This window comes from Protobothrops mucrosquamatus, unplaced genomic scaffold, assembly GCF_001527695.2.
Source record: "Protobothrops mucrosquamatus isolate PMUCROS unplaced genomic scaffold, P.Mucros_1.0 scaffold921, whole genome shotgun sequence".
Classification (NCBI taxonomy): domain Eukaryota; kingdom Metazoa; phylum Chordata; class Lepidosauria; order Squamata; family Viperidae; genus Protobothrops; species Protobothrops mucrosquamatus.
The window spans coordinates 21,873-93,339 of NW_015387172.1; the positions used below are offsets into that span (position 1 = coordinate 21,873).

A 71,467-nucleotide genomic window follows, 5' to 3' on the forward strand; every position below is an offset into this window, starting at 1 on the left:
GGGATTTGAAAAAGATTTTAAATGCTATTGAGGACATCTTGTGGCGAAACCTGGTACAGCAAGTGAATATTCTTGACAAAAAGACCTGCTCATAGCCCAGATCTGTCCTTGGTATTATCTAAAAGAAATTAAAAGCTGAGAGAACAGCTGGGCAGTGAAATTGCTTTTTAGGACTGTGGAGGTGAATATTTACTGACTCTCATTTAATAAATAGCCTTCACTAAAGGACTATTTACAACCACATCAGAAATGGAGGAGGACCACCAACAAACTTCACTTAATTACAAACTTATACTTGAAAAAGTTTTTGAAGCTACTGAGATAATTAAAGCTAGACTGAAAGATAAAGGCACCAGCTTAAATCTACAAAGCGAAACCCTGATTGCAACCAAAGAACTTACAATTCAAAAAACAACAGAAGCGGAAGAAATTAATACCAAGACAGAGGACTTTAAAGAATAACAAGTACAATGTACTGAAAATCTAGACAACCAAATCCTGATTGCAACTAAAGAATCTACAACCCAAAAAACAACAGAAGTGGAAGAAAGTAATACCAAGATGGAGGGTGCTAAAGATCAACAAGTACAGCCTACTGAAAACCTAGACAACCAAACAACAATCATAAAATTGGACATGACTTTTTACTTAGACCAGAAGAAACCTGAGGAAGAAGACCAGATTGAATTGAAGACAAATATGTTAGAGCAAATATGGGGATCTAAGCTACCAGGGTGACAACTTAATGACCATAAATGGAAAATTGATAACTAGATGGTCTCCTTTGATTCAAGTAACATGTACAAGAATGAAGGGAGATCTATCTGATGATCTAAAGGCATTGGTATGGAAGCCTGCATGGCATAAAAAGAAAGCTAGAGTTAGATTTAAAAAATGGGGTCTTTTGATTTATTAGAGAGGATGCTAAAGTCTCAACTAATGGGCTAAAGAGATTTTGAGATGAAGGAAAATAATAATAATAATAATAATAATAATAATAATAATAATAATAATAATAATAATAATAATAATAATAATAATAATAAAGTTGGAAGGGACCTTGGAGGTCATCAAGTCCAATCCCCTGCTCAGGCAGGTAACCCTATACCATTTCAGACAAATGATAAAAAAATAAGGGATTAATTGGCCTAATATTGAGGATTTAGATTTATAAGGGAAATGAAAATTAATTATTAGGGAATAGCTTTGAATTATTGTTTAGCCCAGATAACACAGACGATGGATTTGAGACAATGAAGGATACTCCATTAGTAAGTAATGATGTACTAGGATGAGAAATAGAAAATGTTTATAAAATAAAGTAAGAATATATTCAAGTAAGTAATAGGTGTATCTTAGATATTATAATTTTTATATAGTGAAATAAAGGAAATTTGGGTTACCCGAAACTTAAATACTATGGATATTAAAGGTTAAATTGGAATACTGTAATTAAAAATTAGGTAAAAGTTAAATACAGGATATGGATATATACAAGCAAAAATATAATGATAAATGTTTTAACTGAGCTTGTTATAATTAGAAATTTACTAGCTTAAATATGATATAGCAAATGTTAAGGGAAATAGAGAAGGAATTTTTTGATGACGTAACCTGAGATATGTACTAAAGATTTTGTTATTGTACTATTGACTACCCAATCACCATGCTGCTTTCCAAATACTCAAATATAAAACTGGAAAACCAATAAAAACTTGTTATATGTAAAAAAAGAAGCTGATGATATAGGAGTATAATTAAGTTAATGTAGGAGAAGATATTGCAGGCATTGAAATCTCATTGAATGAAGAATTTTAAAAGTGAAAGCCAACATTTTAGATTGTACATAGGAATGAACCCGAGGCCAGTGAAGTTTGTTCAATATTATCCTAATGTACTCCATTATGATCTAGTCCCAGATATGTCTTGAATTAATGTGCTTGCAGTTGCTTTTAAGCCTGAGCTGGAAGTTCAGGTTGTCAATCTAAGTCATTTTAAAATTGAAGAGTGATTTCAGAAGATTTTGAATGAAAAATGCATGAGAAATATAATAGATAAAAGTTTACCAGTGTCAACAATACATCAGAAAATACATATTTTATGATTAATTAAATTAACCAATGTGCTTTTCATAGTTTTCTTGGTTTATGTATGCACAAGGTAATTTGGGGATCAAGAAGCTCATGGCTTTTATTTCAGAAAAAAATATTGTATTTTGCAATTTAGTCCAATATTTATTAACACTATTGGTTCAAGTATAATATTAATTGGAAACAAAAGTACTTATCAATTCTTAACTTTTGTTGAAATTGAGCTTCAAATAGTCCACAATTATTTTCAATCATTTTAGTACTTTTTATCTGAATATTATGTAAAGGAGATCTAGATGATAAAAACATAAGGAATTCTCCTGGACCCAGCCATAGGTCTATCTAAACTATGGTAGCATTGAACTCTATAAAGTACAGAACTGGAGGCATTTGGGAACCTCACAAGCCTAGATTGGAAGACAACCTCTTTCACTGTCACTTCCTGGAAACCAATATTTAAAGGACACTCTATGTGATTTAGAAAGTAGTAAATGACCATCAGTAACCACTGATGGCCTGATCCTCTGTGTACCTGTAGAATCCCTTTCTAAAACTATCCAGTTGATTTTCCTAACCATAACTGTTGGTAGCAAATTCCACAAATTAGTTATGGACCCTGTAAAAAAAAATCTCTTTAGTGGGCTCTGAATTCCCATCTATTTAAGCTCTTAATAGTGTGATGAAAGGGGGAGGAAAATCTCTTCATCTACAGTATTTTACAAGTATTTATCTGTTTGTTTGTTCGATTTCTAGAGCAGTCCACACAACATCTGGCTCTATGTGCCTCTCTCATGTTTGCCCTTACTCTTCCTCATTCCATACTGAAGAGTCTCAGTTGTTGTAGGCTTTCTTCATAATGGTGTTGTTTGCTCTAATCCATTTTGTGGTAGTTTTTCTACTTCTATCACATTCTTCTTAAGTTTTATTATGTTAATGTCAGTGTCAGTTTTACTTCAGTTCCCAATGACTCCAAGCACAGGTCTTTGGGGTAGATGTGTGTTTGATATTCCTGCTAAGTTACAGTACTGTAAGTTCAAAAGTCATCTACATATAAGGGAAATATAGATTTGTTTAGAGTGGGGAACAATATTTATCACTTTACACTTATTTATATTGAACAAATTGGGTCTATGAACAATTACTTGCTTTCCTGTATTTTCCTATTAAAGATGTTACAGAATGCATTTATTAAAATAAATATAGTTTTCTATCTACAACCATTAGCCTAGAATCTTGGACATTGAGTGAAGCGGTCATTAAGTGCGTTGCCATGTTTGCTTTGCTGAGAACAACCACAATCCTGGCTCTCACAGTTGTGGTTGTTAAATTACCATAGAGGTCATTAAGTGGAGTGCCTGGGTCTCTCTCTGCCCCAGTGGGAAGAATGATGACATTTGCTTGAACTTTTGCCAGACTCCTTGGTGTGCTGGATGAATGGACCTCAAATGAGGTCAAAATACTAGTGTTCTGGAAGACTCAGAATGCTGGCCTTTGCTAGCATTTCCCCCTCCAAATGTCAGCATTCTGAAAGTCATAAATTTATACTGGTCATAAATGCAAACAGGTTGCTAAGCACCCAAAATTTGGTCATGTGACCAGTGGCTTGGTCACTGGTCACATCATTTTATGACAGCCAGTTGTGAGACCACTGTTGACTGTGAACGGTCATTAAATGACCAATCATATGTCAAGGATTACTGTAGCTCTATGGGATTCTTGCTTGTAGCTGTTTAATTGTGTAATAATACATGTTCAAAGATTTATATTGAACTAAAGAAAATTATGTAAATGAAGATTTAGTCATCCAGGCCAAAAGTATCTGAAAATGGCAACTGTATCATGGCAACTGGACCAAAGTTTATTAAGCTGAGACATTTTGTTACTCATCCAAGTAACTTTTTCAGTCAAAATGAAATTTTTTTCATTAGGCATAGAGTCAGAGCGTCATTGGAATGTATTAACTCTGCTATACTGACTGCAATTTTTTTTGGGTTAGGTAGGCATAGATCATAGTTGCCATGATTTAACATTTTTAGATACTTTTTGTCTGAATCATGAAATCTTCATTTACATATACATTTCATTTTGGGAAGAAACTCCCTGCTGTCAGTATGGCAGTTAGTACATTCCAATGACCCTCTGATTCTATGCTTAACCACAATTTTCATTTTGACTAAAGAAATTACTTGGGTGAGTAACAAAACGTCTCAGCTTAATAAACTTTGCTCCAGTTGCCATGATTTAACCTTTTTAGAAAAACAAAAATTATATTGGGGCTTTTGGAGAATTAAATTAAATTAAATTCTGCCATCATCACTGGATTCTCTTCTGAGGCATGCCAGTATGTGTGTATTTGCATTATTGAAGCCATATTTTTATAGACATCAAGCACAATGAGATTTTCTTAATAAAGTAAATCAAGGAAGTGCATAGTGTACAACTTAAAAGCAAAAGTGAAAAATGCACCCTTTTATCCTTCTGGAAGTCTCTGAAGAATAGGTCTTCCCACAAGCATTGGGGCTGAGCTAAATCAGGATGTCCATAATATGATGAGAAGAGTTGATTTGTTTGCTTTTATATTGTTGTCAGGCCTCTTTCACTGGGTGCGATAGGCAGCGATAGGTTCTGTAAATAGCCAACCAACCAACCAACCAGGCAGCCAACCTAGGGACTCCACCTGGTCTCCGGACTTCTCTTAGCTGCTATACCTTACTCTGAGAAAGCACAGTCAGGGACCAGGTAGCAGAGATCTTAGAGCATTATTTCCTCCTTTACTTCCTCTCCCTTCTGGCTAGGGTAGTTGTGCCCTGGATTGGGTGGGATTACCAAGAATCTTCTTAAATAGCAGGAAATTTGCTCCCTACTTAAACTCCCATCCCGCCGTTCTGGAAAGGAAGAACCATTCCTCTATTCCCCACCTTCTGTTTGAGTGTGCTCGCAGCGCTATGAAAGTGTATGTATTGAAAAAACAGTCTAACGCAATTTCCAGGGGGCAGGACTCTTATGTCATTTTTTTTGTTGTTGTTCGTTTCCTTGGTATACTAAGAAATGGGCACCATTTTTCCGTGGTGCATCAGATGGCTCTTTGCTTTTTGCAATCAGGAGAGCAACAGGATTGCATTGGTACTGCAGGAAGGTTCCCTGAAATAGGACGCACCGAAGCAGCAAATAGAATATCGTAGAATAAGGATCAGGACGCGGCGACGCGGCATAGCTTGAACCGGCTACTGTACTGCAGAACTCCGCCACTGGTTTTTTAAACCCGACGGTTATTGCCGAGTGATGCCAGGCTTCCCGGGCGATTCTCAGTGGGGATGAGCAACAGGATGAGGGACTCTGCAACCGCAATGGCCTAAACTGTCGAGAGGCTCACGGCTGAAGACCCATCTTCCCCTGCCGGTCGGAAGGTCCGAGGTTCCCCTTTGTGTCCCGACCTAGGGGCGTTCTGCGCGCTCTCGCGTTTTTGAGAAAGCGGGAGCGCCAGCAGCTCCGAGCCTTCTCTCTCCCGGGTCTTGCTCGGGAAGCAGCCGGTGTCGGCGGGACAGCAACGAGCAGCCCCGCGGGGTCTGAGGTCAGGCAGAGAAGCGGCGGTGGCCGCAGGCAGGAGGGTCATTTTAAGCGGCGGCATGCGGGCCCCCCTCGAGCAGTTCCTTCCCGCTCCCTGTGCAGGCGGGAGCGGAGGAGACACTGGGAGAATATCCATAGTAACAGGGGATGCGAGAGGAGGGAGGCGCGGCGCTGCGCAGCGGTAGTTCGGCAACGTGCCCTCCTGCAACCGGCGCGGCGTGTTCCGAGACTCCTCCGCTCCGCACGGGAAAGCCCGGTGAGTGATGAATGGCCGAGGCCCTCGGCGGGACAAAACGGGGAGCCGGGCGACGCGGAACGGCTTCTCGCTCAGCGCGAGCAGGCGGCGGGAGCGCGGAAAAGGAGGACCCGAGGACGCGCGTTCGCCCTCCCCCTCCTTTTTTCGCCCTCCTTCTTCCCTCGACTGTGGCTGGCGGGAGGTGGGGGCGGGGGGCGATCGCTTGGTTCGATTCGGCTGCGGCGGCGCCCCTGCCCAGCTCGGCGGGAAGGAAAGATGCATAAAGGCGAAGCGGCTTCGCTGCGGAATAGAAATATTCCCGGCTTGGTTGGCAAAACCCCCGCCTGCTCGCGCTCGCCTCGCTCCAGTCACGGCTGCGGCTGCTGCCGCCGCTGCCGCCTTGCTGCGCCTAGGTGAGAGGAGCGGCTGATGAGTAAGCGAGGGCGGGATGGCTGCCTCTGCATGCGCGGCTCGCAGGGAGGGCTGGGGGCCCCCCGGGACAGCCTGAAAAGGGGTCCCCTGGGAAGGGGCCCGGCTAGAAGGCACCTGTCCCGTTGCCACCTGCCGCCTTTTGCCCCAGTTCTGCGCTGTTGCGAAGTGGACGCCAGCTCCCCATGGCAGTTTCGGTCTCTTTCTCTCCCCCCCGCCCCCGCTCCCTCCAAACGCCAGGCCTTTAGGAATCTCGCGGTGCCTAAAAATAGTCCATTTGAAAGAAAAGGGGGGAAAGTGGCAAAAATGCAGAAAGACGAAGGCGCGGAATGTACGTGCCTCTCCTGCTCTTCTGAAGAGCGCCTGAACTGAAGGAAGGCGTCTTACTCAGAGTGACGTGCTGGAGGGGGGAGGCTTTGTCGTCTGGGGTGCAGTGATGGGGGGGGGCACGTTATTTTCAGTGGGTTTCTTGCGTGTATTTTAAAACTATGGTTAAAAGCGGGCATGCACTTTTCAGTGGTTGCGCACTGGAGAATCTTAAGGGGGAGTTAAATTCCAATTCCTTTTTTTCCCCTTTTTTGCTATAAGCTCTTCTCACATTTGTTAGATCAGGGGTCCTCAACCTTGGCAACTTTAAGACTTGTGGACTTCAACTCCCAGAAGTCCACAAGTCTTAAAGTTGCCAAGGTTGAGGACCCCTGTGTTAGATTATAAAGTTTTATAGTATGGGCTTGCCTAGGACTGCGCGGCTTTCAAAGTTCCCAGAAATAGAAGCTTCGGATGCAGAAGTGAGTCTCAGGCTTGTAGAGTTGCTATTTGAGTCTTTTTTTTTTTTTTTTGCTCTTCTTATTTTCAAAGAGATTGGGGTAGTGACTTGTTTCATACTGACATGTTACAGATTGAAATCAGAGATCATCATTAACACAGAAGGTTTATGTATCTCCAGGTAGCAGTGAGTTCAGGGTGCAGACCTTTATAGTGTAACCACTGTGTAGTAGAACTGTGGCTAAGTGGAATATTGCTCTGTTTACAAAGATGGAATGCTTTTAGGTCTTGGAATGTAGTTCCTTTTAATTCAGTGGGATTAAGTTAAGTAATTAATGAGTTTGTTTCTTAGTTGCAATTATATGTCAAATTATGAGCACGTTAACTCAGAAAATGTTCTATACACATGTATTTGCAATGTATTTTATTGCAATCTGTATTCTGCACATATTTTCCCTGCAGACATTTTTATTCAGAAAGGATATATGAAGCAGTTTCTATTTTTTCAAATAGTAAAAACATACATGGAACTTGTAAGAGTTTGAATATATAGTCTGGTTTGAATTGTAAAACAAATTTTCATTTCTCTTGTCTGAGCTGTAATGACTGATTTTTTTTTAGTTGTAATAAATAAAAACAAGACAAGGTTTATATATGAAACCAATACATTTAGCTGTATCAAAAGTAATATGAAGTTTCAAAGCAATATTTGAGCAACTGAAACCAATACATTTAGCTATATCAAAAGTAATATGAAGTTTCAAAGCAATATTTGAGCAACAAGAACAAACACATCAATCAAATGCTGAAAAGTAAGGGAAAAATGGTATGAGAACAAAGTGTGTTCTTTATTGAACCAAAAGTCCCAATGTGCTTCCAGGGACTACTTCTACATCAGAAGGCTGAAAAAAAACAGTTGAAATTAATAAATGTTATATATCTATTTCTGATTTGTTTCATAAATTGTAAAATTACTTATAGTACTTTAGTTGATCTTTGGTGAGAGTGGAATGGGGATAGTGCAGCCATCCCCACTCTTCTTGACCTCTCAGCAGCTTTCGATGTCATCAATCATGGTATCCTTTTGGGTCGGCTATGGGGCTGGGGCTGGATGGCACAGTCTTGTGCTGGTTCAGCTCCTTTCTCCAAGGCCAGTCCCAGTCGGTGTTAATAGGGAGTGAAAGGTCCAGCCAGTCCTAGTCGGTGTTAATAGGGAGTGAAAGGTCCAGCCAATCCCAGTCGGTGTTAATAGGGAGTGAAAGGTCCAGCCCTTGGCTGCTATCTTGTGGCAGGCCACAGGGCTCGGTACTCTTTTCATTCCTTTTTAATATTTACACGAAGTCACTGAATGAGATCATCCATCACCCTAGGTTGAGGTATCTGCAGCACACTGATGATACCCAACTCTATATTTCTACCCCTGGTGACCCAAATGCTGCTGCTCTCTCGCAGTACCTGGAGGCTACGAGGGTCTGGGTGGGGGATAACAGGTTTCGACTGAACCCTGGCAAGACTGAACAGCTTTGGGTGCATGGGGTCCTAAACTTTGCCATGTTTAATTCTGGATGAGGTGGCACTACCCCAGACAGATCTGGTTCATAACTTGGGTCTCCCGGGACTTGCCATTCCTGTTCAAGAGCAGGTGGCAGTCGCGGCTAGGAGATGTTTGTGCAATTTCGGGTTGTGTGCCAAATGTAGCCTTTCCTGGATCAGGAGTCCCTGCATTCAGTCATTCAGGCCCTAGTCATCTCACGGTTGAACTATTGCAATGGGGCTACCGTTGAAGAGCATTTGGAACTACAGCAGAATACGGCAGCGTGGCAGTTCTTGGAGCCCCAAGAATGGCCAGTGTAACATCACCGCACTGTGAGCTGCATTGCCTGCTGGTCTGCTTCCAAGTGCAATTCATAGTGTTGGTAATCACCTTTAAAGCCCTTCAGGGCATGGCTACTTGAGGGACCATTTCATCCCACTGGGATTGGCCCACCCTACCCATGCCAGCAGGGGAGGAATGCTGCAGGTCCCATTGGCCTGAGTATTCCAGCTGGCAGGGTCCAGGAGAAGGGCCTTCTCTGCTGTTGTACCTGCCCTCTGGAACATCTTGCCCCCTAGAGTAAGGTTGGCTCCAACCCTCCCGACCTTCCATAAGACCTAAAGACCTGGCTCTGCCAGTTAGCTTGGGACTCCAGTGCGGGACCATCACAGTGGGAATGGTTGATAGATTAACAACAGATTCTGCTTCCTTCTCTATCCTGCTCCCACTCTTCCCATCCTTAATTGGACCTCAGTGTTTGGCTTTTTGTATTAACTTATTTATGTCTTTTAACATATGCAGTTTTTATCTTTTATGACTGTAACCTGCCCAGAGTTACCTTGAGGTAAGATGAGCAGCCAATAAATTTTACAAACAAACAAACAAACAAACAAACAAATAAATACTATATTTTTTCTCATATCATTTTTCCTCACTTTCCTCTAATTGCCAAAATGATTGTCAATAAATGTCATTGATACTTGTAAAGTGTGTTAGTGTGGGATCCTTGGTAGTCTCTGAGCTTGGCTGTTTTCTTGCAGACATTTCATTACCAAACTAGGTAACATCATCAGTGCTAGTAGGTAGTGGGGTTTGCTCCCATTTTATATACTAGTGGCTTGTCCTGTCAGTGTTAGTGGAGTGGTCTTGGGGGTTCCTTGATTGGCCTATTGTTTATTGTTAGTTTGTTTTGCGTTCTTTGATTGGGGTACTGTTTATTTCTTGATTGTTGGTCTAATGTTAATCTCTGGTTTATCTCTGGTTATCTGAGTGTTGATTGCTGGTGAGGAGATGTTTTGGTCTTCTGTTTCTGTTTTGGCTTTTTAATAGTATGTAGATGTTGTTTATGTGTATATGTTTGTTGATGGCTGATTTATCTGAGTGCCAGGCTTCCAGGAATTCTCTAACATTTTTGGATTTGGCTTGGTCTAGGATGTTCATAGTTTTCCAGTTGAAACAATGGTTAAATCTGTCCATGTGTTATGAAATTAAGGAGTTTTCATCATGTCTTTTGACTGCTAGTTGGTGTTCATGGATATGCATTGCTAGTCTTGTGCCTGTTTGTCCTACATATCATAGTGACTTTTGCAGTATGTTGTGTGTTGTAAGTATATTGCAGATGACCCCTGTTTGTTTTTCTGGGGCTGCTGAGTCTTTTGGTTTACTTTGGATGTTTTGGAGGGTTTTAGGTGGTTTGTATGCTACAGTTATGCCATGTGGTTGTAATAGTCTATTGGTACTTTCTGAGAAGTTTTTAATGGCAGTGTTATTCTTTTCACAGCTTATGTTGATTGTGCTATATTGGGTTGACTTGGTCAGGCTCTTTTTGATGAAGTTGTGTGGCAATCCATTTTGTTGGAAGAAGTTGTATAGATCAGCGGCCCCCAACCCTTTGGACATCAAGGACCAGTTCTCTGGAGGGTGGTTTTTCCACAGACTGGGGGTGTGTGGTTTTGTATGCCGTCTCGATCCTGAGCATGGACAGCTGGGGCTTCGCTCACTTGCACAGCCTGGTTCCTGGCAGGCCACGGACTGGTGGCAGTCTCCGGTCCAGGGATTGAGGACCCTGGTATAAATAATCTATTTCCTTTTTCTGATTTTCAAGATTGCTGCAGTGTGTTTGTGCTGGTCTAAACAGTATTCTTACATCGCTTCTCTTGTGGGAGGTTGTGTTGTTGCTTTGGTAGTGGGTGGTTTGATGAGAGACCTATGTTTCCAGTTTGCCATCATTGCCTCTGCTGATGAGGATACTTAGGAAGGATAGCATGATGTTTTCTTCTTTCCTAGTGAATTTTGTTCCTTTGAAGATGTTGTTGATGGTTTTGTGTGTGTTCTCTAGTTGGTCCTTTTTTTTATTATGACAAGGTTTCAGCAGAGGAAACAAGCTGCTTAAGGTTGCATTACGGAAGAGCCTAGAAAAAAAAATGAGAATTTCTATGACACTTAGTGCATATTTTACTTTATACACATATAAATAATTTTAAGTAAGACCTTCTTTTTCTTTAGCCATACACCATTACTTTTAATTCCTGATGTCAGTATAGTTGCAGGTGAAGATAAACAGTGTGTGGATGGCTTATTTATTTAGGTTTTTGTTTGTTGTAGTCAAGACCTTGCATGTTACGGTCATAGCAACAATAATAGGGTACAATTAAAATTACATAATAAATTATAAGCAGTCTCCCTAATTTACACCACAGATAAATAATGAAATAGCCAACCCCAAAGCATTAAAAAAGATGGTGATATCTATTATTCAAAGGTCCTCTACAACAAGTCTGTTTTTAATTATTTCTTTAAACCCAAAAAGCTAAAAACTGATTGCATTTCAAGGAATGTGTTACAGAAAACATTTGTGGGGCTCCATCCCTCACAGAAATGGAGACTACTAATAGATTCCCTTGGAGCTTTGCAATGGATGGTTGGAACTGAGTAGAAACAGTCCTAACAAAGCATTTATATTTTGAAAAGTAGAAACAGCACTTTGAATTGTGAATGAAAGATAACAGAAAGCCAGTGCAAGGCCCAGAGGATAGGTGTAATATCCTCATGTCAGCAATACCTGTAATAACCAGGACATTTTCTGAACAAACTGAAGATTTCACATGTGGCCTTCATTTTGTAATGTTCTCTGTGTGGGGCAGTCCCACATAGAGCTCATTACGAAAATCCAGTCCAAAGATGTATAAGAATGTGAGTCACTACCGTGAGGTTTTCCTAGCCCAGGTAAGCCTACAGTTGATATTAGCCAAAGTTGAGCAAAGTGTCCCCTGATCATGGCATTTACCTGCCCTTCTAGCTGTAGCCATTGATCCCTTGAGGACCCTGAAATCTGCTATCTCAGGGGCAGTGCCACCCCATCAAGACCCATGTCTCAGGATTTTGAATGCTAATCAATATGATTTGATCTTGTCCTTTTATAGTTAAAATTTGGGAAGGCAACAATATTATACTGGTAAATGTGGCTCAAGATCAAACATTCTGTGTTAAAGAAGCAGTGTGTCTGTATCTGTGTATCCACAGTACTGAGAACAACATACTAAGAATTTAGATTTGGAGGGGCCTGGAGATTGGTTAAAAGAAGTATTATACACAATATTTGAAAAAAAATCTACACCTGATTTGCTATTTATGTTTTATATATATTATTTCTAAATAATTACATATTTTTACAAAAGGTCAAGGGAAAATACTTCTGAGCATTGTGGCAGAAGTTTTTAGAGTTATATTTATATTTATTATATATTTCTAGGTCTATCTTTTTCTATCCACCTCTTTCTTTTTTTATTTAAAAAAATTACTATGCTGTTAATTCATAACACATCTATTCTTTAATGCTGTTGTTTTTATGTTGTGTTGAATAACTAGCAATTGTTCAGTGCCACAGTAACTTTGAATTAGCATAATATTTTTTTAAACAAGGCCAGTGGAAGAAAAGGATATTAAAAGCATAATTCCAATTCCAGGGAGTAGGGGGAATGAAGGACAGTAGAAGAAGCTCAAAGAATATCTGGAGGGAAAAAGGCGCATAGAGAATGTGGAAAGAGGGTCAAGTCACAAAGGAAGAGTACAGAGAATAGATAGAACAATAAAACTGGTGTCAGGAAAGTAAAAGTTCAAAATGAACTGAGGAAAAGTTCTGAAAACTACTCTGGATATTAGTGATAGGATTTAGTTTTATGGAATTAACTCTTCATATGACTCATCATCTTCATAATTATCACCAGCAAACATTTTACAATCTTATTTCAGCCTTCCTCAATTTGATGTCCTTCCAAGATCGATAGACTACATATCCACAGTCTCAAGAGCATATCCTGTAAGAATTATAAATTGAAGGAAGGTCTCCCAGATCCACAAAGTATATTCTGAACATTTGAATGAGCTACTTAAACGTCTTTTCAAACATTATGTTGACATAAAACCAAGCTTGTTTTTGAGAGTAGCAGTGAAATATTTGTTGCTAGGTAACATGGTAGAGCTATATTGCTTTATTTAGAGAAAGAACAGATTGGTTGCTCTTAGCAGCAATGACATATAAAAAGTATAAGTTTTTATTGGAATGGCTTCTTACATTCTGTTTGTGCAAGTAGACCATTATTTTTATATAAAAGGAGGTATTTTTTATCTTGGATTATAGCTTTCTATTAGTGTTATGGTTTTTGAATACTACAAGTGGCATGGATTCAACTAAGAAAGGGAAAAAGTGTTATGTAAAAGCTTTGCTTGACTAGAACCATGATGACAGTAGAGACAATATTTATGGGTGCTTCTGTTGAAGACTGTGACATATGGAGATTAGGACTGGGTATATAAGAGACGTGTGTACATGAATTAATACAGGTAGACCTCGACTTACGACCACAATTGAGCCAAAGTTTCTGTTGCTAAGTGAGGCATTTATTGAGTTTTGCCCCATTTTACAACCTTTTTGCCATAGTTGTTAAGTGAATCACTGCAGTTGATAAGTTAGTAACCTAGTTGTTAAGTGAATCCGGGTTCCCCACTGACTTTGCTTGTCAGAAGGTTGCAAAGGTGATCACATGACCTTAAGACACAACAATAGTCATAAGTATGAACCAGTTGCCAAGTATCTGATTTTGATCACACGTTCATGTGGATGCTGCAAAGGTTGTAACTGTGAAAAATGATCATGTCACTTTTTTCAGTGCCATTGTAACTTTGAACGGTCACTAAATGAACTGTTGTAAGTCAAGGACTACCTGTATATAAAATAAAATATATAAAATAAAAAATATGTTATTTGTGAAAAAAATAAGAAAAGTGAAGGGTATAATAAATCTGAATTAAGATGATCTAACATAGTTGATGAAATTGTGTGCATGGAAAAAATCTAGATTTCGAGATTTCTGAATGATTGAAATGACTGAAATAACATTAAAGGATGAATAGATTGCACTGATGGAGACTATATTTAGCTAAGCATTGAATTATTGGGTTCTTAGAATTATCTAAGCTTGGTTTTGTTCTTGCAGATGTTACATTATCAGATTAGGTAGCATCATGAGTACTAAAGTCAAGTTTGTTGATTGTCTTACAACCTTCTATAACTTTGGACAAGAAGTGTTGATTGCTTGGTTGATTTTGTTTGATTGGCATATTATTGTTTAGTGTTTATTGTGATCAGGTACTGATTCTTATCTGGGTATATAGTAGGTGTGTGATAACAGAAAATGTGCTCCAGACTGTTTGCCTCTTTCTTTAACTTTGATTCTTCTTTTTGAATGGTTCGTGAAAGTGAGCCTTTTTTCCTTTGTATGTTGATAGTTATTGGATTGCAAAGCTTCTGATAATTCTCTTGCATTCTTAAAAGTGTCTTGATTTAAAATGTATGCAGTACAGCTTTCTAGTTAAAAAGGTAATTGAACACTTTCTCTGCTATGGAATTAATTTTATGTCTTCTGATTGCCAGCTGATGTTTATGAATGCATTCTGCCTATTTTCTACCTGTTTGTCCTGCATAGTATTTTTCATAGTAAACGATTGCTGTGAATAATTCCTATTTTGCCTTTAATTACTGAATCTTTAAATTTGCTTTGTTGTGTAGGCTTTGGTGATGCCTACAAAGGGAATGTAGCAACCTACTGGTGGTTTCTGAAATGTTTTTGATGTACAGAAGAGGTATCCTTTTTGTAAGTTGTAATGGTTGATTGGTTGATTGATTGGTTGTGTGGATAGACCCTTTTTAATGAAGTTGCGTGGGTATTACATTGCAAAATGTTATATAAATAGATTCTGCTTTCTGGTGTTCTGGATTACTGCAATGCATTTTTGCTCATTTGAATAGAGTTCTTATGCAGTTTCTTTTGAGTATTCTTGGGTTGTTGCTATGGTAGTTGAGTACTCAGTTAGCGTGGGCTGCTTTATAAAGCACTTGGATTTGTGGTTTGCCATTGTTTTCTCTGCTAATGTGAATATACAGGAAGGGTAGTCTTTTGTTCTCTTCTGATACTGTGAATTTATTTCCATTAAAAGTGTTGTTTATTGTGTGTGTTCTCTAAATGTTCATTTCTAGTTATAACTAGATTGTTGTACATGTACATGAAATTAGAAATTCAAATCAATAGTGAAAATTCCCCACTGGTATTTTGGGGGAAAATTGTACTGTACAATATTTGGAATGAATCCAGGAAAAATGTTATTCTGGTAGGTGACATGAATGAATGAATGAAATGAATGAATGAATGAATGAATGAGTGGGATTGAGACAACAAAGTACAGATAAGAGTGATTTGGCCATTCAGAGGTTCAAGAATAAAGTTTAGGTTAAATGAATTAATAAATGGCTTAGGAAAACACCTAGTGTTTTCAAATATATGATTTTAAATGTAAGTTTGTTTATACATGTGCTTGATTGAGAAATGAATATGAAAGCATGATTTATTGATTTCATTTATTGATGAAAAAATTAGAGAATTACTGAAGGACATAAGGATGATGAGAGGTTCTGAATATAGGTCTATTAATGTATTAATGTTAAAGGTGGACCTTTGAGAAAAAATAGACATGGAAATAAAATTAAAAAAATGAAATAAAGCAAAATGGTATAAATAAACTAAGAAATAACATTTCCTGCTCCTGAAGATATTATAGAATTATAAATAAATATTTTGACCATTACTAATCTCAACACTTAAAAGGCACAAAAATTTGCAAAGTACTGATGACATGAGGTTACTATGCAGCCCATAAGACTAGCTAGAGAAGTGTTTCTCCATTTGTTTGCTTTTTATTGATGGTACTCTAAACTTAAATATCAAGTTATGTGCCAGTTTTATAACTTGCTTCAGGAATTGCAATGGTAGGTGCAAATGAATTTGGAAGATGAAGGAAGAGCTGAAGGAATATGGGCATGACAAATGTCTCAGGAAGTTCCCTCCCTAGTTTCTTGAGCTGTAAAGGTCAAGGGAAAATATACTTTCAGACTTGCAAGATTCTGTTAATGTATCCTTATAATCAGTGCTTTTTTTTTTTTAAAAAAAAAAGGGTGCCGGAACTCACACACGTCATACAACCCGCCTTGCCTACCCTACAAGGTTCCATCCAAAAAAGGTGCCGGAACTCTGTTCTGGGCATTCTATGAGAAAAAAAGCCCTGCTTATAATAAAGTAGAGCTAGTTCTTCTGTACTACTTGTCTGGACTAACCTGCAAGACTGATAGTAATGTTTATTATAGCTATGAGTTGAATTATTGGATATAATGAAATGTATAAGGATTTAACCTTATGTATTTACTTTAGGAAGACATCTTGTTGCAGTTATAACTTCAATAAATACCTTGCAAATAAATTAGCAACTTTCAAATGTCTTCAATGCTTTATTAGTATATTTCCATTACTACAAAATAATTGAAGAATCAGAAACTTACCAGGATTTAATTTCTCTTCTGATCAAATGAATACCTGGACCTAATGAGAGTTATATAGTCTTTTAATGTTAGGCAGAGTATGGATACATTCTCATATTTCCTCAAATGTCTGTAATTTATTATTTTTTACTACCCAAACAGGAAAGATGTTAAAAATTATATTGGGATTACTAGAGCCCTTTTTTCAATTTGAGGGTATAAGTAGTCCTCACTTAATAACCATTCATCCAACAACCATTCAAAGCTACTATGGCACTCAACAAATGCTAGTTATGGGCACTGCCACACCTCTGTCATTTGATAAAAATTTGGACACTTGGCAACCAGCTCCCATTTATGAATGCTACATGCAGTCCATCCACCCACCTATTTCCTCCAAGACTAGGGACCAGGAGCCTCCCATTGTTCTCACTGACCATCCCTAGGAGGAGAAGTTGGGCACCCTGAGGTACTATAGCTTCACTAGCTCTCAGCACCATCATGGTACCCAACTGCCACCTCTTAATGGAAACCAAAGCACCACTTTAATAACTGGTGTTACATAGCTTTAGCAGTTCTTATCCACCAGAAGGCAGACCACTACACTTAGTACCATCTGTGGTTTCTGATTAGTCATCACATGCAGAGCATTTTGGGGTTTTCTATCATTGAGGTATAAGGAGATGAACTACTGTGGCCAAGGCTTGTTCTCAAGAAAGGGCTGCAACAGCTAAAGCTGGAGCGCCTTCCCTAACAACAGCTATGAAAATATACCCCCATACTGCGGACCTTGTCTTATAAAGGAAGCTCACCCTATCCAGAGCAAAAAACTATATTATGGCCTCATTACACAATTAATTCATGTTCAGTTTGTAGCCTATTACAGTATATTTTTTCACAAGTACAATGATCAACCCTGGTTTCTTCCATTTTATACCTCTGTGTTTGAATTTTAATTCCTAAGTGAAGAATTTTGCACTTGTTTCTGTTAAATTTCATTTTATTATTTTCAGCCAATTTTTCTAAAATTACCACAGTCACCTTGAATTTTATTTAGCTTTTCTAGGATTTCAGCTATCCCACCCAAGTTTGTGCCCACTGCCAATTTGATGTTACTTCCTCCAACTCTTCATTCAAATTAATTAAAACACTGAAAAATAAAAGATGAAAGTCGGTTCCTTATAGCACCCAAATTAATATATCTTTCCAATTCGATGAAGAACTATAAATGACCATTCTTTGAGTATAATTTTTAGGACAGATATGCATATCTGATTGTCCAACCATTCAGCCCTTACTGAACTAGCTTGCTAAATAGCATACCTTGGAAAACCTTGTTGTAAGCTATTTTGAAGACTTCAGCATTCTCACAATGTTGTAAGTTACCTAATAAAAAATATAAGATAAGGATGATCTGGCATGATTTGTTCCTGAACAATCATGGTAATTACTACATTGTTTTCAATCTACTAAAAATATCCCCCAAATAATGTTGGTCTACAGTTTGCTGGATTTTCTTTCACACCTTTTTTTAGTAAAGCTAAAGATTTCCCTGTCCAGTCATGTATGACAGACTTCCCCAACCTTTCTGGCTTTGCAGACTGGTGGGGGGGGAAGAGGGTTCTGCGTTGGGCAAGCATGCATGCGCAGATTCATGTGCATGAGCGGCATGCATGTGCATGCACTGTTCACGCAAATGAAGCATGTGCACACGTGCTCTGCTGCTTGAACAAGTGGGGATGTGTGTGCATGCACTCTCCCGCCATTTCTGCAGCTTGGTTCTAAGAAGCTCAAGGTCCGATAGGGGGCTCCGGCCCAGGGGTTGGGGATCCATGGTGTATGACTCTAGGAAATGGTGCTGATCTCTGTTTTTTGGCCAAGGGAGCCAGTGTTGTCTGAAGACATTTCCCATAGTCATGTGGCCAGCATGGCTATACGCCAAAGGCACATGGAACACTGTTACATTCCCACCAAAGTGGTACCTATTTATCTACCTGCATTTGCATGCTTTCGAACTAGGTGGACAGGAGATGGGGCAGGAACAGGAACTCACCCTCTTGCGTGTTGCTTGGGTCTCAAATCTCGGCTGTCAGCTTTCCAGCAGACAAGCTCAGTGTCTTTAACTGCTGAGTCCTTGCACCCTCTATTTTTTTTTGAAGATAGGGGAAATATTTGCGCTCTTTCAGTCATTTGGGTTTACAGATTCTCCAGGATTTCTCAGAATTAAATTGTAAGTGATTGGTAGTACACAAGAGAATGCATTTGGACCTCCAAATGTCCCTTAAGGGTTCTAGAGGACATCTTTGGAGGGATGAACCTTTGCTAATTGTACATTTTATACACCACACCCATTTTCTGGCAGCTATTTTGGGTATGTTGATTACATTCTTTCAAGATTATGGAGTTTAATTACTAAGGAAGTTGATATATTTTGAGATGTGTACTAAGTGCAGACATGAAGTATGTAAGTTTATCCAGTATACTGGCTTCTGACAGAAGAAGGTACTTATATAACAATTAGGGTTGTGCAGTAGTTTGAATATTATCTGGAAGTGTTGCTACAGAACATATTGGAACATGAAAACAGCATCTGCCTACGAACTACACAATTATTAAAAAGGGCATGTTTCCTTTCATAAGTCATAGACAGTGATGTGTTCTGGGTAAACATTTCTTCTCTGTGATATAAGATTGATTTCATTTTCTTCCTATCCTTAAATAGGTTCAGTGCAGAGTAAGTTGTGAATTCAAATTGAATTGCTCTAATTGTGCAGGATGGAACAAAACAAAGAATAAAATGGACATAAGACAAATGAATTATAAGAAGGGGAATCTGTGTGGACTGTTCCAACTAAGTACAAAAGGAAAATGAAGTAGAAAAGAGTAAGCAACTTGAAAGAGAAATGCAGAATTGCAGGGATGAGGGACAATGAAAGATGACAAGCATTTGTAAAGGATTTGAAATAACCAACAGTTGATGAAATTTTTAATATTTGCAGTCAGTAAATTCAGATTGATACTTTGGCTGGCATAAAAAAAATCAGTTGCCTTAATTTAGTTTTGATATGCACATATTGATCAATTACTATCTTGCAAAAGACATTATTAAGAGACCATCTAAACTTTATTCAAAGCGGAATTAATTATACCCAAGAGAGTCTTGAGAAATCTTTGTCTAAACTTTGTTTTCTGACTATCACTATCTATTTGCCAACTTCTTCTAATGGATGGACATTATTTCCAGAAATCACTTGCCCCATCTTATTCATTTCTTGCTTGTCCTATTTATTTATAACAGCTTGCTTTCATGCAAGGAAATTCCTTATCCTTATTAACATTAGCTTTGCCTTTTGCAGTTGGGCAGCCTTCTTCTGAAACTGTAGTCATTGATATGCATTGCCCAAAAGAATTCAGAAGAAGAGCAGTTTCATTGTCAGACAAATATCCCAGTAAAGATCCTTTTATTTGGCTATGACTTTTATAAGGTATCTTACGTATGCAACACAATATGGCTAACAATTGCCAATATTTAATATATGGCAGACAGGACAAAAATACTTTAAATTGCTTTGATATACTGGTTTTTTTGTACTTTTAAAAATATTCTTATTTGTCTTGGAGTCATTCCACACACAAATTTTATACTTTTTGGCATTGATTTTGCATGATTCCCATACTATACTCATCTTGGGCAGCCAAATTTATTCTTTTCCTAGGTTAAATTGCAAAATGTCTACTTACAATTTACAGTACTAAAGCTCTGGAGAGCTTTGAGCCAAGCCATTTCCCCAATTCTAAAAATTGCTTCACCCACCATTCCCTTGCTTGAATTTGAAGATTTCTAGTATGTTTCAGAGGTAACTTTATCAGTGAACTGATCTTACACTTTTTCACACAATTGCCTACGTGACTTTGTTTTGCCGATTGTCAGTATATAGCAAAATCTTGTGTTACCCCACCTCTATTTCTAGGATTGGGTTGTTCTCTGAGGGAAGAATGCCTGCAAAGTAATAAAGTTATGCTACATCAGAACTTTCAGTGAGAATTGATATGCAGAAGGAATGATATCTTGAGGGCCATTGAAGGTCTGAGTAAAATTTTCCTCCAAACAGCCAAATACATTCAATGTGGACTGAATATGCAGAAGACTGGTAATTTATTTCTCCTTTTTGTGTGAAGTAGATCCTGAGAGGACTTTTGCTTCAGGAGGTGGGGCACTAACTCTAATGAATCTGCACTCTCCTGAGGGTGGCAGATATGATGGATTCCACATAGAGCGTTAACATATTTTGGAAAAATTTGCAAGTAGAGAAACAGTAGTGTGGATTTTTTTGTTTTTAATGGCAATTGGTATTTCAGAATTTTGGAACATTTTAGATTTTTCTTTTCTTTTTCTTTTAGATTGAAATGTCTTCCGTTTCAATGATACAGGGCTAAAATGATTTAAACAGTTATGTAGTTGGAGTAATAGCTTGTTTGTATGAGTAAAGACAACATTTTCTTTAAGAGGACCTGAACCTGCCCATTTCCCACTGGTGTCTTCTCTGCATGCATGTATAAACTTGTATTAAATAATGCAAATTGGATATGTGCTAACTAGTTTAATAATTGCTCTCTAATTAATGGAGCCCAGCATTAATTTACTTTGCAAACAGAACAATCAATTTAATGTTGCTGTTCATAGGAAAATTATGCATACATAAAATCCTAAGAGGTAATATTGAATACTGAATTAATATCTAAATTACACTGTAAATTTATTGAATCTAATTTATTATTAATCATAGCTTTAACAATGAATTTTATATTGTAGTGAATAATTTTGAGCCATTCTGCTTTATATTCAGGAAAAGATAATATGAAAAAATTTATAGATATTATTGATTAATTTTCCTAACTCTTACTTTTGATTATATAATCTTTCCTCATTAATAAAACTGTCAGTTGCCCATACTGCATCAAAAATGAGTGCATTTTCCTGTTTTTCCCTCTAAAATATATTTTAAAAATATAATTTTCAGTCAGAACACTGATTTTTGTGCACTGTAAAAATTAGAACTTTGCCAAATTCTTATTTTTTAAAAAATAGTATGTTAGGGGTTGTGAAGTACAGGTTATCTTTATTATTGACAAACTCTTCTTTCCTTATCTCTGACCTATTGTGGATTTGGGTTACACAAAATTGAATGGGAACGTCTATTCTCATGTGCATTAAATATATAAAAATGAGTTGAGCTATATGGGCACATCCATATGGTTTCATAGAAACAATACCTGTACTGAGGTTATTGCTGTTACATTCTTCCAGGGTATTCATCTTCATATTCTGCTCTAAGCAATCCAAATGTTTATCACAGATAATTAAACAATAGGGCAAACATTTTAGCACAAACACTGGCACAACATGAGGAGTCAAGCAAGATGCAGCTTCTTCCTTTTAGAGGGGACAACAATAGAGTTTCAAGTCCGCTCAGTATTTTATTACATAATATGACACTATTTTTGTCTATATAATAGCAACAATTTTTATTCAGTATTATAGTGCATTTTTTATAATAACATGGACTTAATTGGTCAAATTGTAGTGTGAGAGAATGCATTCCCTCCCCCTAAATATTATATCTTTTTAAACAGGTTACCATTATATCTTATCTAAAAGTAAATTATGCAGTTTATTGCTTTTCTCATATTGGTATATTTTAAATCTTTGACTTTAGGAGAGCAACACGGAGAGGAGAAAATTGAGAAGAGAAATTTGGGGAAAAGTAAATTGACTGTACAACATAAATGTAGTCCTTGACTTATGACCACAATTGAGCCCAACATTTCCATTGCTAAGCAAGACAGTTGTTAAGTAAGTCATGCCCCATTTTACAAGTTTTTTTGTCATGATTGTTAAGCAAAATATTGCAGTTAAGTCAATATTAAGTGAATTTGACTTCCCTCCATTGACTTTGCTTGTCAGAAGCCAGTCGGGAAGGTCACAAATGGTGACCACATAAACCCTGGGACACTGCAAGTGTCACATGCCAAGCGTGTGAACTTTGATCATGTGACAATAGGGATGCTGCACCGGTCATAAATGTGAGAACTGGACATAAATTACTTTTTTCAGTGCCGTTGTAGCTTCAAACAGTCACTAAATGAATGATTATAAGTCAAGGACTACCTGTATTTGGATTCTGTCATTGATCTGCATACTATTAGACCACATTTAATTCTATTCCTAATTTCTGGGCATGGTCTCCAGATTTATTGCTGTTGGTGATATTTTTCTTCTCTCCTTTAATTGATTATAAACACTTATCAGTTCAGAGTCCGTTAATTTTTCAAGTTGTGAAATTTCTATTGAAAACTACAATGTGTTATAATGTTTTCTTACAAGCTGTTTTCTGTTGTTTGAATGTAACATTTCTGTATTATTTATTACTATCATGTGTTCACCATGTTCATTTTGAAACTGAACTCTTTCAAAACATTCATTCTTGAGTAGTTTGAATGATATTGTACCATGCAAGATTTTCTTTATTGAATAATATTGTATAATAGGTTACTATACCACATTTTCCAGCAGAAATATGATTTATAGATTTGTTTTTCTGTTTTCCTCAAATTTTGGATATAATTGTCTAGTTATATTTGGAATTTTGGAATTTGGATTTTTTCCAGAAATAACTTGGTAACTTTCATTGCATGCTCTTTAGACTGATAACCATATAGTTACAGGATCATAGAACTAGATATCAGTTAAATAATCTAGAATAAGGAAGTAATATTTCATGTGAACAGATCAATCCCAGCTTGTTTTCCTGACTTGTTAAGTGCACTGAACATTCAAGTTTTTTGGGTATGTACCCAAAGTCAAATAATAAATTCCTTTTACGTCCTGCCAAAATGTTCAGTATGAATTTTCTTTAGCTGAATGACTGAAATTATAGTCTGTTTTCTTATGAATTCAAGTATATCTTTGATTTTTAGTTATTTTTGACATTCTAGAATATTTTTCCATTATTCTTGAGCTTTACTCTAGATTGATTGATTGAATATGCATCATGAAGTTGATTTTGACTATGTGGTCACTAGGAGTCAAAAATGACTTGATGATAGATACTCAAGAGGCAACTTCATTTTATCATTCCAAGCAATTATCATTCTATTTTATATCCTTCTATATTTTTTCAACTTCTCTTCTTTTGTGAAAATGATCCTAATAATCCCAAGTACTTATTTATCCAGGTACTAACTTCAAAACTCTGTTGTTACTACTTTGCCTTTCTGACATGGCACATTTTTCAACCTGCTTGCCTTTGTCTCAATATGTATCTTGGATTTTTCTTGGGATTTTTTCCCACCTGTTTTCCCATAAGCATATGTTCTTAAGTATAAATATATATGGCGCTTAAACATTATGGATAATAATCTGGTCGTAGTTCGCTATGCATATTTTTATAAAAGGTTCTTAATTGATTTATTATTTTTGAAACATTTATTTTTCAGGTTTTAAAAATAAGCTTGCTTGGCCACAGAAAACGCATTTTGGCCTCATTGGGAGACAGACTTCACGAAGATCCACCTCAGAAACCACCACGTTCTATCACCCTCAGGGTAGGTTCCATCAAATCCTTGTAACATCTGAAGCATACATTGTAAGTCATAGTATCTTCCAACACAGATATTATTTAATAACTAAATCTACCACTATACAATTATTACATTTGTAAATTTCTATAAGGGTGCTTGAGCTTTGTGAGATGAGGAGGAAAAATATCAGAATTTGCGCTTTAAAAAAACAACTATTAATTTTATTGCGTCCTCATATTTAGCTACTAGAATACTATATACTGGTAGTCCTTGACTTATGACCACATTTGGGACTGGTATTTCAGTCACAAGTCAAGACACCACATGACTTGACCCAATTTTTCAACTATTTTTATGTCACTCATTGAGCAAATCATGCTAAGTGAATCATGCAGTCATAAATCTGAATCCCACTTTCATGAATGGTTTTTTTTTCTGGAAACAGGCAAAAAATAATGAAAAACAGCAAAAAAAACCTCTAGAAACCAGCGAAAAAGATTCACAAAGTTCAAGTTTTACTATTTTTATTTATTTTTTTATTTAAATGGTCACCAATTGTAAAACTTTGGGTGACTCACCAGAACAGTAGAAACAAGACAAAAAAATATGGAAACAGTAAAACCAAAATCTGGTGCCTCAGCAATTCTTGTTCGACCCATCCGTCCCCAAACTAAACCTGGGCTCCAACCTGACCCTATCCCAGTGCTTGGAGAAGAGCCAGCTCTTTTTCAGTTTATTTGTGAGGTGGTCTCACAAATAAACTGGCCCCGTGCCATGTAGAGTTTTAAAAGTATTAACTAGCACCTTGACTTGCATTAGGAAAGGTACAAGATGACAGTATAGCTCACACAAGGGTGGTAGAAGATGGGCAAATCAAGGGACACCGAACACTGCTTTCACTACTACATTCTGGACCAGTTATAACTTCTGGATTGTATTCAAAGGCGGTCCCATCTAGAGTATGTTACAATAGTCCAATTGGGAAGTCACTATGCATTAACATAACTACTTAGATTTTTTTGTGCGCAGTATTAAATATTCAGTTAAAGTCAAGTCTTCTATTTTTTATTAATACTGTGATCTGTAACCTTATTTAATATCTATGTACTGCCAAGCCATAAAGCACTATTTTCCTATTTCATTAGCTGATATTTCATGATTACCCTGATATTTTAATATGATTATGTGGTACAAACTCAGTCTTACTAATGTTTATATAACAACTGTCTGTTATATAAATACAATTTTATTTTTTATGGAGATTGGAAAGAGATTTATTTGCTTTTAATTACTATTTCTGTTCAAATAATAAAGAAAGCTACTACAGATTACAGACTACTCTTTCTGCAATGGTTATAACTATGCAAAAAGGTCATAAGTCACTTTTTTCAGTGCAGTTGTAACTTCAAATAGTCACTAAACAAATAGTTGTAAGTCAAGGACTACCTATATTGGAAGGGTTATTTAGGCATCGGGTCAGGTTTGACCCATGTAGAAAACCAGTTTTAAATATCTTCAATAACATCTCCAGCCTTCACGTGTATTGAGATCTCACTACTTGCCCATAATGACACTGAATCAACTGAGAAATCATTTTCATTGAGAGCATTTTAAAACTGATATATTGTTAAACTGAAATTTTACTAGCTGTTCATAAGTGTCTTATTTCATGTCCTATATGCTGTGGCACTATTTGATCTGTGAAAACTCTTCAGGTGCTTGAAGAGCAGTCATTGTTATCACTAATAGCTTTATGATTTCCTTCTGGAAAACAGTCTTTTCAGCCATACAGGTAATTCCTTTATATGTGACTTCTTTTATGTATATAGCTTTGCTAATGATGTCTCTTATATGTGTAACTATGGTAATATTTAAAAAAAGATCCTTAAATCCTGTAAGAAGTGAGAATTCAAGTTATTGAATTATCATTGTCAGTTTAAAGTTTATGAATTTTCTACATTTCTAAACACTGGCCAGTACTGGAACTATTGTTTACCCAGAATTGAGTATACCCAGAGTGTTTTATTCATGTTATTAATATGAATTGAACAGTGCAGGTGTTCTTGCACATTTAACTTCAGTAGTGTTTCTCAACCTTGGCAACTTGAAGATATGTGGACAATGTGCTGGCTGGGGAATTCTGGGAGTTGAAGTCCACATATCTTCAAACTACCAAGGTTGAGAAACACTGTTCAAGAGTATTGAGAATAGTGTTTATTTCATGCTCCCACTTTCTTTCGTATTTGATGCAGGAACCCAGTGGTAATCACACTCCTCCCCAGTTGTCTCCTTCACTCAGCCAAAGCACTTACACTACTGGTGGTTCCCTGGATATACCACACATTATCATGCAGGGAGATGCAAGGAGAAGAAGAAATGACAGTTATTTTGATGATATTCCTCGGTCAAAACTGGAAAGACAAATGGCACAGGTAAAGTTGGAAAATTCCATGTTCATTAGAAAGGTATTTTTAAACATTTGTTTCTCTAGCATTATCTTTCAGAAATTGGTGTTTGATTTTTCAGCTGAATTTTCCTGTTGTTTTTTTATCTTTTTAATTCTTTTCAGACAACTACACTTTCCCCCACCAGTGCTTTATAGAATTCTGTAAACTTACAGTTATTTGTATCTGGGATATGTGAATAAAATGATTGTGTAAAATGAAAACAAAATCTGCTTGCTTTTGAATAATAGAACTACTTTCTGTTGTTCATGATGAAAAACCTACGGTATTTCTCCTTTGTCTGAATGATACAGCTAGGGCTAGGCTATCTGATAACTGCTAGTCTGGAAACAAGTCAGAGGCGCAACAACATGGTTCATTCAGTAAGCCATATCCTCTTCTACTGCTTTCCCCTCTGGTTTTGCTCTTCCCATTGATATGTCAACACTGCTGTCCCTGAATATTTCACTGACCCACTTTGCTTTGTTTTCATTCTTCTTTTCTTCCTTGAGATAGTGGTAGTTAGTAGTGAAGTGTGGTGGTGGTTATCATGATGATTTATTCTGATTCAAACATACAATATGTTTCACTCTTCTGTGTAGATGATGTAATTTTTACTACCTAAGGTGATTAAAGGTTATTATAGAATACAGTATTGTTCTTCTCTGTGAAATAATTTTAAAAACAATTTCATAGCAATAAATTCTCATATAAATCATCTAAAATGCTCTAGCCCAAACAGATTTGACAAGCTGTAGAATAAACCTGTTCTTTGCTGCCTATATGACTTGTGTATTCAGGAATGCATGTCACAGAATACTCTACTCATAATAGAGAGATGGATTTCTTTAAATTTGTCTGAGTATACTGTGGTTATCAAGGAAAGGGAAATATTTTCTTGACATAGGAAAAGACTTTCAGACCTGTGAAATACACTACTACAGCTGAAAATCACTTGGGACATACTGTATAGTAAGGTGACCAACTTTTTTACAATGAAAAGGAGGACACAAATAAATTGAAGAAAAAAATATCGTAAATAAAAGAAACATTTTATTCATTGCAACAATAATACAGACAACTTACATGTGCAAAGTTTGCCGACTGGGTGTTTTGGCACGCTCAGCAGCAATTCCTATTGGCTTTCAAAAGCCAATAGCGGGAGTAGCACAGCACATGCAAAAGTTGAAAAAAAACCATCAAAAAAAGGTGCCGGAACGCCATTCTAAGCGTTCTATGACAAAAAAAAAAAAAAAGCCCTGCAGATTAGTCTTCAAATATCAAAAAGGAGGACATGTAGGAGGACACTTTTTGAGGGAGGACAGAACTTACAAAAGGAGGACTGTCCTCCCTAAAGGAGGACGGTTGGTCACCTTATGTATAGTGACCATATCTCATTAATTTCTTGTGAATTCTTGGAACTTAATGAAGTTCAGAATTTTTGACTGTTGAGGCTGTGTAGGTAACCTGTGATAGCTTTTGTATTTTTTAAAAATCAATATTTTTAAAAAAGATGGAAAATAATTTCTTAATTAGTTTTTCTAATTTAAACTATTTTTTTTTAATAATTTGGATAAAGAATTTACAATGGACAGCCAAGAGGAAAGTAGCCAACTTCAAAAATAAAATCCCATCATCCTAAGGGAACTGCTAAGCTTTCATAAGACATAGGTTTAGTTAAGAATATTGTGTTTCGGTAAATTTGTTTCTTATCAATTCATCAGCTCTGAAAATCTATTCAGTTCTGGAATATTTCCATTATTTTTGCATTTACTGTAGTTTTACTATTCAGCTAATTTACAGCTAATTTGTAAAATTCCACCTTTGCCAGGGGAAATGTTTTTTTGATAGAAATATTTTTATAAAATTGGCTTACAATACAATTGGCTTTAACTTCTATTGATATAAGAGAATTAAGAGAACGTACAGAAATTGGTATTTTAGAATTAAATTGCAGGGTGCACCATTATCTACACTTTTAGATGGGATTTGTTGAAGGCTTTCTAATATATATATCATTATTTATATGAAATCATATAAATAATTAAATATAATTTTTAATTATATATAATTAACATATATTATATATTATATATACCATATATATATTATAATTATATATAATTAAATATATAGTTAACGTATACATATTTTCTAGTCTTAAACTAGACATGATTAGTCCATTAATGACAGTAAAGCAAACATATACAGTATATGATCAAAAATGTTCAAGATTTCAATCTAAAGGATAGTATACTTGAGTTCCTATCTGCAAAACTGCCTTTGGATTATGTAAATTATTCTCTGGTGGTGCATAGAATGACAGATGTCCTATCACGAACCATATTGTATCCATCTGAAACTATGAACACTTTAAACAAATGTGAAGACAGTTGAGGTCACAAAGTTTGATGGTAACTTGACTTGACATCCATTGTTTGTTCAAGTAAACTTTGCTGTGACCCTAACCTTGATTCTATTGTCTTTTATCTCTCAGTTTTCAAAAGAACAGTTTATTTTCTCCTGCTGAATTGGATTTTCTTTTAATCTACTAGCTGAAAGTACTGGAAGAATCTGTCTCTAGAATATAAGACAGCTTTGAAAACTGCAGAGAAAATACATTATTAAAAATGCTTACTTTAAAAGAACAGCAGTTAAAGAGTTTGAATATGATAACCGCCAATGTTTTAATAATTTATTTTTGTAATTAATCATTTTTGACATTAGAATTTCTTGCTATTTGAAGAAATATTGCTCATAAATTGTATAAAATAGAGAGTTTTTAAAAAATGGGTATTGAATATTAATAGATAGATCTGAAAGCATAGTTCAGATTTTAAAAAAGGGCTTTCTAATATTACTTAAGTTTGATATTTTTAAAACTCTGAAAAAAGCTGAAAAAATCTTAGTGCTAAAACCAGTATTAGAAAAATCTGAATAGATGTCTTAAACTTTATGGTCAGACCACTGCCATTAAAATTTATGTATCATTCAAATCATTCACTATGAAGCGTTCTAAGCTATATAAAAGCTATTTCTACAGGTTTTCCCAAAGCAAAATCAAACTTAAAAAGTGTGCTAGCTATGGTCTTTTGAATTCCATTTAAAAAAGAAAAAGATTCTAAACCTGAAAAGAGATATTATGGCAATATTTATGGCAAGTAGAAAGGAGTCAGACAAATTTTCATTCTGTAGTGCGTGTTCAGTGTATTAGAATACAAATAGTAAGGATAAATTCTGCTTTGAAAAATGCATCATTTCATTCCTTGGGGCAAACGTCTAGGAATTCAATATTGGTGATGGAATGTAAGCAAGAGGTTAGATTTAGGCAAATGGAGACATTCTTTTGTTCTTTCTAATTCTATGGAATCATTCCAGTGCCTTGGAATAACAAGAGTAACACAAGTTTTTCAGAATATGAATGCTAACTTTTAAAAATACGGACATGACTTTTAAAGCCCTCTATTAGAAGTAATTTAAAAAATATTCATATATTAAAAGAAAATACTTTTCTTGTCACTTGAAGGTGTCAGTGTATAAATACTGATTTTATGAAGATGATGTTATTCATTCCATTGTCTGACTCTTGGCAATTCTTTGGGGCAGTTCGATGTAGAGATTTTGTTATTATTTGTTATAACTTAAAATGAAAAACAGATCCATCCATAAGTATTCACAACAATGTTAGTTTCTGCTAACCTTGAATAGGCAAAGTTCTAAGATGTGGAAAAAGATTTCATATCTCCTTCATATTCCTGACTTGCATCAGATGGATTTATGCTAATTGATATAACTGGCCAGATAGGAGGAAGCTCTTGATTTCCTATGTTGAATGCTGGCTACTTTTTTAATACCAATAACATGATCTTATGTTGTCTCTGTAATTTTTAAAAACATTGTTCAGGTTGCAGGCATCACTCTGAATCCTGTGGATTTGACACAGTGAACTTCTATAGTTAAAATAATCGCTTTTAGTCTTGATCCAAGCATTTATTATGAGTTTGTAGAATTTTATTTGACAAGTGCCAGAGAAGAAATATAATACATGTTGTTTAGGATTAGAATTACAAAGTTATGCATAAGTAGCATATGGCTGCACAAGAATTCATAAACTCATTCTCCTAAAGTCTATTATTTTATAATTCTGTACATATTAAATTATTGAATGAAAACAAAGCTAAAAACTTTTCTATTTGCATTTAGTTCCCAGGGATTTCATGGCACTATAAGGGGTAGTTTTTTTTTTTTTTTAATGTTCAATCTAGCTACGTATCTGGGACATCCATCCAAATGCTATCTAGATATGGCACTGCTTAGAAGTTTGAGAACAGCAAAGAACAGGTGCTGCTTTCTACTGAGCTAGATGATTTAATATATCAGCCTTTCCCCATCTATATTATTTGTAAGTAAAGGTTTGGTTCAGCGCTTAGTTTATCAGACTTGAAGTTAGTTGAAATTTTATCCTGCTCAAGACCAAATACAAAGTATAAACTATAATTTATGGAACTAAGCTTTTCTTCTATTAAAAATTATATTCAAGCTATCCAAAAACTTGCTTTTTTTAACCTGGAAACTAGCTGCTTCTAATTTTAAGAATATATTTGACAAGTTAGCATTTATTATTCCTTAATTTAATTTTTTTAATATTTTCTAGGTCACTTTTTAACTTGGTTATAAATACTTGGAAATCAGAACAATTTTTGCATGCAGAAAATATTGCTATACTGATACATTCCCTTGATTATTTATTCTTCAGTTTTTATTTAGATATTAAATACCTAATGGAGCCATCCAATTCAGTAGTCATTATTTTCAACTCTTTGCTGTCTTAGCCGATTTCTAACTCTTCTGGTTCTCTATTTACAAAACACAACAACACAGATTTTGAAAGAAGCTATTGTAACATATGCTTTGTCTTTTGCAGTATTTTGCAGCCGAAACAATAATTTTAGAAATACTTCGAATATAAACTGGCATTGCTAGGTTGTCTCTTGTTTTCCTTCTAAATTCATGAAGCTAAAGAAATTATGCATAATCTAGAGCCTCGTTTTCAGAGGCGATATCTAGGTCAAAACAGAGAGGCTATGCATAAGTATTTACGGAGTCTATTGTTACCAAAATAACAGCTGTGGAATGCTTAAAATGGGTGAAGTATCCGCAACATGGGAGGGTGGCAGATTCTGACCTCCCAGGGTACAATCTCAGTAAATTGTGTATATTCAAACTCTCGAAACTCTCTCATCCTGAAGCAAAAAGATAAAAATTATGCTTTACTCAACGTAGGACACACCCTGTCCTTCTCTCCAGTTTTTAATTGTGTTATAAAACAGGCATTTAAAGTGTTTTCACATATTTTACATATTTTTTATTTTGGACTAGAGTTCCTTGGGTGCTGTTGCCCTGATTATGCATAGAGAATACAATTCACTTTTGGCACTTGTATGCAAAGTTACTTTGGATGCTGCTTCAGTATAATTTTCCTTACCAATAGAAATAGCAAGTGTTAAACCTTTTTCATCCATAGTTTAGTTTTTCTTATGCAAAATTCTCATACCTAGTAATTGAAACATTACAAGACAGACAACTAATTAAGGAGTAAAATAAACCCCTGGGCATGAGTGTTGTCAGAGTAAATTATTTTCAGAATCCTGCTAGATCTTCTTTAGGAATATTTCAAATCTCTTAATTTGGGTGGGTGGGTGAAGTGGATCTGATAATGCTAAAAGTAGCAAACAGCTGTCTGAAAGGCAACTGAATTTTTTTATTAGAAGCAGAATCTGAAATGCCTTTTTTTGTGATGATCTAGCCACCGTGTCTCTATGCTGCCTTTGTTGTGTGACCCCCCACAACTAGCTTTGAATATTGAAATTGGGCTATTAGGGCATTTGCACTGAAAATTTTGTGTTATTTCAAACACTGAGAAACTATGTGATTCTGCAAGCCATCAGTCTTTCTAAAGCAATACTCCTTGCACATTATAAAGTACAAATTTAGGCTATGCTTTCAGCAGATTTATTCCATAAGGAGAACTGCTGAATCTGGTATGTTTATCTACTTTTTATCCTCAGGCTTTTTCTGCCTTGTTATTTTTTTCCTCCATACTCAGAAGGACTCTAGCCTGTTCCAAACTTTGCCCAGATTAAAATCCAGATAACGCTTGATACCCTTGGTCTTCATTTTCCAAAATATATTGAAGAAGCAACCACTTCACAACTTTACCAAATTACATATAATGCAATACATAATTGCCAGTTACCTGATATGTGTAACTGGTAAACGGTTTGGTCTGTTTGCTGGTGAAGTTCCTGTTTTGCTGAATAATAATAACTACTTGATTGTGATACAAATTCTCAATATTGAATTGTAGGATTCTTTCTGGGCAGTTCAGAGAAAGCCAGTCTCCAACAACATCAGAATTTTAGTAATGATATAATTTATCAGTGAAAGGTGCTCAGATTTCAAAGACGAAAATGCATTTTAAGTGGGATACTGTATTCTCACAGAAAGCTGTGTCTGTTTGAAATCTAGGCTTTATTTAGATACCAGTATTATATTTGTGCTCTTTGTCTTAACTGCTGGCTGTGCTCTGCACACTGTGGTTGAGTTATTGATGTATTAATTGCTAGCTACATCCAAAGAATGCAGTTGCACTTCTCATCGGTTTAAGGTCTTTCATTGTTGCCCAGTCAGGAGACTGCAGGTAGCTACTATATCTGGTGCTTTAGTTGCTTGGCTACTATGAACTATTATCTTGGACTCATTTGTGGTCTCCAAATAAGGAAAAATACATCAGGAGCTGCTGTCTGATGATAGAAAACTGATTTTCTACTCTTTTTGACACAGTTGCTGCACTGGGATCTTTCCTGACTGGCTGTAATTATACTTTCAACAAATTGTAGCATTTGAACTGGTATTTTACAACTATGAGTGCAGTTTTTGCTGCTAATTATTGCAACAGATAAGGTGTGGTGATCTATTACGAAGAGCTCTCCTCCCCTTTGGTGACTTCACAATTAAAATAGCTGAAGTTTTGCTTGTTGTACTGCACCCAGTATCCCAAATGTTAATACCTTTTGGTCAGCAGTGACATTTGTTTGATAATTTATTTGATGATTTAAGTCCTTCCTTCCTTCCTTCCTTCCTCCCTCCCTCCCTCCCTCCCTCCCTCCCTTCCTTCCTTCCTTCCTTTATATTGGAAAACTGTTCAGCTACGGAATAGAAATTAAAGACTGGAGTGTGACAGGATAACTGGATTTCTCTGCAGTGAAAGCTTTAATCCATAATCAAGGGATAATTTCATTGTTCTGAAATGGGTTATGCTGTATTTTCATGTTCTGTAATTGTTTTAACAGCAATTACATTAAAAAGAGTATTGACAACTCCAATAAAATAATAGTTTTTTTCTTTTAATTTTTTGCAATTACATTTTATGCTCTGTGCAATGTTTTAATTCTTCTTTTGTTTAAGGGATTATTATTATTTATAAGATGAGATATAGTTTTCTATTTATATTAGCAGTCTTCTGTCTGTGAAATATGGACCAACCAGAATGCAGGATATCCTTACTCAGCAGTCCATCAGGTTCATAATGTAAGATATGTCAATAAATGGTTATGTTGTCACTGCATTGCTGTTCATTGTGCTGTTTTGTTGTTGATATAGGTGCGTTGCTTTTTGGAATTCAGCAGGCAGTGTGTATTTCTAGTAATTTCCAGGATTCTGTTATATATTTGTTTTTCATAATGTGCAGTTAACATGTTTGAAAGATGAGGATATAACTGGATACAATTTTTAGTGCTGCAGTGTGCAATGTCTGATTTTTTTTTTCAATTCTTTCGTCTGTATTTCAATTTTTGTTTCAGGTAAAGTTATCTTTGTTCATCTTTAAAGACAATAGGTGTAAACTGCATACATTCTGCAATTTGACACTATTATGTGCCTTTGTTGTTTACCACCCAGAATAGTCCCCTTTCTAGTCTGTCAAGACTTTTTCTCCAAATGCCAAAAATAGTTACCATAGTGTACTTCATAGTATATATTTACTTTTAAATGGCTGGCATTCAGATTTAAAAAAGAAATTGTCTTGAAGCAATATCAGACTCTCTTGAGATACATATTGAATGTCAGCCTTAAGATTGTCCCTGTGAGCTGCAAATGGTCCCTGTTACCCATCTTAAAATTTCCTTATTTATGTGCAAAGTAGGTACTAGATGTTCTGGTCATATTCATAATACATACACTTTTTCCAATGGAAATATATTAGTATAATGAGACAAAACATGGAAATAACTTCTAATTATAATCTAAATCTAGTTTTGCAAAAATAGGAGGAAAATTATCCTGTAAATATCTGTCCATTTTTACAGCCACAGTACATTACTTCTCATTTAACACTACCAATGTTGACTGTTCATAATATGAAAATAAATTTTATTATATGATATTTATTAACATGAAGAATTAAAGATTACTTGTTTAGTACAGGTAGTTCTCGACTTACAACAGTTCACTTAGTGACCGTTCAAAGTAACAGCACTGAAAAAAAAGTGACTTATGACTATTTTTCACACTTACGATCATTGCAGCCTCCCCCAGGGTCACAGGATAAAAATTCAGACTCTTGGCAACTTACTCATATTTATGACGGTTACAGTGTTCCGGGGTCATGTGATCAACTTTTGTGACCTGATCAATAAAGTCAATGGGGAAGCCAGATTCACTTAACAACTGTGTTACTAACTTAGCAACAGTAGTGATTCACTTAACAACTGTGGCAAGAAAGGTCTAAAATGGGACAGAATTCACTTAACAACTGGCTCCCTTAGCCACAGAAATTTTGGGGTCAACTGTGGTTGTATGTCATGGACTACCTGTATTAAAACTGAAAAGAAAGGGGAATGCTATCAGAATTGATTCCTATATTTGCTTCCTTGTCCCAATAAAGAATTTAGGTTGGAGAAGGAAAAACCAGAAAGTAAATCAGATGTTATATTCAGTATCTTATTTTTTCACTAAGTCAAAGTGTGAAGTAGGAGGCATCCATATTTTATTTTATTTATTGAAAGAAAAATGGGAATGTCAATGGTTGAGCTATTTTGAGAGCCATTGCACAGAAATAAGAGATTCTACATCTAATAGATTCATGATTCCCCAACAGATCAGGGTTTCTAATACAATTCAGATGGAATAATATAAATTGGCATCAGTAGAGTGGATTTTTTCCCGGATAGCCAAGGAACTTCTAATATCATAATTAATTCTCATCCTCTCAGTGATACCTCCTTCTCCTAGAACGTAATCATCTTTCATATACCTCTCAGCATTGGGAAGACTTTAGTATTGTTGCTAAATAAATGTAGGTTTAAAATTAATATTAATTACGATCTTTTTGATATAAATATAAAATGGTATCCTCCCACCGCTCATCCTTCTCCCGCCACCCCATCTTTTAGTTATAGCTGATATAGTATTTTACTCTTATTGTATGAATGTGTATGTATTTTTTTTTACCATTGTAAGCCACCCAGAGTCACCTAGTGGTGAGAAGGGCAGCAAACAAATTAAATAAATACATAAATAACCTAAAAAATGTAGTATTTTAATAGGGCTGTGTAGAATTTCCATATCCACTGTATATACTGTATGATATGTACTGGATTTCTTTTACTTTACTATACTGTCACTTTTTAGTTCTTTAAATGGAAACAATATGAATATTGTTTTTGTAATATCTGAATAATAAAATTTTCCCCTTGTATCTGCTTGTAGTTATGCAGCTTATCTGCAATAAAAATCTAAGTCATGGCTATACAGCTGGCTATAAATGAAAAAGAGAAAGTTCAGTGAAAAAGAGGACCATTATTTTATAGGACTCTGGGCTACCTGCCTTCCTTTGTGGCTGACTCAGGGAGGACTACAGTAGAGAGAAAAGCCTTTCCATCTCTGATTTTGAATTTTTAAAACTATTTTGCGGATCAAAACTTTGAAACAAGTGTTATCTTGAATATAGCCTTGAAAAGTTATTCCAGTAAAAGTATCCCAAAGCTGTTTTTTTCACGAGGCAACTAGAGTTTAAACATGCAGACATTTCTGCATTTAAAAGACAAAGGCCACTCTTTCGAAGACAGCAAAGTCCACATTTTTGATAGAGAGGACCGCTGGTTTGAAAGAGGGGTCAAAGAGGCCATCTATGTCAAAACAGAGGGGGATGGATACAGCATCATCTATCTCCAGTCTACAACACAGTCCTTTCAGCAGTTCCATGAAGGCTCCACACCCATTTGCACTACTCAGGTGACCCTGAGGACACAGATAAACCTCCAGATGGCCTCAACAACTCTCTAAAAGAATGCAAATAACCAGCTGTCTGCAAGGAGTATAAATCCTTCCATTCCCCATCATCCAGTCAGAACTGAAGAAGCTTCTTGGATGAAAAGCTAAACATCTTCAAAGAAAAACAAGAAACTCCAGTTGCCTCGTGAAAAAGTACCTTTGGGATTACTATGACCTGAATGACTGAGAATCTCCATAGACTTTCCAGTAAAAGGCAAAAACAAAACCTCTGAATGCAATCGTATTTCTTTGAGTGACATTAATAAGATTATTAAAGCAAATAGACAACACTGTATAATTGCATCTTTTATACTTGATAATATTAAATTGCCATTTCTGTAAACAATTCTAATTCTCCCCTAAACTCCGCTGAAGGTTATATAGCCTGGCAATGAAATGTTTGGAAACCAACTCACAAGCTCGGAGAACAAACCTTCACCCTTATCCTACACCCGAGCTACAGATATTCACCACTATTGCAAACAGTTCTAATTATTGAAGTATATTTATTTTATTTTTATTTATTTTATTATTTGGATTTATATCCCGCCCTTCTCCTCGTAGGACTCAGGGCGGCTGACAATCAATTAAAATACATAAATAACAATACAAATTTAAAATTAATTAAAAGAGATATTTAAATATTGTCAAATTTAAAACATAATTAAAACCCCTCTAAAAATTACCCTAGGCCAGTCCTGCAAGCTGGAATAACCAAGTCTTGAGGGCGCGGCGAAAGGAAGGGAGATCAGGGATGACCCTGATCTCTGGGGNCCACTCTATGGGAGCGTACAGGTCGATGGGAGGTAATCTGCGGCAGGAGGCGGTCTCGAAGGTATCCGGGTCCGATGCCATGGAGCGCTTTAAAGATGATAGTCAGCACCTTGAAGCGCACCCGGAAGGCCACAGGCAGCCAATGCAGCTCGCGCAGCAGCGGCGTCACGTGGGAACGTCGAGTCCCCCCCAACACCGCATGTTTTTCACATGTGTGTGAAAAATTCCAAAAATTCCAAAAATTCCAAACTCAAATAATTTTAATAGGCAGATTAAATGTATTTATTTATTTGATTTGATTGCTGCCCATCTTGCCTCGTATGCTTAATAATAATTTTAAGCATAGTCTGGTGTCTCATAGTCTTTCTTACAGATGTAATGCATCTTGTATCTCTTAATTAAGGTTTGGACTTGGGAGTATTTACCAAAGATTTCCAAATCAGATCTTCCAGTCTTCAGGGTCTATCATCAGTATGTGCTACTGTACTGGCCAACTGGTGAAATAGCAATCTTTTCAAGAAATGTTCTCAGTGTATGAGTGGCAAGTAGCATGGCCGGTCAGATACTATCTTTATAGGTACATGGCCAACAATATACTGCAGCAGAGATAGTCCCACTTCACATCTCCAGTATTTTCCTTTGTCACCCTACTTCAAGGACAGAGTTTGAATTTTATGTACTCTGTTCCCATATAATTAAAATGAACATGACTTCTGCTGTGTGCATTAGACAGCCAACACTTGGCACAACATTTTTACAGTGCATGCTGATAATGTAAAAGAGACACCTGAGGTAGAGATAGAGAAGTCAAAGAAGAAGGGACAATCTTAGTAGCAGAAATTGAATCATGTGATGGGGGAGTTAGGAGGTAAGAAATGAAAAATAACAAAAAGGAAAGAGGACATACAAGATAGAGAAGAATATAGTACAAATTCCACAGGTTGCCTCCAAAATTTTGGGAGCTGAACACATGTTTTAAAGTTGTGAAGTTGAGAAACAGAATAAAGCGGCATAATACAGCATAGACTGGCACTCCCAGAACACTTTTGCCCAACTCCTGTAAACCTTTCTTTTTTACAATAGCACTAATATATGTGGGAAATGTATTCTATAAAAGGCAAATATGTTTCAAAATGGATAATTCTAATGAGTGGAATCCAGATTTAGGCAGGTTTTGTAGAAGCAGCTTTACATCTCTCTTCTCCCCACAGCAGCCTTTGTAAGACCGTAAAATACTACTTATACATTTTGGTAGTTATGCTGAATAGAAAGCCTGGAATGACACAGATCCATACAAATGGATGGATTTTCCCCTAGGAATCAGAGTTCCAATCATATATGTTCTCATCTTACTTGGCTAAAGGGGAAGGTAGAGAAAGTTGCTTTCGCAAAATCAGTTACATGTGTTTAACATTGGATTCAATCTAGAATTAATTGACATTATTAATATTGAATATTATTAATAGCAATAGCATTTAGACTTATATACCACTTCACGGTGCTTTACAGCCCTTTCTAAGTGGTTTACAGAGTCAGCATATTGCTCCCAACAATCTGGGTCCTCATTTTACTGACCTCGGAAGGATGGAAGGCTGAGTCAACCTTGAGCTGGTTAGAATCGAACTGCCGAACTGCTGGCAACCAGCAATCAGCAGAAATAGCCTGCAGTACTGCATTCTAACCACTGCGTCACCACGAATGTATGTGCTAACAAGTGCATTACTATGCATATACCAGTATTTGCTATATTGCACAAGTGCAATGGCATTTCCCAGTATTAAGAAAGATAAAGAGAAAAATGCATCTGCTCCAAGGATGTAGGGACTTATTCACTTACTGCCTTATTAGTCACTTTTCTTATTAAAAAAAACCCCAAAAAACTTTCATTTGGAAAATGTTGAAATAGTTATTCAAGATATTGTTAAAGCACTTTTAAGAAAAGAAGATGAATTGCATTACTGTCAGCCTTCAACTAAAAATACAGCAATGTTGGCACAAAGTTGTTTCTGTTTGCTTGAGTTTCTACAATTCTGCTTTGGTTTCCACCAAACAGAAAATTTTGGTGCCTTCAACTTTATCTTGTGCTGCTTGTTACTGTAGATCTGTATAAACTTCTGTCTTTGTCTTTAATGTGGCCCATAGATGTGGGAGATACATATATGTATATGTATATATGTATATAATGCTTATTATGTTTGCTCTGTCCTGATTTGAGAAATTAAAGCATACTTTCTGTGACTGGAATTCTCAGTAAAAATTATGCTTTTCTGTTGCTTTTGCTAATGTGTTACGTTTTCAAGTTTAAATAAGATTAATAAAATGTTAATGATTAGTTGCCATTTCTGTCCATGCAAGAACAGTTCAGCAGGAACAAATAACTTAAAAATGGACTAAGAAATTACTTTTAGCATTTAATTTAATGTGTTGTTTTAGTAAGTGCCTTTTAAATGTAATTGTTTTTGTGAATTAATTAATTAATTGTGAATTAAAAGAAAACCCTACAGATTTGCTCCAAAATTAATTCAATTTTATTTGGTGAGGCTTACTCCTAAGAAAATTATACTAAAATGTTTATTTCTTTCCTTCTGTAATTATATTAATTTCTAATGCTTAGCAAATTGACTTAAGATAATTTTTTTATCCCATTGGTTTTTACAGAATTGACTTTTAAGTACTTAAAGAGTGGTGCAATACTATACTTCTAATAGGTTTTCTTAGGAGTAAGTCCCACTGGCCAAAATAAGATTTTCTTTTCATAAAACAAGCCTAGTTGTAGTCATATCAGTAGTGAACAGTGTAGGTGTTTATTTTCAGGTACTTTGTTTAATTGAATTTTCCATTTTGAGTAAAGTATCTGAAACTGTCTTTAGCTTCTCCTGTAAAATATTATGTTAGTAATTTTCCCCCTTCCATTCAATCATGTCTGATTCTCAGAGACTGCCTGGACAAGTCTCTGCAATTTTCTTAGCAAGGTTTTTCAGTGGTGTTTTGCCACTGCCTCCTTCCTAGGACTGAGAGAAAGTGATTAGCTCAAGGTTTCCCAGATGGCTTTGAGCCTAGGGCAGAACTTGAATTCACAGCCTCCACAGTTTCTAACCTGTTGTCTTAACCATTAGCTCTCAGTAATAATTTCCTTTAAATAATGCTAATGTATTTTGGATATTACTTGTTCTTTGCTAGAAAATTCAGATGAAACATAGTATTATAATATGAAATGTCCACATAGCTTTCGTAAGTTAGTTTATTAGTTTATGACACATGCAGTATTAGTCAATAGAAACTGATTACAAATGAAGAAAAGCATTATTGCCTGCTAATCTTCCTAGAGCTTACTTTGTTTTGGAAATGTGTCTTATTTTCAGACTGGAGACTGGGGTGAACCCTCTATTACATTGAGGCCTCCTAATGAAGCTACAGGATCAACACCAGTACAATACTGGCAGCATCATCCAGAGAAACTCATTTTCCAATCATGTGATTACAAAGCATTTGTAAGTCAATCAAACAGAATGTTTCTCTGCAAACAACTGAAAATTGCTCAACTTAGGGGAGGAAATTGGATTGTTAACAAGGTGGCTAATTATTTTCTCTCCCTAATATAAACAGCAGCAGTGACAAGGTACAGGTTGTCCTCGATTTACAACCATTTGTTTAGTGATTGTTGGAAGTTATAGTGGCACTGAAAAAAGTGACATGACCTTTTTTCACAGTTAAAACCATTGCAGCATCTCTGTGGTCACTTGATCAGAATTTTGGACAAATAGCAACTGGCATGTATTTATGACCGTTGCAGTGTCCCAGGGTCATGTGATCCCTTTCTGCAACCTTCTGACAAGCAAAGAAATGGGGAAGCCAGATTCACTTAACAACCATGTTACTAACTTAACAACTGCAATGATTCGCTTTAACAGCTATGGCAAGAAAGGTCATAAAAGGAGCAAAAACTCACTTAACAATTGTCTTGCTTAGCAATAACAGATTTGGGCTCAATTGTGGTTGTAAGTCGAGGATTACTTGTATTCCTTGTGTGACTAAAGAAATTCCATAAGAATTTCCAGTATTATGAACATTCTTCCAAAGTTTTAGAATTATAAAAATTTTAAAGTATATATTTGGGGGAAAGGTGGTGGGATGTATTATTTATTTAGCAAATTTACTTATCTGCTTTTCTCACAAAAGTGACTGTGTGTGATATACAATAAAACAGTTAAAAACAAATATAAACAACTATAAAAAATTAAACATGAAAAAATCAAGATTGAGGGAGAATAAACACTTTTAAGCATAATTCAATTATTTTGCAAGTTCCCTACTCCCATGATTGCTGGAAAAACATGGCTCTGGAAAGCTGGTAGGGATGGGGCTAACTTCACCTGGGGGTTACTGTATGCACTGACATGACTGAAAAGGATATTTTGGGGTTTATTAATTGGCCAAATCAGAGTGAAGGGGTAGCAAGGAAGGAGAACAAAAGTGGAGAACAAAACTGGTTGAAGATGAGGCAAGGGAAAGGACCAGGGGAGAGAAAGACACCTTGCTCAAACATTACAAAAAAGTTGCAATTTTACCATTTCAGATCCATTTATCAGTTAGGCAGTTCTTCAGAATATTTGGAGAACATCATGATTATTCAGTTCAAAAAACGGAATAGCAAATTCTGCTTCAAAATTTAAGTCATTTACACTGTTCTTAACTAAAGAAAACAAATTATTTGTGTATCCTTTAAGTATTTAGGTTCTATGCTGGTAAAAGAATTAAGAGGTACAGAATCTACACAAGATGCCTGTGCAAAGATGAGGGTGAGTAAACCATTACTCTTCCAAATGATTACAGGAGATAAACCTATAATTTGAAAAAGGTTACATTATTATTATTACCAGATCTATATCCCACCTTTAGTTTGTACAATTCACATTGGTGTAAATAATGATTATTATTTTATACAAAACAATGAAGAATCGTGGAAATTTTGGGGGAGGGCATTAGAGATAATTAGAAATAAGATCCCCATATCCCTCTATTTTCTCCATAATCATAATCCTGTGCAATGAGTTGGGTTGAGAAACAGTTACTGGCCCAAAGTTAGCCTGGTAGCTTTCATGCCTATGGGAAGACTAGAACTTACTATTGCTAGTTTCTAGCTCAGTACTTTAGCAACTACATCAGTAGCTCTCTCATGCTTAGGCTTCACTTAATTAATTTTTCCGAGATGTGCTATATATGATATCAAAGCCACCATGTCCATCTTACTCATCCAAGTTAGCAACACTGGCATAGGAGATAAGGGTGGGTAGTTGGGCTGTAGGTGGATGGCGATGGGTACTTTAGTTCAGGTTCTAAAGTGACAACAGAAATATTTAAATGATCTATGGATCTCTATCTAGTCTGTGATCATTCAGATAACATAAGCCGGTGACTCATCCCAGCATAAGTTGCTGAAGGTTTGCTCCAGATGAGCTGCTGCCTGAGAGATAACACTCTTCTGTCATTATCATCCATGTATGGCCATTGGATGGTGGGAAGATAATTTCTAATGGTATTAAGCATGAATGAGATATGATATTAAGCATGAATGAGATATGCGAGGAAAATTTAGCAAGAGGAAATTACCTTAAGAAAGTCATACTGTTCCCTCAACCTTGAACCCAAACTTGAGAGATGGGATATCATCATGTTACCTGTTCAAGAGTACATCCTCTCACTGAGGATGCTGATTGGTAGGCTGCTTCATTATCTCATCTTCCTTGAGCAGTGCAGAATTGAATGTTTTATTATGTAACTCAACATGCCAATGGACATGATCTTCTTTTCCCTTTAATAATGCATCAAACATATTATTGCAAGAGATGTCTGACATGCAGACTTCTCCACCTGTACTCAAACCATAGCACTTGCTTCTGGACATCTAAGCTTTTCCTCTTGGATAAACTTACTTTTCCAACATCTGATTCACTTCCACAGCCAGGAGTTTATCTATCTGGAGAAATTGTAATTATTAATGATGTTCTCCTTCAGCCTTTGCTCACACATGCTGGTAAGCATGAATGCTTGTATCCTCATCATAAGAGTTTCAACCAATGATTCCAGAATAAAGTCAGGCTCGGCTATGTTAGCTAAGGTTGCTGGAGTTCTGGTTCAGAAGTATCTGGGGTGAGATAAGTTGTTGTGCTTGTATATTAACATCATTTTCTTGATCTGATGATTGTTTACTCATTTTGCAGGTAGTTATTTTGCATTGCCATAATTAGGTAAATTATAAATACTTGAAACAATAAACAAAATCTACTTTTTTCTATAGAAATTCTTATATAATATATCTATATAAAACTTATCTCTAAATCCCTCCCTACAGATTTCCGCAATTCTTCATTGTTTTATATAAAATGATCAGTAATAATGTTTTGTATTTTTTTAAAATGCAAAGAAAGAGTTTGGGTACATTGTACTCCATTAAATATGTAACCTAGAAAGGTGATTAGGAGTCATGGAATGTTTTAGACTAATTTTCTTTCCTGGCTGAAGTCCACCCAGAGAAAGTGAAGCCTGCCCTTGAAGATCATCCCCAAATGGTGGTGCCATGAAAATGGTCTTTTAACAGTAAAAGTGACACAAAGCATAAATCTGAAATGCCACTCTTGTCCTCAGGAATATCATGGTTTTATAATAATAGGAAAAGACTGATGTAAATGACAGTGGAGAACTTCCCAACACCTGTCAGACTTTACATCAAAAGGCTTCTTTCTCAGAAATTTCACTATCAGGTGCTTATTCTGCTAAAATAAATCTATTTTAAAGACATGAATAACAGAATAACAGAATTGGAAAGGACCTTGGATGTCTTCTAGTCCAACCCCCTGCTCAAGCAGGAAACCTATACCGTTTCAGACAAATGGGTGTCTGAATCTCTTCTTAAATGTTTTGTTTTTATTTATCATAAGTTTATCATAAATTGTTAAATGGCAAATAATTGCAGATGCCTTAAAAAAAATAAATTACAAAATGATAAACTTTGCAGACCTAGAAATTAAACATTTTAATGTAAGCCCCAAAATAGTAATATGTTGATTCAGTTATAATTGTTATTTTCTGGTTCAAATATTTCTGCTGTTAACTGTTACATGATCAGAGCAAATACATTCTGTTCTTTGTTATCTTCTTGCCTGAAAGGAGACCTCCTCCACACATACTTTTAAATAAATTAAGACAGAGCCTTTTTCCCTCTAGCATTTGGTGGGTATACTTTAACTATTTTCTTACAGCTACAATGGGTAAAAAGTGTGCAGTGCTTCAGATGCAAAGGAAGCAAGTGCTTTAAATGAACAAAAGCTCAAAAGTAGTGTCTGTATGCAGTTCCTGAAAGCAGCCACACCGTTTGGGGGGAACTGTATGGCTATCTTTCACATCTGCCACATAATCATAACAAAAGGCAGATTTGGTTTAGTTTGTTGCAGATAGCTACCACAATACTTGTCTATTTGCTCCGAAACATCTTCTGTCTTTTGAATGAAGCACTGCACAACCATAGCAGGGAAAGTATTATTTATCTCGATGAGAAGAAAGGAAATAACAGAGTTCCCCAATTCATAATTTTTATGTTTGTTTTTAATTTCAGAAGTCTACCGAACAAATGAAGAAAGTTCCTACTATTGTTCTATCTGTCTCTTATAAAGGAGTAAAATTTATTGATGCAACAAATAAGGTAGGTGTCATTTCTTACTTCATTTTAAGTAGTTGCAAATAGACGCTCTCCATTCCTTTCAGTAGCAAATGACTCTTATTACATTTTTAAAATGATCAAGTTTATTCTAGCTGAAACTTTCATAAGCTATGATGCTTTCATCAGATGCATGAAATCATAGCCTGAGTTACAAAGATACTGTTATATCAATACTTATGAGAGAATGTGTTCTCTCATAGGCCGTGAATTTTGTGTTAAATGTAGAACAATTAAGTATTTGTGTCATTCAATGTAAAATAAAAATGGTCACGACAAATCCAGAACTACTTGATGTCACTGACATTTCCTTGCTAGTATATTTTTCAAATCTGTCTACAACCATTGTGCACGACAGTACATTCTATCATAGGACTTTAGTAGAGGACTTTTTTTTAGAGAAACTGTCCAACTTAAACCAGAACATCACACATTTATATTTTTATACACACACACACACACACACACACACACACACACACACACACCAAAGCAGCCAAAACTACAGATACTCCTCCACTTTCACAAAGAACCCCAATTAGCCATGAAATAAATTGAAATGGACATAGTAAATGGCATCAGCCATGCTTTATTTCATAGTCCAAACACTTTGCTTTTCATTTATACATGGTCAATACCAATAACAGTGTCCATGCCATTTTCATTTGTTTTATTTTTGTTTTGTTTATATTCCCCTTTGTGATGTAGCTGTCTAATTAAGATCACAGCTTAAATTTCTCATTGTTATAAGAATATCGAAGCTTATCAGACATAAGCAAAGATATTCATATTTAGTTAACAAACTATATTGATGAAGTTTTAACCTAAAATAATAGTGATCTATTCACAAGTTGACTAATGTTGCAGCAGTTTGGCTTAAGATAAACATCTGGCTTTGTCCATTTTATGTATATTTGATCAGTGAATATTGTTTCATCCAAGTGATAATTTTACTGTCCAATACTATTTCTTTTTTAATACATACTGTCCGGGCCAGCTTCAAAATAAGATGCATAAGGTATTGAAATTTCATGAACCTGCTTGTGTCTATGTCTGTTTCCTTGAAATAATCACAATTTTTACATACATTTCCAACTTAAGTACAAACTGAGCTTATTGGGGCTCTTTAATTGTTCCTTTCCTTTGATAATTGAATATCATATATTACCTTGAGGAAAACAAGTTTTTTTTAGGAGTCTTCATTGTAATTTCAAATGAGGGAAATCATCTATTCTTTAAAAATTTATGATACCTCTAGGAATCACCTGAGAAACAGGGAAGAGTTGCATGATTATAGCAGTAATCCAATAGATATACAGAAGGGAGGATAAATAGTTAGGTGCATGCCTTGGTCCACAGTTCTTTGCAGACTGGTGTATATATATATTTTTTAATATGGCTTTGATTGCATTTTCCACTTTCTTTTATGATCAAACTGGCATTAAAAACTAGCCCATTGTACCCCAAAGGCCCCCCAGAATAGCAGAAACTATTGGGGAATGGCAGTCTCTAAGAACTCGTATTGCTTTATAGGTATAGATCAGCACTTTAAATTACATTTGAGAATAAGCATGTGCATTGCTCTATTGCAATACTGGAGTTAGTGAAAGGGACAATGATTTTGTCTGATTTTTAGTAAAAGTAGCTAAAATAAATGTATTCATTTATTTGCTTTGGTTCTCTGTTTTGAGGATTTTATTGAGGTTTCTTATAATATAAAGTACAATGAAAATAAAGATTAAACAACAGGAGAAAAGGGAGGGGCAGGATAAAAAAAGGGGAAAAAGTGACTTCTGACTCTTCCCAGTACAGTAAAATGCTTACTATATTTACACCTCAACGTTTTGCATTGTATTTAGTTATTACAAGCCATTTCTATATTATACAATTATTCAATTTTCAAGTTTAATTTTTTCCCATTTTGAACATGAAAGCCAGAAGCAATTTCCCAAAGTTCTTGAAAATCAAAGCAAATTGGGAAATTGCCTCCTAACTTGCTTTGGTCCTAAAGAATGCTAAGTAGCATACAACAGCAAAAACAAAAGGGAAAAAAGACTAAATTTACAGTTCTAAATCATAGATTAGTTATTTTTACTTATATTGAATCAAAACTAGCTTTATGAGTCCCATAATTTTAGGGGAAAGAGAGGGGGGATTTGAACTAGCGGATTCAAATTTTAACAGACCTTTCAGTGAAATAGAACTAAGTTGGAAATGTACATTAAAAATGACAAAGCTTATTAAGCTATTCCAGTTTCTGGTTTTGGCACAAATACTTCTTCTAATTCTAATTCCTTTCTGAGAATATTGAAGACTTTTTCTTAACAGCATTGCTAATGGATTAATATCCTAAGGCAACATTTATGGTTTCATTTGCAATCCAAAGTGTTTTAATCCAACAGTTTTGAAATTAGCAATAGAAGGAATAAAAAACCCTGAAAAACTGTTTTACCAATAGAATAACTAGTTTTAATCAAAACATTAGTTTAAAGAACTTTAAAAAGTAAAGCTTACTAGTATGATTGTTATTTTTTATAGGCAAATTATATGTAGAATAATAGTTGCTTAACTTTAATGAAATAAATACATATTTTTATGAAAAAATACTCATAAAATGGATGTAATAAAGGTATATATCTTTTTGTAATATTAAAAACTGGAGTGGTTATGCAGACCTTTGATGCCAGATTTAATTTTATTCATATTGATTTATATTTTCTAATGCATGTTGCAAACCATCTAGAGTCCTATTGGATTGAGGTGGTATATAAATTTCATCAATAAAGTAAAGTAATAAAATAAATAAATGTTTATGTTATAATAATCTGGATAGTATCACTCAGTTTATATGGTTCAGTAAATTGTCTTCACACTCATGTTAAATATGTAAGTATGGCACCATAAATTAACTTCTATAGCATTTTATATATTCATTTACTGATTCCTAAATTTAAAAAAGAAAGTCTAAGAGTTTGTATCATTTACTCTGATAACAGAATATATTTATGTACTAATAAATTTTGTCTTTTTATCTAATAGACAAATTAAATATTAATCACTAAACTGGTACATGAATTCCATTTGCATATTAACAACCAGTAACAAATCTGTAATATAATGCTGTTATTTTTTTTACCGTCAGTAATCAAAATTATCTACCACATCCTTTCTGTTCTCAGTATCATTAGAACAGATTCGAAAACTTCATGTTCAATAACTAACATGCAAAGAAAACCTTGAAGTTTTGTAGATATTTCTACAGTATCTTCCTATTTTTTAAGGTATTTTAACTTTCAATATCAGTTGAGAGGGGAATAATGATTAATGAATTCAGCCATACAATGAAAAGTTTAGAAACACAGAACAGGACAGGAGATAACACATTTTGCTTATTGCTGAATTTAAATACAGCTACAGCTTGCTTATTATTTTATTTATATTAGCAACAATGTAAAACCTAAGTATTATAAAATATTGGTACTAGATTGGATCATTAAATATATATAAATATTTCTTTTCTTTACATTTAGAATATTATTGCTGAACATGAGATTCGTAACATTTCCTGTGCCGCACAAGACCCCGAAGACCTCTCAACATTTGCTTATATTACAAAAGACTTGAAGACAAATCACCATTATTGTCATGTGTTCACAGCCTTTGATGTGGTTGGTGTATAATTTTTTTTCTATGTGGTAGCTAACAAACCTGTATAATTTCCTGCATAATTTCAGTTAAGAAGAAAGTTGTTGTAGAGCAGTTCTGGTACTGATGAGTAAATTGCATAATAACTACTATTTAAAATTTAATATAAATGTTTCATATCATTATGATGTTATAACTAAGTTCCTTTTTGAAAAGTAATATATTGCAACTATGCCATGTAAGCAAGAGGATAATGAAAAATTAGGGAGGATCAGTTTAAACACCTACATTTTGGCCTAATATTTTGCTAATAACTAGTGTTATATAAAGTATACTGCTTCTGATATTACAAATAACATTCAACCAACATCTAGTGAGCCCTATGCTCCATTAATCTCCCTTGAAGCAAGTGCAGATATTGCTGTATATTGGGACAGCAGATTCCATAGCAGCGTGAGATATTTTGTCCTGAATCTTGCAGCAAATGTAAGCACATCTGCAATTACAGCCCTGTATGTGCACCTAGAGGGTCAGATAACAGAGAGAAGGCCTTAAAACAATTGCATTGAGTCCCTGATAGTATATGGCACTTGTTAGTCCTTTGAGGTAGTCCAAAAAGGAAGCACTACCAGGAGTATTAGCATTATCTTTATTATAAGGTTGTATCAAACAAAAACTTGCAAGTCTGAAAGTATTTCTCCCTTCCTCTCTTTTTAATTGCTGGAAAACTAGGGAGGACCCCTTAAAAAATGTTTCCTGATTTTCCTCTAGCTGCAGACTGAGCTGTCTCTAATCAGACTGTTGCCTAGGCTATGGTTTTTCCTCCTGTCTCCCAAGGTCATTTCCACATACCACCACAACACTTCAGTGCTTTGACTAATGGGTCCAAAAAGTGCTCCTCCAAATGAAGTGCATAGCACTAGTCTGTGTACAGACCCTCCATCCTCTCAAAGAAAATTGAATATATAAAACTTGACATTATAACATGATCAGGGGAACCATTTGTGTTGTATTATAGGGATGGTAGAAATCCCTGCATATAATCTTCTGGCACCTCAACATTTCACACAGATGATGTTTGCTAATCATGAAATGGACAAATTTTAGATTTTCCCTCCCTTTAAATTGTAATTGTAGGGATGGGAGCAGGAGGCTTTTTCAAGGCAAACAATCTCATTCTTAATCAGAGAAGTAGGTTTTCCAGGATCAAAGTTTTTCGGGTAAATTTGGCAGTTTCATAATTGTACAAGACTTGCTTCATAGATATTCATTCTAAAAAAAATTAAAAAACAACAGCAGCAGGGATTTCTGGTTACAATGATTGGAATGGCCAGAAGTAATCAGCTAGAGAAGCTGCAGAAAAATCAGAGACAAGTATCTCTTGTTCTCCTGTAGCACTCATATGGACAAACTATGAACTTCCTGCAGGCCAAAGACCGCTTCACGTGTGCACTCTCTTGATCCTGGCATCTCAGTAATTACTCTGGGTAATGGGTATTCTTGAAAGAGAGATGGGCTGGTAATCCCCACCTCAGGCCTGAATTTCAAACAACAATAAATGTATGGCATTGTTATGAAGAAACCATTTCAGGTAAGAAGAAGACTGCCAGGAAGACTATTCCAATAATACTACAAGGAGGAAGAAGGATTTAAGATAATGCAGAAACGTTTCTAAAAGAACACAGATCATTTTCATTCTGAAAAGCTAATAAAATAATGGGATAAAGCACAATGATCTGAAAGAAGCCTACAAAAAGAATCCTATGTAAGTACATTAACTGATGTTTGTTAGGTTATTTTAATTAATATTTGATTTGACTAAGCAGTGGTCACAGCATTAATCATGACTTACAAAAATGATTTTAAAAAGCAAATGAGAAATTAATTAGATTATATAAAGTTAAGTCTTAATCCAAAGTTTTCTTCTGGCTGCCAATAGCATGGATTTCTTTGCCACATTTTACCTTAGACATGAGCAAAGATGTTATATAAAAGCCTAATACTGTACCCTAGATGAGTTCCCTGGTATAGAACTGTGATGTACAGTGTTTTATTGATGCAAAATGCAAAAACAAAGCTTGTTTACTGCAGCTTTTTTTTATAAAAAAAATTGTCTTTCTAATAGAGGGAAGAAACAGATAAAAATATCAATCCCTTTGCTTTATTGCAGGAACTTGGTAACACAAGTAATAATTTGAGAAATCTTGAACTTCAAAGACCAGATGTACTATCCAAGGATGTACTATCCATTTTAAGTTCATCATCAAGTTGGTTAATTGACCTTCCTTAAAAAAATGTTAAAAGAAAATCAAGGAAAAATAGATGAGACAATGGCTAGAATCATATAGTGTGCCTCCTGTTGTGACTGGAAACCATTTCTCGAAGGAACATTATGACTTAATTTGCCCATCATATGAAGTACCATCTCTATTGTTCTATTACTTACTGTTCAATGTTTGTTTCTAACATTCCAATAAAATTTTTCTCTACATATTGAAGCTTTTAGTTTATTTCTATGTAAAGGTTGAAAGTTCATAAAATAGACTAAATACAATATATTTCAGACCAAGTAGCATACTGCAAATGCTAATGCATATTAGGGAAATTGAGACAAATGTGCATAGAAAAAAATGAGTTCTATTTCTTTGGAAAATGCACATCTCTGTTTATCCTTCCTCATATATCCTGAAAATGAACCAGAATCATGGCAAAACGAATAAAATTAAGCTTTGTGGTTTTGTTTTGCTTTTGTGAGTGTCTCTGTGTGTGCATGCATGCATGTGTATATGGAGTTTAAGGACTCCAAAAAGTGAACTATTCCTATTCCCAGGCATACTGCCATCCCAGTAACAAAAGTAAGCCAAGAATGTCAGTCACATCTGTTCTGTGGGTGTGCTGTCAATCCCTATGTTGGTCTTGTTTTATTGGATTAGGAAAGGATTGCTGGATTTATTAAGTAATGCATATTTGAGTCTTCTGTATACTTAGAAATATGTACTAATGTGATGTTTTGAACATGAGACAGTCTTGTTAAAGAAAATTGATACCCCCATAAAATAGTTCTCATACAAAGGGTTTTTTGCCTAGCAAATGGGTTAAGACAACATGTGGTCATTCGTTTTTCCCATATATTAGGAGTAGGTTGAATTTATCAGCATACACATCTTGAGAATTCAAATTTATATCTTAATGTTTTATAAATCTATTTTCTATCAGGCATACCCAATGTCAATAATGAGAAAAGATGAGGGCATTATAAAATATTGCATTAAAGTCTTCCTGGATATGTTGGACAAATTTAAATATAGGCAGAATATTTGCAGGACAAGTGTACCATGGACTTCAGGTTCCTCAAAATATGTTTTTCCAATAAATATTTAAAAATTAGACAGACAGTGACTATTTGCACACCTTTTTATTATGAGTTACTGCTTTCTGTAATAAAGGAGGGTAGGAATATCTGCCTGTCTGTCTTAGCTGTGAATCACCTAGAACAAAATCTGAGCATAGAGGAATAATTTTAAAGCTCCAGTTTTACAAATAACATTTTATGTTAATTTTTACCAGCTTAATATTCAGATAGCTCCCCTCTCTTTCCTCTATGCTTTAGTCATTAACTGAAAATTTAAAAGTAATCAGGCTTTATCTGAAACTCTCAGAACTCATTACCTAGATCAATACAACTGAACAGGTTACTGGGCCTGCCTTGCAGTCATGATACAAACTCTTTTTCTTATGTATTTCTATGCCATGGGTCCCCAACCCCCGGTCCGTGGCCTAGTGTCGGGCTGCAGCCCATTCAAAACCCGGCAGTGCAAGTGGTGGGCAAGCGTGCAAGCAGTGCACAAGTGCACAAAACCATCTCCTCTCTCCTCCCACCTTGCCGCCACTGCCACCAGTCCACCAAGACACAAAGGTTGGGGAATGCTGTTCTATGCAACAAGTCATCCTTTTAAAGTTACTGTGATTAGAAATAGATATTTATGGACATATGTTGAACAAATTTTTCTGACTACTAACTATTTACATATGATTCCATATGTAAATAGTGAAATAAGACAAATAATCCAACTGAGGATTTTTATGCATAGGCAGAATATCTTGAATAAGGTTTTCCTGTTTGTAATTGCCTGATTATCCAATTATATTTTAAAGAAATAGGAAAACTTACAAGAAAAAATAATGTAACACATATAAAGATAGGGCTGGATTTGATTAGGCTCACTGACATTTTAAACCACGATATTTTTTGGGCACAGGATAGGGCAGAAGCTGTTTGTAGCTGCTACTACTCTGGTTGGGTTATGGTTAAGTTGGTCTCTATAGTGGGAGAGGGGCCTGCAACCGTTTAGACCCCTTTGCCTGTAACTAAGTGGAGGAGACTAGAAATGAATTTGCTGCTGCTTCATGACAAAATAACTGGGAGTTAAAGAGTTATTTTCACATTGCAGTAAGCAACTAGTAACCACCAATTCTGCACATAGTTCACAAAGCCCCATAAGTTCAATATATCCAAGCATATAGTACTGAACTCTGGGACAAATAATGATTGGTTCAAAATGTTAGGGTAATTTTCTTTTGACAAAAAAGGATAAAGCAACATTTTCTGTGAGATAAGTATTATAAGCCTTTAAGACTTGTATCTCAATTTAAATCCAGTGAAATTTACCATAACAATTGTTCCTGAAATGCTGATAAAATGTGAATTTTAATCTTGGCAATAGTACTGTTTATCACTGGCTGTCAAATAATTTGTGAGTTAAATTGCTGGCTTTCTATTAGTATTCCTGTATTCTGTGAGCAAATTTTCAACTTGAAAAATAGTTTTCTTAATACTGCACTTACCAATCTGATTCAAAGCATATAAGCTATCGCTTCAGATGTATTTCTGCTATAAAAATTCAAGCCTTATAAAGTAGACATTTATTTGGAATTAAATTCCAACAGCAAAATGAACCATTGACTGCTAGGCTATAGACAGATCTTAAAATAATATATATCTTTTTATCACAAATATAAATAGAAACTTTGGAGTTTACAATTTTAGATGCTTAATTTAATTAAAATAACAGCTGGTGTTGTGGAATGTGTTCTGAAAAATATGAGCTTTAGAAGCTTATAGAATGTCACCTTGAAACATATATTGTAGAATGATTTCTGTTATGGTTCCACCAACATTATACTGTAGTCTGGCTTCCCCACTGAATTTTAGTTTACTCTTCACTCAGAGGCTGCTGTAGAACATTCTAACCCAGTAATCAGTACATAAATATAAATATGTCAAAGAATATTTTAAGTAGTATGTTGCCAAAACGGATCAGCACATTCCAACAAACCATGTGTAATCCAACAGCTGAATAAAAATGCCAACAAAATATATACAAATATATAACAACTACACCAATATTTGTAAACCTTATCTATCACAACTGACTGAGAATTCCATTTAAACAATGTACAATTTTATAATCACTAGCAAAATAAATATTACAAAACTAGTAGACAAGTTTGCTGTTGCATAGTTTCTTCTTAAAAATCTATGTTAAATATACCAAAATAAGCAGTCTGGATGATTAAGGTTCAAGAATCCTTCAGCTTTGGAAATTTAGTGAATGACTTTGATTAGTCACTTATTCAGCCCAATCTGTCTTCTTATTGTGGGGAACAAGTAGAGACAAGGATGCTACATAGGAGCCTTTTTGCATTAAGACGTGTAACAATGTGTGGGAAAGACTTGGGAGACTGGGCAAAGAGATGCTGCCAAAGGAACAACCAGATAAGAGAGCACAGCCCGCAGCTGGAGAATGGATGGGACAAGAAGCTCAGAATAGACCCTCTCTAGTTTCTTGTGTTGTAAGAGACCAGGGGAGGGAGGGAGGAAGAATGGTATTTTCAGACTTGCAAGATTCTTACAATGTACTTTACAATAAAGTAGAATTTGCTCGCCTGGTTGTGATTCCTATCTGGTTTACCTCACAAAGACAAGAGGAAAGTTATTGATTTAGCAGATAAATAAGCAAACCTAAATTTTAATGTATAGTTTTAGTAGCTAATCTATGGAGTCTGCTTGTTTCATTCCTTGATGTTAATGATCGGATAGTGATAAATGATAAATTGTAAAATCAGTTGCTGAATCCTATTGCAAGATTAATTCAGTTTACAAAAATATCTTTAATATCTTTAAAAGTTTCATTTGGAACTATTACTGGCTTACAAATAAATAATGGAAGGTTCAAGAAAGAAGATCTCCCATTTCATGGCCAGTGTGAGATCAGCATTTATGAATGTGTTTATGAGTATTAATTTTAAGACTGTGCTGAAATAGGCCAATGTGCAGTTGCTATCTGTGTAAAGGATTGCAAGTTTGCAAAACATCAAATCTTTTATCATTCTGTTATTGTCTGGATTTCAGTGTGGATTCTGATGTTTTGTGTTAAGCAGTGACCTATAAAAATGTACACATGGTGATTTCAGTTGACATGACAAAGTAAAATAGATTGTGTAAGCTCACAGTACTGTTCTTAAAATGATACTAAGTATAAATAAATAGAAAGATGAGTTTCTCTTCCCTTTTTACTTACAAAAAATTAGGCAATTATCTGTCATTAACTGGTAATAGAGAATGCTATTGAAATTAAAGAGGTAACCGGGGAAAAATAATTAAACTGGGAAGAAATGAGAGAAACCGTGTTTACACTTCAGCTCTTCCCCTCACTTTCTCTCCATCTAGTTTTGTTCTGTTTCCTTTTTCCTTCCCTTCCCTTCCTTTCCCTTCCCTTCCCAATGCAATTTTCCCTTCCCCCTCCATTGTGTCCTTATCCCTTTGTCTTTACAGTTTCTGCTGGAAGAAAGAAGGGGAATATGTGGTGTATACTCGTGAGTTTCTGATTATGACAGTATTAATTTTATAAATGGGATAGTTCATTTTAAAGAAAATAAATTTGTTGGTTACCTACTTTTACAGTGTAGCTTCTGGCAGATTTGGTATACTCATACCTGTATATGCATATAAGCATGACACATAGACAGACACATTCATATTGATGGCAAGAGTGTTCTCCAGGATTGCGTTCAGGTGGAATTGGCAATCCTATCTTGAAAAGATGGGGGAGCTGGACATTGCACAGAATTGTTACGTTTCTAATTTTTTCCCATGTACGCTTCATGAGGAAGGGTGCATTTTGAATTCAGGCTCCTCTTCCTTCCAGGTAAATACAGTATTATTTGCAGAATTCTGTGTATTCAGTATGTCCTACACCCGTTATCTTCCTACAGATAGCAGATATGCATGTATGATTGAATGAATATTTACATTTGAATGTTCAACTTACTGTAGGTGAGGGAAGAACTTACGTTGTCTCTACAATTTTCTGTGTCAGTAGCAGAAAATGATAAGACAACACTGATGTGCAAAAAGCAATTAATATAGCCTTTTCACAATTAGTCAAAACTACCCTACATTTAGGATATTCTTTTAAAGTTATATTCATATTAATCAGCTTAATCCTGCTGTTTGTTGCTATTCCAGAATTTAGCCTATGAAATAATTCTCACATTGGGACAGGCATTTGAAGTAGCTTATCAACTGGCACTTCAAGCTCGAAAAGGAGGCCATTCTTCAACACTCCCCGAAAGCTTTGATAATAAACCTACCAAGCCAATCCCAAAACCACGTGTCAGCATTCGAAAATCTATGGTGAGTAAGAAGCATAATCCATATAGAAGGAACTTAATATCAACCTGTGATAAATGCTGTTGGCCTGAACTGTGCTTGTAAATTACAAATTGTAAATTTTACTCCAAATATGCTGAGAGATATATGTATATTTATTGCAACTAGCTAAAAGTTAATTTTACAATTTCAGAAGTTTGATATGAAAGATATTCTTGAAGATAATTCTAACCATACTACTGTAAAGTCTTTAATAATCAATAATTATATCCAATATAAGATTATGCCTCAATATATCTGCTATTGCCTGGTTCAAAATTCAGTAAGTAAAGTAAAAGAAAGGCACTTCCAGATATTATTGAATTCTATCCCCATAGCCATGTTTTTCAGGGTTATTATGACTGAAGGGGTAAAATGGGAGAGACATGAACAAGCTCATAGATGATTTGTAACAAAACAAGAAGTATCTATCATCATCCTGTGGATTGGGGAGAAATACAAAAGAACTGACAAAAAGTTAACTTCTTAAATGGTTATTATAAAGATCAAATTGTCCAGAAATTACTGCCTAGTATTTACTAGATATTAGTATCACTTATACACATTTTGTAACATATTTATTGTGAGTGATATACAATAATACATGTTACATCGTTATAAAAAGATAAAAATCAAACAAAATGAAAATCAGAGTAACTACAAATAAAATCTGGAGTAGCAGGAGATGATATAGTTGGCAGTACTCTGATCAGGTTGGTATCTCCACATGTGAAGGTTAAAACTGTTCATATGAGTAGAGTGGTTTTTCAAGCCTTACTCTCCAAATCTACAGGCCTATGTTGTGGGAATAACATGAAGGATGATTCCTAGTAAACCTGGAAATCTTTACTTGGCGAAAAGGCAGCAGGAGGACAGCTATATAAATGTTTGATTCAATGTATTAAACACTCCATATGATTGGAAACAAGAATTCAAATTCTATCTCCATCATAAATTTATAGGAGGCATGGGAAAACCCTGTCTCCTTTTAGCAGGCTAGGTATCCCTCTTTTCATCTCAAAATCCAGGAAGACCAAAAAATGTGATATTAAGTTTATTATGTGGGCACTCCAACAAATATTTGTGCTGCTTTCAGCCACAGAAAAATTTGCCAACATTGAATTTTAAGTATTTGTGAGTTTTCATGAAAACGTTTATGTTTTTGTAGTTTTATGGTTGTTAGAGTTTATTTTATGTTTTGAACATATGAAATGTTACACTCCTATGCGTGCATTTACAAGCCAGAGGAGGAACACTATTCACGTTGCATATGCACCTCTTTCAAATTGCTGGAGATGTATATGCTTGGCCCTCCTGATTGTCTGCAGCTTTTTGTGATATTGACTAATAGATGTACTTTGATTATATGTACTTAGAGTAATTTCAAAGGCAAAAAAGAATGTGAATCTTGAAGTCTGATCTTTTTAAATCTGTAAGCTTCACATGCTATATCGTGGTGTAAGGTTATACTACAATTTCAGATTTAGTGTAATGTGTTTCATTCCAGCAACACAATTTTGTGAGGAGAGTGAAAATTAACAAACAGTAGGCAAAAAACTGGATCATCAGTAGGTAAAAAACAATATATGGTACAACCATGTAATGTGTCCTATTGAGAAACTTTAAACATAGTTTTAAAATTTTTGTAATTTAAATAGATAAAGCATTCCTGTGTTTATTTGTTTCAAAGCAGATAGATCCTACTGAACAAAAGACTCTTACCAATCTACCATGGATTGTAGAACCAGGACAAGAAGCTAAAAGAGGAATTAATACCAAGTATGAAACCACGATTTTCTGATAATGAACTGTTCATCATTTCTTGTTGTGCCTTGCACTCAAAGCAGTCACAGCACAGCCTTTCCATGATAAGCAACTCTTCAATCTAACAGAGAGGAAGACTGCACTGAGTGGCCTTGAAACTAGCAAAAACATAAATATATATAAATAAATATATATATAAATATAAAGGCTGCTGGTCATTTCTGGTGATTGTTCTTCCTGCAGCGTTGACAGAAGAATGACATGGGATGAAGACTTTTCATAGAGCCCACAAGAGGAGTGGGAGATAGTTTTCGTGCACGCAATTTTCTTAGGACTTTGCCACAGTGCTTTCTTTGATTTCATATTTTAATGTTCTACTTTTACAAAGGTCTCTAACATTAATGCTGCTTGGTAATACAATGTTCAGTTATAGTTGGGTTTCTTATTTGGCAAATTGAACATTGAAATAGACCCAGATTATTTAATACAATATTTGAGAAATTATGAAAATCCTATATAATTTTTGTTTAATATGTTTAAAAAAATAATAGCAAGTTATTAATTTCCTTCATTTGTTAGTTGCTGTTTTTGTAAACTACATGCCATTTAATCATCTGGAAAAAAAGAGGTTCTATATAGCAGTGTGATAAGATTGATTAATGGTTTTAAGAAGAGGAATTAATAATAATGCATGAAAATGCACCTTGTATTAAATATTTTTGTGTGACAGAGGAAAAATTATATGAAAAAGTGTGAATATTTATGATAAAGAAAATCATTAACTATGAAGAGAATTAGGACTTAATTTGAAGTTAAACTGCTGCTGTACTGTTTGCAACAGTGGTAACAGTGGTGTCATCTATAAATTGGATGCTTTGTACTTTGGAAGAGTAAAATAAAAGCTGCCCAGCAATTGCACTAAGGTACATGCAACTGTACACAGTTTTTCAAGTCATTATAGCCATTTAAGCTTATCAATGTTTCAAAGATGCTTTTAATCCAACTGCAATTTTTATTAAATTTTCTGTCGCAGCTGATTTTAATGAAAAAGTTCAATTTAAAAGATTTTGTTTCCTAAATAAAGTTTTAAAAAAATCCAAAGTAATACATTGTTTCCACAAAATAACCTGTTGAGCACTGGCTTAACATGGAATTTAATGAAATTTGCTTACAGTTTGTTTCAAGTATTTTAATTTTTTAATGTCTTCGTGGAGTATTTGTACAATAACATTTATGTATATTTCAGTGGAACTGAATAAATTACAGTAAAAATATTGATCATAGGCGAAAAACAGCATTTTAAATGTATATTCTATCCAGTCAAATTGTGAGTCATTTTGGACATCATTATAGAGATATTTATGAATAGTGTGGTTGACTTCAATGTTTTTTATTATTCTTTCATATCTAACTGAAAATTCAGTTACACTCAATGGAATTTTTAGCAAAATTGATAATGAAACTCGATTTAAAACTGAAAATTGTATATGGTTTAGTTGATCCTAATCATAGCACTGGATGACAAAAGAACCTTTTAATACAATATACTTGAACCAATTAGTTCCTTGTATATATTTTGCCTATCATTGTTGATATGTATGTAGTAGGCTGATATTAAACATTGAAAATAGTACCCAAAGGAACATTGTATAGGAACAAGCAAATAGTAGCCTCACTGCAACAAATTCTTCTCTGTAAATATGCTTGGGCTTCCAGTTATAAATTTTGTAATTTTGGTCATTATTTATATCCTTTAAAAGCACACAAAATAAATTGAAGTTGTACAGTCAGCACTGGCTTTTTCACAATTTAGTAAGGGTAATATTAAACAGCAGGCATTCTGAAATGACAAGGAATATGGAAAACATAATGGTCTAATAGCCAGTGTAATCTGAAATTCATATTGTCTACTTTTAGTGCAATATGATAAAAAAAAACTAACAGTAAAAAGAGGCTTTCGTTTTTAGGAATTCTGTTTAGTACAAAGCAATGGATGGAGAGAAGTTAAAATGGAAGCAGGAATAAAGCTAGAATATGGGCCTATATGTATTTCTTTGGTTCACTTTTGAAGTAAAGAGTTCATGAAAAATATAGATTTGTGAACATCTTTCAAATACAGGTAGTCCTCAACCTATGACTGTTCGTTCAGCAGGAATTCAAAGTAATAACAGTGCTGAACAAATGGTGGTTACAACTAGTTCTTGGCGTTCCAGCTGTCCCAGTATCTGTGGGGGTCACATGATTATGATCTGGGAACTTGACAATTGGTTTGCACTTATGACCCATAATCACGAGTGCCTTTTGTCACTTTCCTTCCAGCTTCCCCACAAACTTAATTGCGAAACCGACAGGAAAGGTTACATGTTGCTGGGTAAGCTTGCTCCACCTGTGCACCCAGTCCATCGGGGCTTCTGCCATGCCAGCCACAGCTGTTTTCAAATGGAGACTCACAGAAAACACATTGTGGTAACTTAGATGAGTAGCAATGATAGTATAGGTCATTGTTTTGAGATCCTCCCACTCTAGGTGGGTGTTGAGACCATCACAAGGCATAATCAAGGAAGCAAGAATTATACAATAATTAATGTAAGTACTATATAAAGTACAGGATCTTGGAAACACCAACAGAACATTCAGACCTCATTTATTAGCATGCTAGGTAGAATCATTGCAGAAGAGTGCTCTGATCCACACTTCTCACAGATGGTCCAGAAAGATACTGACAACATCCAAGTTCCAACAAAGATCATCAACCAGGAGAGCCAATGCTGTTTCAGTCACATACCATGCTTGAGTCCAAATTGAAAATGGGCCAGATAATCTGTTTCTTCCACAATGCTTTGAATCTCATTTTCCAGCATCCTGTTATTACTCTTCCAGCAAAACAGAAAACTGGCAACTGGCGGAAATAGAAAAGTGGATGTAATAACCCATTTCACAGATATTGACTATCCTCCAGATCTAGATAGAGATGCTTTTTCCAGATTGCATATGAGTCAAGAGGGACAGGAAGCAAGTCCATAGTTAGCAGAGATCATACTTCAAAACATCCTTTTTTACTTCACAGGCTAAAAAAAGTCTCAAATATAATGTCTAGTATTTCACCACTCATCACATCAAACCCTGCCCTTATAGTGTCAAAGACTCTAATGGATTTGAATATTATTGGTGAAGTGTCATATAAACTGGTTATAGTAGCCTGGCAGGGATCTACATGCTAAATCCTTAAAAAAGAAAGTTGGCAATGGTACACTTGGCCAACAGTCCACCAACACATCTCAGCCTTTTTTCTTCTGTCCCAACTTGGTTAAGTGCAATAGTTCTTACTGTATCTGTTGGACCCACCTAAGTTGAAGAGATGTTGGAGGTCATGCTCTCTGGTTCCTCATTCGTTCCCCTATACACTCCAAACTACAAAATAGTGAGGATATGATGGAAAGATGAAGGTTAGAAAAGCTGCTGGGAAGGAGGGTAACATTTGAACTGTTTCACATATTCTTAGTTGCAATATCTGCATTTTACTTCAATTAAGCATCCTAAAACATAAATAGATCTTCCAATGCAGGCATTCCCTCTTCTTTCAGTAGCATTTCTCAGCTCTCCCAGTTAAAAGGAACCTCACTATAACCATACCCTTCCTTAATCCTTATCTAATGTAAAATGCTAGGAATCTTTTCAATAAAATGTTACACTGATTTTAAAAGTTGCCTTTCCTGTTAAAATCAATGAGTATAGGTACTAGATCTGCAATCCTTACAAATGCTTTCATGAGCAATGAATATGGGAAACTCATGAGCCAAGACTTTTTCTTGTAATCCAGAGTTTCTAACATTACTATTAAGATGATATACTTTACTAGAATTTATTTTTAGAACAATTTAATTTACTAGAATCTTTATCTAAATTTACTAGAATTTAGTTCAAGGGATGCAAATTATGATCTAGAGCAGTCCAATATATGTTTGTGCCCTGTAGGAAATAAAATGTTGCTAGGCTGTATGGTTGACAGTTCTTTAAGACAAATGCAATATCTTCTACATCTGATACTCAACATATATACATACATTCAAAGTAACAGCACATGGTGGAATTATCCGTATTTTATCAGAATCCAGAAGCTTGTTCCAGCTCCTATGGTATTGAGTCAGATATTTTTCTGTTTGGAAGGGCATTTTATTCTTGGCCAACCAGTTTCAAAGACCTGATATCTGCAAATGACTCAAAGTCAGTTTGGGCGTTAATATCTAAGACTCTCTTAAAATATTGCCTTGGTCTGATATCCAACTGAAAGTAGGCATTGTGTTGATAAGTCAACCTGCCAAATGATCTTTTACAAGTTGATGCTCCACATGATGGAGGAAATCAAGGCATATTTTTTGGTAGCCTTTGAGAAAATGAGCTAAAAGGTGATATAACTAGAAATCTGGCAGGAGTTTCTAATCTAGTCTATTAGCACAACAGCAATTGCATGAGTCCCTCCCTATTCACTTTCCATGTTGTTGTTTGTATTTGTCTGTATGTATATGAACCCAAAGAGAACTATTTAATTATCAATTTTGTATTCTATGCATACTTAATTAGGAGTAAATTCCATTAAACTGCCTCTGAATTAGCATTAAAGGACAATAAACAAATTTGAAAATATGTCATCTAGAGGTATCAACAAGAACATTTTAGTAGGTAAGTTTTACTTAAATATTCATAGACACAAATTAAAAGAAACACAGGGTAGAAAAAAATCAAATATACTTTATTTTTTAAAAGGAAACAGATAAGAAAAATGCAAATGATCTTAATCATACATTATCTTTAAAAGTGAAATATTCTTCCCAATACATTTTTTTATTTGTAGGTTTAATACAATTAGCTGTCAGTGACATTTCAGTCTGATTCAAAATGAAATACACAAGCCAACATCCAAACTTTTGGAGAAAATTTAGCTTTAGAAAATTGTATTGTGTTTTTAAGCAAAGGGCAAGACAGAAACATGTGCTCTTATATTATTATCTCTGAAACAGAACAGTACCGGTAGGCACGGATATTTTCAATTATTCACATTGTGTATCAAGACAACACCTGTCAATCCAAAGGCTTCAAGACAAAATTACAAATAGAAAAAAAAGCCTAAAACAAAACCTTGAAGTGGCAAATGTGCTTATGATTTGGAAACATTTGCTATTAGATCCATGACTACATTATCACATATTGCTCTTTTCGCTGATCAAAGTATAGTGTAATTATTTTCAGTGCAACTTCCAAGAACAAAACTTATTAAAGTATTTAATTATTTTAAAAATGTGCTGATTTGGAGGAAATTATAAATGTATAATGTATAGTAAAAAAATCACAGTTTCATGAAAGTTAGAAAAAAAATAAGGAAAGGATTCGTTTCTGGCTCAAAATACTATAAATATAAAAGTGATTACAACTTAAATTTATTCCATAATCCGTAGCACATAAAGAATGCCTAGATTATCCAGTGTCACACATACTTTGAAATCAGGGGACACGTGCAATGATTTGAGATTTGTTCCATTTGTGTAGAATGTTTGTAAGGATTGTCTAGTATCCACATTCCACCACTAAAAGGAAGAGAAAATATATTTGTAATTAAGAAAAATAAAAATCTGACAATAACCTACTATAAATATGCCATAACCAAATGTAGTCTTCTTGCTGTGCTACACACTTGAAAAGAGTACAGTATTCAAAAGACTCAAATTTCAGAACACAAGGATTTATATTAACTATACAAATGTAGATTTCAAAATCTTCCCTAAATCATGATGTATTTTCTTGAAATTTGCTTCCTATATTACAATTAGAATAGAATAGGAAAATTGTAGAATTATCACAAGAGATGTTTATTTTTCTCCCTAATTTGATCATATATTACAAAGAGATGGCTTTCAATGACCCTCAAAAAAGTTGTGCACTCTTATATAATAGCTTATATAATAATTCTAAAAATTGCACTTTTTACAAAATTTTATTGAGCTTACCTTGACATATCCTCCAGAAGAAACAAGCACTTTACCATCAGGAGAAAAATGAAGGCCTGTCACCCAGCCTCCATGTGCTGATCTTCCTTCATTTGTTGTGGCAGAAAAATACAAGTGAAGTAGTGTACCTGTTGAGATACTCCAAATCTGTAAATAGAAATGCAGTCAAGTATTAGATGAGTTATAACTTTTTGTAAGCTATCTTAGAAAATACAACTGGTGTTGAAATAGGAACAAAAAATAAATCCAGCTACTAGTGTTTATGGAATTCATAAGGCACAGTATCTTATAGACTAGTCACCTTGTGAAACCTCCATAACTTCCTAAATGTATTATTTTATCCAAGCTAAATAGACCATTCTTCCTTTTAAATTAATAAGAATCAATGGCCTCCCTTTGATCTTAACATGTAAACAACTTTGAAACCAGAGACCAGTTTGGTCTAGTAATTAAGGCACCAGTCTATAAACCAGGCAACTGTGAGTTCTTGTCCTGCCTTAGGCATGGAAGCCATTTGGGTGACTTTAGGCCAGTCACTCTGTCAGACTATCTCACCTCAGTTATTGTTGTAAAAATAGGAGGAGGGGGGAATATTAAGCATGTTCACTGTCTTTAATTATTTATAAAAATAATAAAGGTGGGATTAAAAAAATCTAAAACCAGTATTGGATAATAGGCACTGTAGTAGATATCGCCTATTGTTTTAACTGGAATGTTAAACACATTAAAAATTATATGGCATAAGAGTGCTACAGGGAATTTGGAAATGTTGGCTTTTTCTTCCAATATACAGGTAGTTCTCGCTTAGCAATTGGGACTATTTCTATTCGCTAAGCGATGTGGTTGTAAAGTATGACTGCACTGCTTAATGACAGTAATCCTGAAGTCCCAGTTGCATGATTAATCAAATCCCACAGTTGTTCAGTGAGGCAACTTCCTGCCAGTTTCCCACAATCAAGTCAATGAGGAAGCAGGCAAAAAGTTGCAATTCCCAGGTTGGCAGGGAAGTAAGTGGTTGCTGCTGTATGGTGGAAGGGGATTTGCAAGAAAGCAATGAAAGTCAAGGAGGGCACGGCACAGATCAGGGAGGATGAGTGGCTGTCAAGGCACAAGCCCAGAAGAGCTGGGGAAGGGTGTGAGTATGTAGGTGGCTTACGTCAACAACTTGCAACCTTCCCTATCACTTCCAGAAAGATTTTCTGGGGAAGCCAGCAATGAAGATTGCAAATGGTTATCACATGATCATGGGGTGCTGCAACCAATTATAAATGTGAACCAGTTGCCAACTGCCCATACTGTGACCATGTGATGCTGGGACAGCCAAAATTATGAGGACCAGTACTAACTACCATTTGTTCAGCATTGCTGTAAATTCCAACAGTGCTCATAGGTCAAGAACTATTTGTAGTTATGACTACAGATAGTTCATGTAAATAAATACTGAAACCTTTTTCTTGCTACAGAAAACATGTTCCTGAAAGACTATTTTTAAAAATTAAATGTTATTAAAGAATATTTCACAGAATAAAAACAATACAAAATTAAGAAAAGTATAAGTAAAATGATAGTAAGAAATAAAAGAAAAAGACACAAAAAGAAAAAGATACGAGGCAGCATTTGACCTTTACAGCGGGTTATAAATGAATTTATTTTGTTCTCTCTCCCCCTCTCAGTTATATCATAGCATCCCTCTTTCCATATTTTACTCTAATCATCAACCTGTATCACAACTTCATATTTTTCTGTTATGTGAATAGTTGGATTAAAGAAATGATTCATGCCCCCTTGAGGGAGGGGATTTTATCTGCTGGTTTGGAGGAGGCAAAATTTTCATCCCTGCTTGAAGATATACCTCTTCTTCCAACAATGATGGACAACTTTCATTTCGTTCATTTAAACTTACATTTTTGAGAATGTATTAGTGAAAAAGGAGCAATTACAATTAATAAAAAACTGTGCATGAAACTGATCATTTTGGAAAAACCTGCACTGGTTATTCCTGTAGATAATCTTCATTAGCAATTGGATATTGTAGATGTGTATGTACCTTTCCTTATCCTATTAAGTTTCCTGCAACGTCTGATATTACAGTATAAACCTGCAAGATTAGAAGTTGGAAATACTATTTTGCAGCACTTCTGTTCATTCCTGAGCAGGTGACTCCAACTGGTAACTATAGGAGTAGTGAGATCCTATCATCCTATATGAGGTGACAATGGAATCTATGCTCATTCTTATGTTATTTAATGCCTATATAAAACCACTGGCAGTGGTCATTTGTCAGTTCAGGATGAGAAATCATCAGTATACTGATGATACTCAATAATATATTTCATCTTGGCTAGGCAGGGAATACAGTGGATGATGTAACTCAGTATCTAGACAGTAAGAGAATAGATGGCAAAACACAAATAGCAAGATAGGGTTGCTATTTGTTCAGAAACTGTTAGGTTTGCCATCACCCCTTACACTTGCTGTAAATGGGATCAAGCTGATCTTGCAGGCATCTTAGTGTTGTGATAGAACAAATAAACTAAAAAGGGTCTATTGTTCATGTCACATGATCTCCCAGATATACACACTATTCTTATACTTTGAAAAGTACAAACTATAAAACTGACCTGGAAAAAATGTTAATAAGCAGTTAAACTTGGACAAGACCTTTCTCAGATAGAAGAGGAAGTGAAAAAGATCTGATGTGCTGGCAGGAAAATGAAAATTAGTTCATCTTGGAAAGAGAATTGTTGAAGTTTGAGGAGGACAAGAAAATGTTAGAGAAGATGGAAACAAACCAGAGTGGCTCAGGAGATGACTACTGAAAGCGGGAGGCAGCCAATGGAATATACTTAATGACTAACTCTGCGGTGGACTTAATGGCAACAAGTCAGGATAAAATTGTACTGCTAATCTTAGAGACAGCTAGTCAAATATAATTAATACTCTTGCTTATCTCTAAGAATGGAGAAGGTATTTAGAATTAGATATACATCCACATGACTTCAAGAAGCCATTCTGAGTTTAGAAAAGGCGTTAGTCTGCATAGTTAGCACACACTGGTAATAAATCAGGTTATTGTTTCTGATGCCATATTCACGGTAGAAAAATGCATCTTTGCACAACTCAAAACAATACTGAATTTTTCCTATGTCTGTTGATTGTAAAAGGCATGTGAAAGAAATGTAAAGAGAGAGAAAAAAATCATGTAGTTCTGTATTTCTATGTTCTACAAGAGCAGTAGTTGGGAATTTGTTAGCTAGCTTTGGTTTATCTATTAGCTGCAATAGAAAACCAACTGACAGTGACTCATGCCATCGCTACCTTGAGACTGCATTATTGCAATATACCTTAATTACTGCTGCTCCTGATGACTACCTGAAAACTAGTTGATACTGAAGGCAGAATTGGCATGCAGTGCTACTTTAATGATATGAACTCTGTTTTGTTCAATGAAGACATGGGAGAATTCTGCTAGTTCTTTCACTGTAGAAAGATTATTTCGGGGGGGGGGGGTCTGCTACTGAGAAAACCTGTTTCTAGTTTCCAACCACGTTCTTAGCTATCTTAGTTCTGTAGAGGTAAATGCATTCTTTATTCCTAACGTTATTTTTTTGTTAACAGAAAAAATCCTTGAAATCCCTCTTTACCTCTTTAATATTGTTGCTTGGAAGTGATAGCAAAACAATCCAAAACTCATCAATATAAAAAAAACTATCAATCCATAGCCAAATATTAAAAATGAAAAATAAAATACCCTTATTTCTCCATGATCATCTCCTGTTGCCAATAATTCATTATTAAGAGAGAATGTACAGCATCTCACACAATCTTTGTGGCCACTCAAAGTATGAAGAGCTGATGAACTTCTGAAGCTCCATATCTGAAGATTTAAAATATTAAGCAAAATGTTTAATTTACATTGTACATGAACATACAAATAATACTTACACCTCATTCACTCAGATACCAAAATTGGTATCTGAACTTCATAGATGATTTAGGATATGGTGAAAATTATAAGTGTAGAAATGTGATCAGAACAGAATAAACTAAAAAAAATATTTATAAGATCAGACATCTGGATGTAGTTCTCCAAGGCCTAATTTTGCCTTGAGCTTTGATGGCATATATAAATGAGCAGCAGCAAGCACTTTTCCTAAAAACAGTCTGTGCCGGTTTAAATTTACTTTAAACAAATCTATTTTCTCACATGGAGGCTAGGAACATAGAATGTATAGACAGATCTCAAATTATCCTTTAACAATCTGATGCAGTACACTAATAGGAATGATGTTAATGAGGATGCAGGAGAATAACAGGAACAAATGGATCTTGTCTAAACACATTTACAATGATCAATATTAATTTATAGTATTAAGCAGTTTGTGGATAGAAAGTAGGTACATTTAAGTTCTGATTCATATAAATGAAAGAGAAGCCAATGTGCAACTCTTTCACTGAAATCAATATAATAAAAAAAACTACTTATCACTTCTGGGGAAGAAATACTGAACTGAAAATGGATCTCTTCTCAACTAAAAGCAGAGTTGATAACTGTGGTGGAATGAAATGCCAGCGAGTAGACTGGCTCTTTGGGATTCCTCTCTGGACAAAGAGAGGTTGGGATCATTCTCAAGTGTTCCAGACAGCTGCTCCTCATGAGGAGACTACAAGACAGCAGTCCAGTGGTTTAGAACAGGGGTCTCCAACCTGTGGGCCATGGCCCACTACCAGGCTGTGGCCTATTTGTAACTGGGCCGTGTGAGTGGTGGGCTGGCATGTGCACTTGTATGTGGCGGGCACCGGTGCTCACAGCCCCACTTGCACAAAACCATATCCTCTTCCTCCCTCCCCCCCCATGCCAGGCTGCTAACCTGGAAAGGTTGGCGAATGCTGGTTTAGAATTCTGGGAGATGATGGAACACCATCTTTGCCCAAATTGCAGTCAGCAGCACTTTATGAACACACGGTTTACACACTTGTTTTTCTAATCCCTTTTGGAAATTGTTATTAATTGCTTTTCAGATATTAGGAATCCTTGGAATAACAAGTTTTATAGCATTGGGTGAATCTCCTTTGATACTTCCAAAAATAAGTTTTAAATCCAGGTTTAAGGACTTTAAAAAAATCTTTTTTGGAATAAACAGGAAAAGGATGATTAGAATATTGATTTTGGAAATTTACAAATGGACTAAGGATCCAGCAGGATTTGAAATAAGATTTTAAAATTAATTATAAGAATTCTTCCTTTTTTTAAAAAAATGTCAGGATGGGACTTTGAAGGTTGGATGTTAGAGGGAACCAGAAGGAACTGAAAGTTACAATTAAAGAACACTTACATTTGACTGATCAACACAGAATGGAGCAAAATATTTTAACACTGGATGTATTGAGGGATATTTGTGAACAATGGAACCAGAATTTAATTTTAAGACTGTCTGCATCATAGACAGATTGTATTTAAAGATGTTATGGAAGAGGAACAGATTTTACCAGACAAGACAGACTGACCTGAAAGTGGATTTAAAAATGTCAGGCTACAAGTATGATATGGGGAAAGATGCTAAATTGGATGTACAAATGACACTGCGTAGATATTTCAGACATTGGATATATAATTTTACTTTAACAAAAATCAAACTTATGACTCCAGAAGAGTCTTTTTCACAGAAGAATATTTTACAATTTGGAAGAGACAATGGTATCATTTCATGTTATATGCTCAATAATATATCTCACGAATGAAATATCACATAAAATATTACATAGGAAAGGGTATAAAAGGCAAAATATTGAAGCTACATCAGCTTCTGGCAAAAAACCCAAATTCTTCCTTACATGGCTGAGGTTCAGACACACCTGAAACAATTTAGAAGTCTTGATGTATAAATGAATTAGTGATTTAATTATACAGCTGTGTTAAACTGTCTTTTCTTTTAATACAGATCAAACACTCACATACTGACCTTGGCAGTTTTATCAGCAGAGGTAGTAGAAAATATAGTGGCATCAGGTGAAACAGCACAAGAAAGAACAGTATCTTCATGGCACGTAAGATCTTTTTCTAGCTTTCCAGTAAGTATATTCCAGACCTGTGAAATATAGTGAAATATGCCAGTGATGAATGCTGATTGTACGTGGTTGATAAGCAAGACAGACAGACACTTACGCAAAAGGAAGAGGAGTCTGAATTTAAGTTGATTCCTTTCCCAAAATGTTAAGTGTATGTCTTCATGAATGAATCCAATGAAATTTTCAGCTACAGATAAAACAGCATCCCCATGATCATGTGTTCAAAATTCAGATGATTGGCAACTGATTCATATTTACGACAGTTGCAGTATCCTGGTATCATATGATCATCTTTTGCGACCTTCTGACAAGCAAAGTCAATGGCGAAGCCAGATTCACTTAACAACTATGTTACTAACTTAACAACTGTGCAAAAAAGATTGTAAAATGGGACAAAATCATTCAACAAAGTTCAGTCAACAATGGGGCAAAATCTCACTTAGCAACCAAAATTTTGGGCTCAATTGTGGTTTTAAGTCGAGGACTACCTGTACTGAGCATTTTCTTGTATATACGCAAATTAGTCTCATAGATAGAAAAAAACATGACACATATTCATTCCTATGTTCAGTAGGAATGGCAAAGGACGAGGGGGAGGAAGAGAAGTGAATAATGAAGGGAAGAAGAAAGAGAAACACTGATAAATCCACCAGGCAAAAAGCTCCTCCCTAGCAGTGATTAAAAGTGATTAAAAGCAAAGGCATCTACTCGACTCCCTGGGCTCTACTCGACTCCCTGGGCTCTACTCTACTCGACTCCCTGGGACCTTAGATCCTCGGGCCCGGGACCATCGGCTGATGTTGTGCAACGCCAGGTCCGTAGTAAATAAGGCCCCCCTCATTCAAGAGCTGATTCAAGAGGGGGGAGCGGACCTGGCAGGTATTACCGAGACCTGGTTGGGCATGGAAGGGGGAGTTCCCCTTGTCGATCTATGCCCACCAGGT

The 71,467-nt window shown here is 35.3% G+C and overlaps 2 protein-coding genes across 3 annotated transcripts in view; one reads left to right on the top strand and one right to left on the bottom strand.

Annotated features, from left to right (window-relative positions):
- Nucleotides 1-26,262: 26,262 nt before the first annotated feature.
- LOC107290549 (ankyrin repeat and sterile alpha motif domain-containing protein 1B) lies at nt 26,263-58,623 on the top strand. Of its 2 annotated transcripts, none has more exons than XM_015819436.1 (7): nt 26,263-26,500; nt 40,981-41,109; nt 42,346-42,417; nt 45,231-45,317; nt 48,863-49,000; nt 56,506-56,673; nt 58,379-58,623. In XM_015819436.1, exons 1-7 carry the CDS (start codon nt 26,315-26,317, stop codon nt 58,487-58,489), a joined length of 891 nt encoding a protein of 296 aa, XP_015674922.1. In that variant the 5' UTR covers nt 26,263-26,314; the 3' UTR covers nt 58,490-58,623. The 2 variants fall into 2 exon arrangements, with proteins under 2 accessions (XP_015674922.1, XP_015674921.1); XM_015819435.1 differs by having other exon boundaries at nt 26,295-26,500; nt 58,382-58,623.
- A 4,610-nt stretch (nt 58,624-63,233) lies between these two features.
- APAF1 (apoptotic peptidase activating factor 1) overlaps nt 63,234-71,467 on the bottom strand; it is a 56,309-nt gene continuing 48,075 nt past the window's right edge. Inside the window, exons 24-27 of the mRNA XM_015819437.1 lie at nt 70,418-70,543; nt 68,206-68,331; nt 64,455-64,601; nt 63,234-64,034 (exon numbers count right to left, since the gene is read on the bottom strand). Of these exons, the coding sequence (XP_015674923.1) occupies nt 63,888-64,034; nt 64,455-64,601; nt 68,206-68,331; nt 70,418-70,543 (546 nt within the window). The 3' untranslated portion in view covers nt 63,234-63,887. The remainder of the gene's footprint in view (nt 64,035-64,454; nt 64,602-68,205; nt 68,332-70,417; nt 70,544-71,467) is intronic.

Coding starts and splice junctions, on each gene's coding strand:
- LOC107290549 (XM_015819436.1), top strand. CDS start 26,315: ATGCAGGAACCCAGTGGTAATCACACTCCTCCCCAGTTGTCTCCTTCA. Junction 45,318..48,862: donor TTATTGATGCAACAAATAAG/GTAGGTGTCATT, acceptor CTTTACATTTAG/AATATTATTGCTGAACATGA. Junction 56,674..58,378: donor TCAGCATTCGAAAATCTATG/GTGAGTAAGAAG, acceptor TTTGTTTCAAAG/CAGATAGATCCTACTGAACA.